General features: G+C 46.6%; 1 protein-coding gene and 1 long non-coding RNA gene across 3 annotated transcripts; both read left to right on the top strand.

Moving 5' to 3' along the window:
* The first annotated feature begins 28519 nt into the window (after positions 1-28519).
* On the top strand, positions 28520-30856 carry LOC125745826 (uncharacterized). The gene is made up of 3 exons (XR_007398785.1): positions 28520-28894; positions 30089-30113; positions 30662-30856. It is a non-coding gene; the product is annotated as an uncharacterized LOC125745826 (long non-coding RNA).
* A 20076-nt stretch (positions 30857-50932) lies between these two features.
* Positions 50933-54147, top strand: LOC125745805 (uncharacterized). Of its 2 annotated transcripts, none has more exons than XM_049019023.1 (2): positions 50933-50987; positions 52460-54147. In XM_049019023.1, exons 1-2 carry the CDS (start codon positions 50965-50967, stop codon positions 53175-53177), a joined length of 741 nt encoding a protein of 246 aa, XP_048874980.1. In that variant the 5' UTR covers positions 50933-50964; the 3' UTR covers positions 53178-54147. The 2 variants fall into 2 exon arrangements, with proteins under 2 accessions (XP_048874980.1, XP_048874981.1); XM_049019024.1 differs by lacking the exon at positions 50933-50987 and adding an exon at positions 51014-51719.
* Positions 54148-72089: the final 17942 nt, after the last annotated feature.

The raw sequence follows: 72089 nt of genomic DNA, 5'->3' as shown, positions 1-72089 counted from the left end.
TGTCGGTACATGTTGTGCAGATGGAGGTATGTGGACCTGGTGGTATGATTAACGTGTGACCGCAATTAAGGGACGGTGTCGGTTCATGTTCTGCAGGTGGAAGTATGCGGACCGGGTGATATGATTAACGTGTGACTGCAATTAAGGGACGGTGTCGGTTTATGTTCTGCAGGTGGAAGTATGCGGACCGGATGATATGATTAATGAGTGACCGGAATGAAGGGATGGTGTCGGTACATGTTGTGCAGATGGAGGTATGCGGACCGGGTGGTATGATTAACGTGTGACCGCAATTAAGGGACGGTGTCGGTTTATGTTCTGCAGGTGGAAGTATGCGGACCGGGTGATATGATTAATGAGTGACCGGAATGAAGGGATGGTGTCGGTTTATGTCTTGCAGATGGAAGTATGCGGACCGAGTGGTATGATTAACGTGTGACCGCAATTAAGGGACGGTGTCGGTTTATGTTCTGCAGGTGGAAGTATGCGGACTGGGTGGTATGATTAATGCCTGACCGGAATGAAGGGATGGTGTCGGTTTATGTCTTGCAGATGGAAGTATGCGGACCGGGTGGTATGATTAACGTGTGACTGGAATACTTCCACCTGCACAACATGAACCGACTGTGCTTTCCTCACTCCCCATGTTGCTGCCATCCTAGTCCATAGCCTCGTGACCATGCAGGTGGAGGTATGCGGACCGGGTGATTTGAGAAATATGTGTCCGGAATGAAGGGACGTGTCGGTTTATGTTCTGCAGGTGGAAGTATGCGGACCGGGTGGTATGATTAACGTGTGACCGCAATTAAGGGACGGTGTCGGTTTATGTTCTGCAGGTGGAAGTATGCGGACCGGATGATATGATTAATGAGTGACCGGAATGAAGGGATGGTGTCGGTACATGTTGTGCAGATGGAGGTATGCGGACCGGGTGGTATGATTAACGTGTGACCGCAATTAAGGGACGGTGTCGGTTTATGTTCTGCAGGTGGAAGTATGCGGACCGGGTGGTATGATTAATGCCTGACCGGAATGAAGGGATGGTGTCGGTTTATGTCTTGCAGATGGAAGTATGCGGACCGGGTGGTATGATTAACGTGTGACCGCAATTAAGGGACGGTGTCGGTTTATGTTCTGCAGGTGCAAGGATGCGGACCGGAAGATATGATTAACGTGTGACTGGAATACTTCCACCTGCACAACATGAACCGACTGTGCTTTCCTCACTCCCCATGTTGCTGCCATCCTAGTCCATAGCCTCGTGACCATGCAGGTGGAGGTATGCGGACCGGGTGATATGAGAAATATGTGTCCGGAATGAAGGGACGTGTCGGTTTATGTTCTGCAGGTGGAAGTATGCGGACCGGGTGGTATGATTAACGTGTGACCGCAATTAAGGGACGGTGTCGGTTTATGTTCTGCAGGTGGAAGTATGCGGACCGGGTGATATGATTAATGAGTGACCGGAATGAAGGGATGGTGTCGGTACATGTTGTGCAGATGGAGGTATGCGGACCGGGTGGTATGATTAACGTGTGACCGCAATTAAGGGACGGTGTCGGTTTATGTTCTGCAGGTGGAAGTATGCGGACCGGGTGATATGATTAATGAGTGACCGGAATGAAGGGATGGTGTCAGTTTATGTCTTGCAGATGGAAGTATGCGGACCGAGTGGTATGATTAACGTGTGACCGCAATTAATGGACGGTGTCGGTTTATGTTCTGCAGGTGGAAGTATGCGGACTGGGTGGTATGATTAATGCCTGACCGGAATGAAGGGATGGTGTCGGTTTATGTCTTGCAGATGGAAGTATGCGGACCGGGTCATATGATTAACGTGTGACCGAAATGAAGGGAAGGTGTCGGTTTATGTTGTGCAGGTGCAAGGATGCGGACCGGAAGATATGATTAACGTGTGACTGGAATACTTCCACCTGCACAACATGAACCGACTGTGCTTTCCTCACTCCCCATGTTGCTGCCATCCTAGTCCATAGCCTCGTGACCATGCAGGTGGAGGTATGCGGACCGGGTGATATGAGAAATATGTGTCCGGAATGAAGGGACGTGTCGGTTTATGTTCTGCAGGTGGAAGTATGCGGACCGGGTGGTATGATTAACGTGTGACCGCAATTAAGGGACGGTGTCGGTTTATGTTCTGCAGGTGGAAGTATGCGGACCGGATGATATGATTAATGAGTGACCGGAATGAAGGGATGGTGTCGGTACATGTTGTGCAGATGGAGGTATGCGGACCGGGTGGTATGATTAACGTGTGACCGCAATTAAGGGACGGTGTCGGTTTATGTTCTGCAGGTGGAAGTATGCGGACCGGGTGATATGATTAATGAGTGACCGGAATGAAGGGATGGTGTCAGTTTATGTCTTGCAGATGGAAGTATGCGGACCGAGTGGTATGATTAACGTGTGACCGCAATTAAGGGACGGTGTCGGTTTATGTTCTGCAGGTGGAAGTATGCGGACTGGGTGGTATGATTAATGCCTGACCGGAATGAAGGGATGGTGTCGGTTTATGTCTTGCAGATGGAAGTATGCGGACCGAGTGGTATGATTAACATGTGACCGCAATTAAGGGACGGTGTCGGTTTATGTTCTGCAGGTGGAAGTATGCGGACCGGATGATATGATTAATGAGTGACCGGAATGAAGGGATGGTGTCGGTTTATGTCTTGCAGATGGAAGTATGCGGACCGGGTGGTATGATTAACATGTGAACGCAATTAAGGGACGGTGTCGTTTAATGTTGTGCATATGGAAGTTTATGTTTTGCAGATGGAAGTATGCGGACCGGAAGATATGATTAATGTGTGACCATAATACTTCCATCTGCACAACATGAACCGACTCTGTGCTTTCCTCACTCCCCATGTTGCTGCCATCCTAGTCCATAGCCTCGTGACCGTGCAGGTGGAGGTATGCGGATCGGGTGATATGAGAAATATGTGACCGGAATGAAGGGAAGGTGTCGGTTTATGTTGTGCAGGTGGAAGTATGCGGACCGGGTGGTATGATTAACGTGTAACCGCAATTAAGGGACGGTGTCGGTTTATGTTCTGCAGGTGGAAGTATGCGGACCGGATGATATGATTAATGAGTGACCGGAATGAAGGGATGGTGTCGGTACATGTTGTGCAGATGGAGGTATGCGGACCGGGTGGTATGATTAACGTGTAACCGCAATTAAGGGACAGTGTCGGTTTATGTTCTGCAGGTGGAAGTATGCGGACCGGGTGATATGAGAAATATGTGTCCGGAATGAAGGGACGTGTCGGTTTATGTTCTGCAGGTGGAAGTATGCGGACCAGGTGGTATGATTAACGTGTGACCGCAATTAAGGGACGGTGTCGGTTTATGTTCTGCAGGTGGAAGTATGCGGACCGGATGATATGATTAATGAGTGACCGGAATGAAGGGATGGTGTCGGTACATGTTGTGCAGATGGAGGTATGCGGACCGGGTGGTATGATTAACGTGTGACCGCAATTAAGGGACGGTGTCGGTTTATGTTCTGCAGGTGGAAGTATGCGGACCGGGTGATATGATTAATGAGTGACCGGAATGAAGGGATGGTGTCAGTTTATGTCTTGCAGATGGAAGTATGCGGACCGAGTGGTATGATTAACGTGTGACCGCAATTAAGGGACGGTGTCGGTTTATGTTCTGCAGGTGGAAGTATGCGGACTGGGTGGTATGATTAATGCCTGACCGGAATGAAGGGATGGTGTCGGTTTATGTCTTGCAGATGGAAGTATGCGGACCGAGTGGTATGATTAACGTGTGACCGCAATTAAGGGACGGTGTCGGTTTATGTTCTGCAGGTGGAAGTATGCGGACCGGATGATATGATTAATGAGTGACCGGAATGAAGGGATGGTGTCGGTTTATGTCTTGCAGATGGAAGTATGCGGACCGGGTGGTATGATTAACATGTGAACGCAATTAAGGGACGGTGTCGTTTAATGTTGTGCATATGGAAGTTTATGTTTTGCAGATGGAAGTATGCGGACCGGAAGATATGATTAATGTGTGACCATAATACTTCCATCTGCACAACATGAACCGACTCTGTGCTTTCCTCACTCCCCATGTTGCTGCCATCCTAGTCCATAGCCTCGTGACCGTGCAGGTGGAGGTATGCGGATCGGGTGATATGAGAAATATGTGACCGGAATGAAGGGAAGGTGTCGGTTTATGTTGTGCAGGTGGAAGTATGCGGACCGGGTGGTATGATTAACGTGTAACCGCAATTAAGGGACGGTGTCGGTTTATGTTCTGCAGGTGGAAGTATGCGGACCGGATGATATGATTAATGAGTGACCGGAATGAAGGGATGGTGTCGGTACATGTTGTGCAGATGGAGGTATGCGGACCGGGTGGTATGATTAACGTGTAACCGCAATTAAGGGACAGTGTCGGTTTATGTTCTGCAGGTGGAAGTATGCGGACCGGGTGATATGAGAAATATGTGTCCGGAATGAAGGGACGTGTCGGTTTATGTTCTGCAGGTGGAAGTATGCGGACCAGGTGGTATGATTAACGTGTGACCGCAATTAAGGGACGGTGTCGGTTTATGTTCTGCAGGTGGAAGTATGCGGACCGGATGATATGATTAATGAGTGACCGGAATGAAGGGATGGTGTCGGTACATGTTGTGCAGATGGAGGTATGCGGACCGGGTGGTATGATTAACGTGTGACCGCAATTAAGGGACGGTGTCGGTTTATGTTCTGCAGGTGGAAGTATGCGGACCGGGTGATATGATTAACGTGTGACTGCAATTAAGGGACGGTGTCGGTTTATGTTCTGCAGGTGGAAGTATGCGGACCGGATGATATGATTAATGAGTGACCGGAATGAAGGGATGGTGTCGGTACATGTTGTGCAGATGGAGGTATGCGGACCGGGTGGTATGATTAACGTGTGACCGCAATTAAGGGACGGTGTCGGTTTATGTTCTGCAGGTGGAAGTATGCGGACTGGGTGGTATGATTAATGCCTGACCGGAATGAAGGGATGGTGTCGGTTTATGTCTTGCAGATGGAAGTATGCGGACCGAGTGGTATGATTAACGTGTGACCGCAATTAAGGGACGGTGTCGGTTTATGTTCTGCAGGTGGAAGTATGCGGACCGGGTGATATAATTAATGAGTGACCGGAATGAAGGGATGGTGTCGGTTTATGTCTTGCAGATGGAAGTATGCGGACCGGGTGGTATGATTAACGTGTGACCGCAATTAAGGGACGGTGTCGGTTTATGTTCTGCAGGTGGAAGTATGCGGACCGGGTGATATGATTAATGAGTGACCGGAATGAAGGGATGGTGTCGGTTTATGTCTTGCAGATGGAAGTATGCGGACCGGGTCATATGATTAACGTGTGACCGAAATGAAGGGAAGGTGTCGGTTTATGTTGTGCAGGTGCAAGGATGCGGACCGGAAGATATGATTAACGTGTGACTGGAATACTTCCACCTGCACAACATGAACCGACTGTGCTTTCCTCACTCCCCATGTTGCTGCCATCCTAGTCCATAGCCTCGTGACCATGCAGGTGGAGGTATGCGGACCGGGTGATATGAGAAATATGTGTCCGGAATGAAGGGACGTGTCGGTTTATGTTCTGCAGGTGGAAGTATGCGGACCGGGTGGTATGATTAACGTGTGACTGCAATTAAGGGACGGTGTCGGTTTATGTTCTGCAGGTGGAAGTATGCGGACCGGATGATATGATTAATGAGTGACCGGAATGAAGGGATGGTGTCGGTACATGTTGTGCAGATGGAGGTATGCGGACCGGGTGGTATGATTAACGTGTGACCGCAATTAAGGGACGGTGTCGGTTTATGTTCTGCAGGTGGAAGTATGCGGACCGGGTGATATGATTAATGAGTGACCGGAATGAAGGGATGGTGTCAGTTTATGTCTTGCAGATGGAAGTATGCGGACCGAGTGGTATGATTAACGTGTGACCGCAATTAAGGGACGGTGTCGGTTTATGTTCTGCAGGTGGAAGTATGCGGACTGGGTGGTATGATTAATGCCTGACCGGAATGAAGGGATGGTGTCGGTTTATGTCTTGCAGATGGAAGTATGCGGACCGAGTGGTATGATTAACGTGTGACCGCAATTAAGGGACGGTGTCGGTTTATGTTCTGCAGGTGGAAGTATGCGGACCGGGTGATATAATTAATGAGTGACCGGAATGAAGGGATGGTGTCGGTTTATGTCTTGCAGATGGAAGTATGCGGACCGGGTGGTATGATTAACGTGTGACCGCAATTAAGGGACGGTGTCGGTTTATGTTCTGCAGGTGGAAGTATGCGGACCGGATGATATGATTAATGAGTGACCGGAATGAAGGGATGGTGTCGGTTTATGTCTTGCAGATGGAAGTATGCGGACCGGGTGGTATGATTAACATGTGAACGCAATTAAGGGACGGTGTCGTTTAATGTTGTGCATATGGAAGTTTATGTTTTGCAGATGGAAGTATGCGGACCGGAAGATATGATTAATGTGTGACCATAATACTTCCATCTGCACAACATGAACCGACTCTGTGCTTTCCTCACTCCCCATGTTGCTGCCATCCTAGTCCATAGCCTCGTGACCGTGCAGGTGGAGGTATGCGGATCGGGTGATATGAGAAATATGTGACCGGAATGAAGGGAAGGTGTCGGTTTATGTTGTGCAGGTGGAAGTATGCGGACCGGGTGGTATGATTAACGTGTAACCGCAATTAAGGGACGGTGTCGGTTTATGTTCTGCAGGTGGAAGTATGCGGACCGGATGATATGATTAATGAGTGACCGGAATGAAGGGATGGTGTCGGTACATGTTGTGCAGATGGAGGTATGCGGACCGGGTGGTATGATTAACGTGTAACCGCAATTAAGGGACAGTGTCGGTTTATGTTCTGCAGGTGGAAGTATGCGGACCGGGTGATATGAGAAATATGTGTCCGGAATGAAGGGACGTGTCGGTTTATGTTCTGCAGGTGGAAGTATGCGGACCAGGTGGTATGATTAACGTGTGACCGCAATTAAGGGACGGTGTCGGTTTATGTTCTGCAGGTGGAAGTATGCGGACCGGGTGATATGATTAACGTGTGACTGCAATTAAGGGACGGTGTCGGTTTATGTTCTGCAGGTGGAAGTATGCGGACCGGATGATATGATTAATGAGTGACCGGAATGAAGGGATGGTGTCGGTACATGTTGTGCAGATGGAGGTATGCGGACCGGGTGGTATGATTAACGTGTGACCGCAATTAAGGGACGGTGTCGGTTTATGTTCTGCAGGTGGAAGTATGCGGACCGGGTGATATGATTAATGAGTGACCGGAATGAAGGGATGGTGTCAGTTTATGTCTTGCAGATGGAAGTATGCGGACCGAGTGGTATGATTAACGTGTGACCGCAATTAAGGGACGGTGTCGGTTTATGTTCTGCAGGTGGAAGTATGCGGACTGGGTGGTATGATTAATGCCTGACCGGAATGAAGGGATGGTGTCGGTTTATGTCTTGCAGATGGAAGTATGCGGACCGAGTGGTATGATTAACGTGTGACCGCAATTAAGGGACGGTGTCGGTTTATGTTCTGCAGGTGGAAGTATGCGGACCGGGTGATATAATTAATGAGTGACCGGAATGAAGGGATGGTGTCGGTTTATGTCTTGCAGATGGAAGTATGCGGACCGGGTGGTATGATTAACGTGTGACCGCAATTAAGGGACGGTGTCGGTTTATGTTCTGCAGGTGGAAGTATGCGGACCGGGTGATATGATTAATGAGTGACCGGAATGAAGGGATGGTGTCGGTTTATGTCTTGCAGATGGAAGTATGCGGACCGGGTCATATGATTAACGTGTGACCGAAATGAAGGGAAGGTGTCGGTTTATGTTGTGCAGGTGCAAGGATGCGGACCGGAAGATATGATTAACGTGTGACTGGAATACTTCCACCTGCACAACATGAACCGACTGTGCTTTCCTCACTCCCCATGTTGCTGCCATCCTAGTCCATAGCCTCGTGACCATGCAGGTGGAGGTATGCGGACCGGGTGATATGAGAAATATGTGTCCGGAATGAAGGGACGTGTCGGTTTATGTTCTGCAGGTGGAAGTATGCGGACCGGGTGGTATGATTAACGTGTGACTGCAATTAAGGGACGGTGTCGGTTTATGTTCTGCAGGTGGAAGTATGCGGACCGGATGATATGATTAATGAGTGACCGGAATGAAGGGATGGTGTCGGTACATGTTGTGCAGATGGAGGTATGCGGACCGGGTGGTATGATTAACGTGTGACCGCAATTAAGGGACGGTGTCGGTTTATGTTCTGCAGGTGGAAGTATGCGGACCGGGTGATATGATTAATGAGTGACCGGAATGAAGGGATGGTGTCAGTTTATGTCTTGCAGATGGAAGTATGCGGACCGAGTGGTATGATTAACGTGTGACCGCAATTAAGGGACGGTGTCGGTTTATGTTCTGCAGGTGGAAGTATGCGGACTGGGTGGTATGATTAATGCCTGACCGGAATGAAGGGATGGTGTCGGTTTATGTCTTGCAGATGGAAGTATGCGGACCGGGTGGTATGATTAACGTGTGACCGCAATTAAGGGACGGTGTCGGTTTATGTTCTGCAGGTGGAAGTATGCGGACCGGGTGATATGATTAATGAGTGACCGGAATGAAGGGATGGTGTCGGTTTATGTCTTGCAGATGGAAGTATGCGGACCGGGTCATATGATTAACGTGTGACCGAAATGAAGGGAAGGTGTCGGTTTATGTTGTGCAGGTGCAAGGATGCGGACCGGGTGATATGATTAATGAGTGACCGGAATGAAGGGATGGTGTCGGTACATGTTGTGCAGATGGAGGTATGCGGACCGGGTGGTATGATTAACGTGTGACCGCAATTAAGGGACGGTGTCGGTTTATGTTCTGCAGGTGGAAGTATGCGGACCGGGTCATATGATTAACATGTGACCGAAATGAAGGGAAGGTGTCGGTTTATGTTGTGCAGGTGCAAGGATGCGGACCGGAAGATATGATTAACGTGTGACTGGAATACTTCCACCTGCACAACATGAACCGACTGTGCTTTCCTCACTCCCCATGTTGCTGCCATCCTAGTCCATAGCCTCGTGACCATGCAGGTGGAGGTATGCGGACCGGGTGATATGAGAAATATGTGTCCGGAATGAAGGGACGTGTCGGTTTATGTTCTGCAGGTGGAAGTATGCGGACCGGGTGGTATGATTAACGTGTGACCCCAATTAAGGGACGGTGTCGGTTTATGTTCTGCAGGTGGAAGTATGCGGACCGGATGATATGATTAATGAGTGACCGGAATGAAGGGATGGTGTCGGTACATGTTGTGCAGATGGAGGTATGCGGACCGGGTGGTATGATTAACGTGTGACCGCAATTAAGGGACGGTGTCGGTTTATGTTCTGCAGGTGGAAGTATGCGGACCGGGTGATATGATTAATGAGTGACCGGAATGAAGGGATGGTGTCAGTTTATGTCTTGCAGATGGAAGTATGCGGACCGAGTGGTATGATTAACGTGTGACCGCAATTAAGGGACGGTGTCGGTTTATGTTCTGCAGGTGGAAGTATGCGGACCGGATGATATGATTAATGAGTGACCGGAATGAAGGGATGGTGTCGGTTTATGTCTTGCAGATGGAAGTATGCGGACCGGGTGGTATGATTAACATGTGAACGCAATTAAGGGACGGTGTCGTTTAATGTTGTGCATATGGAAGTTTATGTTTTGCAGATGGAAGTATGCGGCCCGGAAGATATGATTAATGTGTGACCATAATACTTCCATCTGCACAACATGAACCGACTCTGTGCTTTCCTCACTCCCCATGTTGCTGCCATCCTAGTCCATAGCCTCGTGACCGTGCAGGTGGAGGTATGCGGATCGGGTGATATGAGAAATATGTGACCGGAATGAAGGCGAAGGTGTCGGTTTATGTTGTGCAGGTGGAAGTATGCGGACCGGGTGGTATGATTAACGTGTAACCGCAATTAAGGGACAGTGTCGGTTTATGTTCTGCAGGTGGAAGTATGCGGACCGGGTGATATGAGAAATATGTGTCCGGAATGAAGGGACGTGTCGGTTTATGTTCTGCAGGTGGAAGTATGCGGACCGGATGATATGATTAATGAGTGACCGGAATGAAGGGATGGTGTCGGTACATGTTGTGCAGATGGAGGTATGCGGACCGGGTGGTATGATTAACGTGTAACCGCAATTAAGGGACAGTGTCGGTTTATGTTCTGCAGGTGGAAGTATGCGGACCGGGTGATATGAGAAATATGTGTCCGGAATGAAGGGACGTGTAGGTTTATGTTCTGCAGGTGGAAGTATGCGGACCGGATGATATGATTAATGAGTGACCGGAATGAAGGGATGGTGTCGGTACATGTTGTGCAGATGGAGGTATGCGGACCGGGTGGTATGATTAACGTGTGACCGCAATTAAGGGACGGTGTCGGTTTATGTTCTGCAGGTGGAAGTATGTGGACCGGGTGATATGATTAACGTGTGACTGCAATTAAGGGACGGTGTCGGTTTATGTTCTGCAAGTGGAAGTATGCGGACCGGATGATATGATTAATGAGTGACCGGAATGAAGGGATGGTGTCGGTACATGTTGTGCAGATGGAGGTAGGCGGACCGGGTGGTATGATTAACGTGTGACCGCAATTAAGGGACGGTGTCGGTTTATGTTCTGCAGGTGGAAGTATGCGGACCGGGTGATATGATTAACGTGTGACTGCAATTAAGGGACGGTGTCGGTTTATGTTCTGCAGGTGGAAGTATGCGGACCGGGTGATATGATTAATGAGTGACCGGAATGAAGGGATGGTGTCAGTTTATGTCTTGCAGATGGAAGTATGCGGACCGAGTGGTATGATTAACGTGTGACCGCAATTAAGGGACGGTGTCGGTTTATGTTCTGCAGGTGGAAGTATGCGGACTGGGTGGTATGATTAATGCCTGACCGGAATGAAGGGATGGTGTCGGTTTATGTCTTGCAGATGGAAGTATGCGGACCGAGTGGTATGATTAACGTGTGACCGCAATTAAGGGACGGTGTCGGTTTATGTTCTGCAGGTGGAAGTATGCGGACCGGGTGATATGATTAATGAGTGACCGGAATGAAGGGATGGTGTCGGTTTATGTCTTGCAGATGGAAGTATGCGGACCGGGTCATATGATTAACGTGTGACCGAAATGAAGGGAAGGTGTCGGTTTATGTTGTGCAGGTGCAAGGATGCGGACCGGAAGATATGATTAACGTGTGACTGGAATACTTCCACCTGCACAACATGAACCGACTGTGCTTTCCTCACTCCCCATGTTGCTGCCATCCTAGTCCATAGCCTCGTGACCATGCAGGTGGAGGTATGCGGACCGGGTGATATGAGAAATGTGTGTCCGGAATGAAGGGACGTGTCGGTTTATGTTCTGCAGGTGGAAGTATGCGGACCGGGTGGTATGATTAACGTGTGACCGCAATTAAGGGACGGTGTCGGTTTATGTTCTGCAGGTGGAAGTATGCGGACCGGATGATATGATTAATGAGTGACCGGAATGAAGGGATGGTGTCGGTACATGTTGTGCAGATGGAGGTATGCGGACCGGGTGGTATGATTAACGTGTGACCGCAATTAAGGGACGGTGTCGGTTTATGTTCTGCAGGTGGAAGTATGCGGACCGGGTGATATGATTAATGAGTGACCGGAATGAAGGGATGGTGTCAGTTTATGTCTTGCAGATGGAAGTATGCGGACCGAGTGGTATGATTAACGTGTGACCGCAATTAAGGGACGGTGTCGGTTTATGTTCTGCAGATGGAAGTATGCGGACCGGGTGGTATGATTAACATGTGAACGCAATTAAGGGACGGTGTCGTTTAATGTTGTGCATATGGAAGTTTATGTTTTGCAGATGGAAGTATGCGGACCGGAAGATATGATTAATGTGTGACCATAATACTTCCATCTGCACAACATGAACCGACTCTGTGCTTTCCTCACTCCCCATGTTGCTGCCATCCTAGTCCATAGCCTCGTGACCGTGCAGGTGGAGGTATGCGGATCGGGTGATATGAGAAATATGTGACCGGAATGAAGGGAAGGTGTCGGTTTATGTTGTGCAGGTGGAAGTATGCGGACCGGGTGGTATGATTAACGTGTAACCGCAATTAAGGGACAGTGTCGGTTTATGTTCTGCAGGTGGAAGTATGCGGACCGGATGATATGATTAATGAGTGACCGGAATGAAGGGATGGTGTCGGTACATGTTGTGCAGATGGAGGTATGCGGACCGGGTGGTATGATTAACGTGTAACCGCAATTAAGGGACAGTGTCGGTTTATGTTCTGCAGGTGGAAGTATGCGGACCGGGTGATATGAGAAATATGTGTCCGGAATGAAGGGACGTGTCGGTTTATGTTCTGCAGGTGGAAGTATGCGGACCAGGTGGTATGATTAACGTGTGACCGCAATTAAGGGACGGTGTCGGTTTATGTTCTGCAGGTGGAAGTATGCGGACCGGATGATATGATTAATGAGTGACCGGAATGAAGGGATGGTGTCGGTACATGTTGTGCAGATGGAGGTATGCGGACCGGGTGGTATGATTAACGTGTGACCGCAATTAAGGGACGGTGTCGGTTTATGTTCTGCAGGTGGAAGTATGCGGACCGGGTGATATGATTAATGAGTGACCGGAATGAAGGGATGGTGTCAGTTTATGTCTTGCAGATGGAAGTATGCGGACCGAGTGGTATGATTAACGTGTGACCGCAATTAAGGGACGGTGTCGGTTTATGTTCTGCAGGTGGAAGTATGCGGACTGGGTGGTATGATTAATGCCTGACCGGAATGAAGGGATGGTGTCGGTTTATGTCTTGCAGATGGAAGTATGCGGACCGAGTGGTATGATTAACGTGTGACCGCAATTAAGGGACGGTGTCGGTTTATGTTCTGCAGGTGGAAGTATGCGGACCGGGTGATATAATTAATGAGTGACCGGAATGAAGGGATGGTGTCGGTTTATGTCTTGCAGATGGAAGTATGCGGACCGGGTGGTATGATTAACATGTGAACGCAATTAAGGGACGGTGTCGTTTAATGTTGTGCATATGGAAGTTTATGTTTTGCAGATGGAAGTATGCGGACCGGAAGATATGATTAATGTGTGACCATAATACTTCCACCTGCACAACATGAACCGACTCTGTGCTTTCCTCACTCCCCATGTTGCTGCCATCCTAGTCCATAGCCTCGTGACCGTGCAGGTGGAGGTATGCGGATCGGGTGATATGAGAAATATGTGACCGGAATGAAGGGAAGGTGTCGGTTTATGTTGTGCAGGTGGAAGTATGCGGACCGGGTGGTATGATTAACGTGTAACCACAATTAAGGGACAGTGTCGGTTTATGTTCTGCAGGTTGAAGTATGCAGGCCGGGTGATATGATTAATGCGTGACCGAAATGAAGGGAAGGTGTCGGTTTATGTTGTGCAGGTGCAAGGATGCGGACCGGGTGGTATGATTAACATGTGACCGCAATTAAGGGACGGTGTCGTTTAATGTTGTGCATATGGAAGTTTATGTGTTGCAGATGGAAGTATGCGGACCGGAAGATATGATTAATGTGTGACCATAATACTTCCACCTGCACAACATGAACCGACTGTGCTTTCCTCACTCCCCATGTTGTTGCCATCCTAGTCCGTAGCCTTGTGACCGTGCAGGTGGAGGTATGCGGACCGGGTTATATGAGAAATATGTGACTGGAATGAAGGGACGGTGTCGGTTTATGTTGTGCAGGTGGAGGTATGCGGACCGGGTGATATGATTAATGCGTGAACGGAATGAATGAACGGTGTCGTTTAATGTTGTGCATATGGAAGTATGCAGACCGGGTGGTATGATTAACGTGTGATCGCAATTAAGGGATGGTGTCGGTACATGTTGTGCAGGTGGAGGTATGCGGACCGGGTGGTATGATTAACGTGTGACCGGAATGAAGGGAAGGTGTCGGTTTGTATTGTGCAGGTGCAAGGATGCGGACCGGAAGATATGATAAACGTGTGACTGGAATACTTCCACCTGCACAACATGAACCGACTGTGCTTTCCTCACTCCCCATGTTGCTGCCATCCTAGTCCATAGCCTCGTGACCGTGCAGGTGGAGGTATGTGGACCGGGTGATATGAGAAATATGTGTCCGGAATGAAGGGACGGTGTCGGTTTATGTTCTGCAGGTGGAAGTATGCGGACCGGGTGGTATGATTAACGTGTGACCGGAATGAAGGGAAGGTATCGGTTTGTATTGTGCAGGTGCAAAGATGCGGACCGGAAGATATGATAAACGTGTGACTGGAATACTTCCACCTGCACAACATGAACCGACTGTGCTTTCCTCACTCCCCATGTTACTGCCATCCTAGTCCATAGCCTCGTGACCGTGCAGGTGGAGGTATGCGGACCGGGTGATATGAGAAATATGTGTCCGGAATGAAGGGACAGTGTCGGTTTATGTTCTGCAGGTGGAAGTATGCGGACCGGATGATATGATTAACGTGTGACCGCAATTAAGGGACGGTGTCGGTTTATGTTCTGCAGGTGGAAGTATGCGGACCGGATGATATGATTAATGAGTGACCGGAATGAAGGGATGGTGTCGGTACATGTTGTGCAGATGGAGGTATGCGGACCGGGTGGTATGATTAACGTGTGACCGCAATTAAGGGACGGTGTCGGTTTATGTTCTGCAGGTGGAAGTATGCGGACCGGGTGATATGATTAATGTGTGACCGCAATTAAGGGACGGTGTCGGTTTATGTTCTGCAGGTGGAAGTATGCGGACCGGGTGATATGATTAATGAGTGACCGGAATGAAGGGATGGTGTCGGTTTATGTCTTGCAGATGGAAGTATGCGGACCGAGTGGTATGATTAACGTGTGACCGCAATTAAGGGACGGTGTCGGTTTATGTTCTGCAGGTGGAAGTATGCGGACCGGGTGATATGATTAATGAGTGACCGGAATGAAGGGATGGTGTCGGTTTATGTCTTGCAGATGGAAGTATGCGGACCGAGTGGTATGATTAACGTGTGACCGCAATTAAGGGACGGTGTCGGTTTATGTTCTGCAGATGGAAGTATGCGGACCGGAAGATATGATTAATGTGTGACCATAATACTTCCACCTGCACAACATGAACCGACTCTGTGCTTTCCTCACTCCCCATTTTGCTGCCATCCTAGTCCATAGCCTCGTGACCGTGCAGGTGGAGGTATGCGGATCGGGTGATATGAGAAATATGTGACCGGAATGAATGGACGGTGTCGGTTTATGTTGTGCTGATGGAATAATGCGGACCGGAAGATATGATTAACGTGTGACTGGAATACTTCCACCTGCACAGCATGAACCGACTGTGCTTTCCTCACTCCCCATTTTGCTGCCATCCTAGTCCATAGCCTCGTGACCGTGCAGGTGGAGGTATGCGGACCGGGTGAAATGATTAACGTGTGACCGCAATTAAGGGACGGTGTCGGTTTATGTTCTGCAGGTGGAAGTATGCAGACCGGGTGATATGATTAATGCGTGACCGGAATGAATGGACGTTGTCGTTTAATGTTGTGCATATGGAAGTATGCGGACCGGGTGATATGATTAATGAGTGACATGCAATGAGATAGGCATTAAGTGAGAAAGAAGAGATGAGGCAGGAAGACATATGGCCACCGTCTTATCAAAGTTAGTAGCCGTTAGTGGAAGCCCCACCTCCTTCATACAAGGGTCAGTTTCCAGTAATAGAGGGGAAGGTAGAATTCAAAGGTGAGGTGACATAGACAGAGGAAGCAGGAAGGGAGCAGAAAGGAACGGCAAGTTGTTTAGATGGATACAGGGAAGTGAGTGCATTGCTGCGGCAGGCCGTGGAGGAAGGACTGCGAGGGAGTGAGCTAATAACAGAAGGCCAGGCATGTGGGTCTGAGAAAAAAGGAAGTGCTAAAAAGGTGGGGTACGGAGTAAGTGGTAGTGATGCAGAAGGGCTGATGCACCTGCTGGACACCCTTAACCCTCCATTTAAAGGATGGAGTCAGTTTCACGAGAAGGAGACAGAAACAGAAAGTGAGGAAGGAGTAGAGGATAGAGTAGTGAGAAGCAGGAGGGCTGTAAGGCCCCCCACCAGGTACACTCCGATGCTTCCGTTAATAGTGAAAGGAGCACAGACACAGTATGTGCCGTGGGCAGGACAGGATCTGGAGGGCCTGCTTCTCAGACTCCCAGTCCTGGCAGAAGGGGCCGGAAAGTGGATAAAAGCATTAGAGGAGGAAACTATGGGTTGGCTCCTGGCGATAGGGGACATAAAGGCGGTTATGGCTCGCGCTTTGGGGGTGGACGCAATGGAGAGACTGCTGTGAAGCAGTGGCCTGGCAACGGCGACACGGACTCCTGTGAATGATGCATGTCCCTTTGACGGTTACCGCGCTAACCTCTGGCACCGGCTGCGATTAATGTTTCCTCCACGGCTGAGTGTGGTTGAAATGAAGGTGGAGCCCATAAAGGAGGGGGAGAGCCCAGCTGCCTATCTGCAAGCTCAAGAAAAGCGGTGGCGCACTGAGACAGAGCAGGACCGGCAGAATCCGGCATTCAGAGGTCTGTACCAAAAGGCACTGCAGGACGCGCTCCCTAAGCCAGTGAAAAGCAGGCTAAGGCAAGTTGTGGGACTTATTACTATGCCTGAGGAGCAGTACCGTGAGCAGCTGATTCACGCTATTGACTTGTACAGAGAGGAGGAGGACTCTGCTAAAGAGCGTGAGAGGGAACTGACAAAGAAGTTAAATCAGATGCAGCTGGAGGAGCTGACCGCTAAAAAGAAAAAAGTCCATGCACCAGTGGTCTCTCCGGACCCCAGCCCCCGGGGGCAGCCTGTGGACAGCCGACAGTCTCCTGTCGCTGGGGCCCCTCAGAACACCAATTGGCCTTCGGTCCCTGATTGGAATAGAGAGAATAGATATGATAGGTGGGGGGATGACCAGAGAGTACCTGATTTCCCACAAATTAGACGATCCCAGTCTATGGGAAGACTGGGGAACAGGCCACTTCAGCTGGTGTGCTGGAACTGTAAGCAGCCCGGACACACCTCTAGAGTCTGCCCAAATCCACCCTTTCAGGGGGTGAGCTCGAGACGCCCTATGGGCCCGGTTAATCCAGGAAGCTCTGTGGGCCCAATGCCAAATAGAGGCAGGGGTGGCAATCCGCAGTTGCAGAATAACAGACCACGAGGTCCGATCAACCCGTGGGCCCAGGGACGTTTATTCTAGGGGTGCCCAGAGAATCCTAAAGGGGGATCTCAGATGCCAATGTTGAGTAAGGGGTCTGAGGCTGAGCCGATGCTGCAGGTTCAAATAAATGGCAAAGTAATACCAATGATGATAGACACTGGAGCCACCTACAGTTGTGTAGGACTAAAAGATGCCACTCATATCCCCCGGTCCGCTGAGAAGGTCAGGACCATAGGATTCTCGGGAGAAGTGCAGCATATTCCTAAATCTGATCCAGTGGAGATTAAGATAGGGGACAAAAATGTAAATATGCCCGTACAAATATCAGAGCATATCCCAGTGAATTTGTTAGGCAGAGATGCTTTGTGTCAGCTGCAGATAGACATAAAATGTACAGAGGGGGGTGTAGAGGTGCTCAGTGGACAGTACAGCCTTATGCGACAAAATTTGTTGTTCCATAGAGAGAAGTGTAGTTTATATGGGATTGAAGATGTTACTGGAAAAATTTGGGAAATTTTAGAACAGTGGGGCCCATTTATACAGGAACAATATAGCAATAGGTTAAATTGGACACATGACAAACATATTTGTTTGTTGCGATGGGGAAAATTCTGTGATCCTGAAGTAAAGGGTAAGTGGGATCAGCTGAGAGTCTCTGCCTGGCCGGGAGAAAGAAAGGATGTGCATGATAACAGACGGGATAATATTAGGCTCTGAGGGAGTAGCCATTCCGATATGGAAAACGGGAATAGTTGGAGAATGGTACAACATATCAGACACGGAGCCCCACATAGCGATGGCTTTTAATCAGTCCATGCTGCATCTGGGAGAAATTATGCGGCGAGCAAAGCAGGTGGTTTGGGTGCCGACGGTGTGTGTAGGCGTGCAGGCAGCGGCAGGAGAGAAGATGTTAAGGATTCAGTGGAGTGCAAAGGTTGTAGGTGATTTGAAGTTAGACAACAGAGATTCGTGGCTGTGGAGCATGATAGGAGTACAGTGTGATGCAAAAGAAAGTACAGAGGAATGTTGGCAGGAAATGGAAAGAGAAGTGCCTGAGGTGTGGACTGCTCATGATACAGATGTAGGCCTAGTAAATTCAGCTAGCCCAGTGGAAATTTATCTTAAACCAGGGTGCACACCACCCTGTAAAAACCAGTATCCCTTGAAATCTGAGGCCGAGGAAGGTATAAGGGAAACGATATAGGGATTACTGGATGCAGGGGTGTTGGTGCCTACCATTAGCTGCTGCAACACCCCTCTCTTGCCTGTGCCAAAGGCAGGAGGTGAAAAGTGGAGGCTGGTTCATAGTTTGCGTGCAGTAAATGAGGTAGTGGAGGATCAGACAGCAGAAGTTCCCAATCCACACACACTGTTGACAAATGTGCCCCCCAATGCAAAATGGTTTACAGTTGTGGATTTGTGTTCAGCATTTTTCGGTGTGCCCCTTGCAGAACAGTCACAGTTTCTGTTTGCTTTCACCTACAGGGGTCAGCAGTATACCTACACGAGGATGCCACAGGGATTTAAGCATTAGCTGCATGTTTTTAATCAGGTGCTTAAGGCAGACTTAGACTGAATTTAAAAAGTACAGTGATACAGTATGTGGAGTATCTATTGTTGTGTGCGGAAACGCTGGCAGACTGCCACCAAGACTCAGTGCAGTTGCTGAAGGTCTTGGCAAAAGGGGGCCATAAAGTGTCCAAGGCCAAGTTGCAGTACTGCCAAGAGCAGGTTACATACTTGGGGCGTGAGATCAGCCATGGGAGGAAAGCTATAGCAGCAGAACAGAAGGGGATCACTAAGGCTCCGAAACCCATGACTGTGTCACAGATGCTGACTTTTAGGGATGACAGGATTCAGCATGGACTGGATTGAGGACTATGCTGTGAAGGTGGGACCGTTGCGGGCACTGATAAAGGAGGAGGGCCAGACTAATTTGAAGGCCTCCTTAATTTGGACAAATGAGGCCTCAGTAGCATTTGAATCTATCAAGCAGGAGCTACAGAATGCACCTGCTCTGGGCCTCCCAGACTACACCAAGCCGTTTTATCTGTATGTCGGGAACAGGAAGGACGGCTTTGGCACAGCCCTGCTCACTCAGGACTTGTGTCCTGGCAGACGGAAGCAGCCATTGGCATACTATAGCATGAAGCTGGACAATGTGGCTCAGGGATACCCACCCTGTTTCCAGGGAGTGGTGGCTGCCTATTTAGGCTATGAAAAGGCCACTGCCATTATAATGGGTTATCCAGTGACAATTTATACTTCACATAAGGTGGTGCACCTTATTGACAAAGGCAAATTTGTGTTGACCCCAGCAAGGCAGCTAGCGTACTTACCCGGATGTGACAATAAAGCGCTGCACTACAGTAAACCCTGCAGACAGCATTCCCCTGGAGGATGAGGGGCAGCCACATGAGTGTGTGGCAGAGTCTTTGGTTTACACTAAACTGAGAGCAGACTTGGAGAGCTCGCCCACTGAAAATAGCGAGATGGTGTGGTTTGTGGACGGCTCATGTTGGAGAGATGGGGATGCCTTGAAGGCTGGGTTTGCTGTAGTTCAGGCACAGGGTGATGATTTTCACACTCTCGTTTCAGAGCCAGTGGCACAACCGTGTTCCACTCAATTAGCGGAGCTAAAGGCTTTGACTGCAGCGTGCCGGCGAGGACAACATAAGACGGTTACAATCTACACAGACTCTGCATACGCACATGATGTATGCCATCTGTTTGGAGCAGTCTGGAAGCAAAGGGGATTTCGCAAAATTGACGGCTCCCCCATTCAGCATTATAATCAGATTTTGGAGTTGCTACACGCAATGATGCGTCCCAAGCGTTTGGCTATTGTTTAGTGTCAGGCCCACCGCAAAGGTCGTGATTTTGTTATTCAAGGCAATGCGGCCTCTGATGCGGCAGCCAGGGCGGCTGCGCAGGTCAGGACTGCTCATCTTTTGCCTATGGTGACTGTAGAGCCTCATACTGACCTTACTGTTTCTGATCTGTGGCCCTGCAGGAGCGTGTGGGCACCTATGAGGCCTCAGTGTGGCTAAAAATGGGGGCCTCTAAGGATGCTAATGGTCTGTATCGCAACCATGAGGGTCTTTTGACCACACCTCTGTCTTTGGTGAACATTTTGATATCGGATGCGCATGATCTTGACCATTGTGCAAGGGGGGGAGGTGTTACGGAAAATTACACGACAAGGTTTCTGGGCACCACAGCTGCAAGCAATGATGGATGCAAGGTTGTCAGAATGTGAGGTGTGCATTAAGAACAATGTACACAAAGCAATCATGGCCCCAGTAGGGCACATTCCAGTGCCTGAGGGACCGTTCAGACACTTGGTGATGGACTATGTGGACATGGGAAAAACAGCATATGGAAAGCGATATATGCTTGTGATTGTGGACAGGTTCAGCAGATGGGTGGAGGTAATTCCGTCCAAGGACATGGGGGCGATGACAGTGGTGAAATTCCTGATCAGAGAGCTGATTCTGAGGTTTGGGGTACGAACTGAAATAAGCTCTGATAATGGAGCTGCATTTGTGGGGAAAGTTACTAACTTAGTGGTTCAACAGCTGAGAATAAAACAAAGGTTGGGATGTGTGTATCACCCTCAGTCGCAGGGCATGGTGGAGAGAGTGAATGGCACACTTAAGCAGTAACTGAATAAGATTTGCGCCACCACGAAAATGAACTGGGTAGATGCACTGCCAACAGCCTTGATGGTGTATCGGATGGAAACGCACAGGGTGACGCATTTGTCTCCGCATGAAATGCTGACAGGGAGACCAATGCCTGGATCGACTTGGAGGGGGCGTATAAGGGACCCAGCCTAGATCAGCTGGGGGATGAATTAAAGTTGTACATGAGGACGTTAACCAAAATACACAAAGCTATTTCCAAACAGGAAAGGGAGAAAGCACAGAAAGAAGACACAGACCAGGAGGAGCCAGTCATCTTTCCAGGAGATAGTCTACCTGCGAGTGTTCCGGCGAAAGTGGCACGAGCCCCGACGAGAGGGACCCTTCAAGGTGACACGAGCCACAGCAACAGCGGTGCAGGTAGAAGGGAGTAATATGTGGTATCATTTGAACCACTGCACTAGAGTACTGCACGAGTAAGGCAGATAGTCACTGAAAACGACACAGAGGATGCAGCTGCCCTTGACTCAGATGGCCCTGATGGAGCTCCCAGAGGAGCTCCACAGCTTGGAGAGGAGCCAGTTTCAGGTTCAGAGCAGACTGAGGGTCAAGAGAGAGCATCGCAAGCAGACCAGCCACTCCAGACAGGACACGAAGCTGTGGGTTCTGGTAGGGCTGACAGCGATGATATTGGTGATGCTAATGATATATCAGGCCCTTCAGGTCTGGGGGCACAGCAAGACCACAGGTCAGGTGAGTTCAGAACAATTTACTTCACTGACTCAGCCTGGTCCTTTGATGCTGAATAACCTCTCAGATAACAATGAGCGAAAGCGGAGAGAAATGGGGGGAGATATGGGAGTGAGGAGAGTGAGCAAATTGTAGAATATACCCAGGATGAAGTAGACCTGGATGGATTAGCAAAACGTACGCTTGGAAATTGGTGGTATAAATGGGCTAAGTATACCACCGCTTCATTAGGGCAGGAGCATTGTGTGTTGTGTGCAGGTCCTGACCCTTCAGTTAGGGTAGTCCCGTTCCCATACACTAATAAACAGTGTGAAGAATGGGAAATGGAGAGGATTATGAGATTCTGGAAGAGTCTGTGTCAGGAGGGGCAGGCCCCTGAGAAAGACTGCAGACCCATATCTAACCAGTCAGAGCGCATACCATACTGCCCATATCAGTGTCTGATATATCAGGGAAATTCTAAATATGCGTACAGGATGGAAAAGCATTGTGGGCAGTTTAAGCCCTGGGAAGGGGGACAGCAAGATATTATGGCGAACAAATTGAGTTTTTTCAAGGGACTTATTTATGAGTGTTTTACAAATGATAGGCCAGAGGAGGTAGGCATCTTCTGGGGAATATGTGGAACTGTTTGGGATGTGAAAGGTCCCCGATTACAGAACAGAACTATCACGTGTTCCGCTTGATGCGCTAGAAAACCAGAGTGTGCCCCTGGCAGATTTGTTGTGGCTGTGTGGTAAGGAGGGCGGATTGAGGCCTACTCTTCCCTATAATTGGGGAGGCCTCTGCGCTAGGATAATGTTAGCCAGCCAGGTCGATATACATTGTAGAAGACGACCGTCTAGGTCCCGCAGATTTGTTGCAAATTACGAGAATGATCCCAATGTATATATAGATGCAATTGGCCAGCCGAGGGGCATTCCAGAGAAATATAAGGTGAGAAGTGAGATAGCTGCTGGTTTCGAATCGATATTTATTTGGCCTACTCTTAACAAAAATGTGGAATGGATAAATTATTTGTACTATAATCAGCAGAGGTTTACCAACTATACTCAGGAGGCACTCGCATCTCTGGGGGAGCAGCTTCAGGCCACCAGTCTGATGGCCTGGCAGAACAGGATAGCCCTGGATTGGCTCCTGGCAGAAAAAGGGGGGAGTGTGTGTGCTGTTCGGGGATCAGTGCTGTACGTTTATTCCTAATAATACAGCCCCGGATGGTTCCTTTATTGAGGCTATGAGATAGTTGCAGGGGTTACAGGATGAGATGGCAAGTAATGCAGGACAACATGACGGGTTGTTTGACTGGTGGTATGATATGTGGGGAAATTGGCAGCAAGCCCTTATGAAAGCACTCTGTGTGGGTGCTGTGCTCATTTTTGCTCTGCTACTAATCTTTTGTTGTGTAGTTCCTCTTGTTTGCTCCCTAGTGGGGAGAGCACTGTCCCGGCAGGCGACTATAGCTGCAATGTCTAGAGTGGTGGGAGGACCGTTTGGAGCGGCATTCTCCTGGACCAACACGGAAACGGATGGCGACATAGACACCTTGGATGCAGTCCTGCCCATAGCTGAAGTTCGGCCGTACCGTGTGTGAATACTCCGGGTGGGAGACCTGCAGTATGCCTGCCTCCCACGACATCTGGGATGACAGACTGTCCGTTATAATAGTCTGCAATGTTGTTAGTTAACCTTTTACTTATCTTTGTATTAGATATATCTGTTTTTGTATTGGGTTTGTAATAGATTTTATAGTCCTGCTATACATGCAATATATATATAGGTCATTTTATGGCGATCCTCCCCTCCCTTCCTGATGTACCCCCTGTGCTGCTGTTGGTTGATTCTCAGTGTTAGTAGTTTGTGAGCCATGCCTGCCATGGACCCCGAAGGGGAGGCGCGCCTGTGGCGGGCTGGGAGTGGAATTTCCCTGGGTGATAGGGTTTTTGCCCTCCCTCCTGGGCTGGATGGACAGGATTGTGTGTGGGGGAAATATATTGAATATTATTTAGCACTATATAACGTAGAATACAAGTATTATGATATTATTAAAAAGTATGCCAAATATCCATGATATTATGTTTACAATGTAAACATTATAATGTAATCAACACAATGTAATCAACTGAGTATGTATTTGCACCTTTTGTTAGTCTGAGTTTCTGTTTATATTACTTTGTTAGTCCTGAATCTATGAATATTCACTTTTATTAGCGTATATTTTATCACTATGTTAAAGGACAAATATATTATCAACCTTCTAGTTAGACAATGTGTAACAGGCTGAAACTGCCAAGGTTTACTACTGAAGGAAGGGATTCGCCTGAGTTCACCAGAAGTTCACGGCTGAGCATTTTTTAAAAACCAAGTGGAGATGGTCGCGCCACCATTATGTTCAGCCGAGGGACCAAACGGTAAAAGAAATGACTGACAAACTTATCACATAGGGGTGTGGATTAAGGGAAAAAACAATGATTGTGAATGGATGAAGGAATGATGATGCTTAAGTAACGAGATATTGTAAAATGATAAGAACTTATATAAAAATTGGTGTAAAACAGTACTGGACACACTTTACGTGTCCAGCCTTGGTTGTAACTTCATTGTTGCAATAAAGACTGAATTCTGGATACTACACAAGCGGCCCTCTGACTTCTGATTTGGCGGGGAAGGAGAAAAACCACGACATAACCCCTCAGAACTGGTGTAAGAATCAGCTTTTGGGTGTTTATAGTTTCCTGATTCGGGATACAGCAGTGCATTCTGGGAGCCGTCTATCTCCCACAGTGAAACACCCAGCGAAGTTAGGAAAAGAACTTATCCCTTGTTCTTTGGTAACAGATGGAGGCGTTTCATCATCACTTCCCTCCTTGCATAGGCATAGGATGAAATGATCCATCAAGGATGTCAACTGGGGTACTAAGGGCAGGGCGTAGCTAGATCTTGGGTCAACCTGTCTGTCACAGATAGATGTGATATTAAAAGTATAATAATTGCAAAATAATAGTAATATTGCTGTTTTCTGCTAGATGTAGGTGTTGAGGCTCAGAGGGAGGGGGATGAGTGACGTAGAATTGAAGATCCACAGTGAGAAGGCAAGGGGGTCCAGATCAGTGGTCACGATCAGCTTCAGGGGTTGAGACTAGACCTGGTTGCCTTTCACTCTGTAGCAGGTTTGGAGAGCAAGTTAACCTCTAGCTGGGCTTGTGGTTTCGATATCCGGCCCAGCTCTCTGTGGGTGTGATAGATTAATTTTTATTTGAAAGCTGTATCACAGTAGTTTTGAAAAAATAAAACGGTCATTGAGGAAAGCAGAATTCATTTATTAATACATTAATAAATTCATAATTACAAATATAAAATGTATGATAAAAACAGCCTTATTTAAAAAAGGTTAAAATGCCAAAGCTCTGAGAAAAGTTAAAACGTTAAAAATGGGCTGACGGGGTTAAAAGCTTTTAAAGAAAAAAAATGATACCTGCCTGTACATCCATATTTAACTTGCGGTTTACCTGTTGAGCCTTTCTGCTCACAACGGGTTGATTAATTATGTCTGCGGAGGCCGGAAAGGGGAAACTTTCAGCACGATGCCTCATTCTCAGTAATGCTACCACGGAGGAAGCGTCGTGCCTGGATGTGTTTATTTACATTTCCCCTTTATTCAGGGTGTTACATGGGCAGTTTGCATGGTATCCACGTTGGATTCCTCTCAGTTCTCTGGTTTCCTCCCGCAGTCCAAAGACACGTGGTTCAGGTGAATCAGTGCCTCTAAAAGTACCCATAGTGACTGTGTGTGAGTGTTTGCCCTGTGACAGACTGGCATCCTGTCCTGGGTGTTCCCCTGCCTTGAGCCCTGTTCTGCCTCAGATCAGCTCCACGCTCCCTTTACTGTACTGACCCTGTACTTAATAAGAATGTGCAAGATAGATGGCTGAACTAACATACATTGAAATGCTTTTTGTATGTCATGTCAAGTGATTTGTATTTAAAAAGCACATTAACAAACAATACATGTTGTGCCAAAATGCTGTAAATAGAAAAGCTACAATAAAACTGTCACGCCCGGCTCGCCCGCTCCTCGTGTGTGCCACGCCCCCTGATTACCTACGTGTACTACCCTGATCGTCTCCTGCTGTGTTCGCTTCCTTTGATTAGTCTTTGTGTATTTAAGTCCTGGTCTGACCTGTTCCCCTTGTCCGTCATTGTAGTTTATTGTGGTCATTGTTGTTAGCTGTGCTTATCGATGTCTCCTGTGTCTGAGCCAGCTAATAAACCCCTAGTTCGCCCCGTATTTTGCCTGCCTGCCTAGTCCTTGCACGCCTGCCCGCACGATCTCCGTTCCGTCCGGCACTGATCGTGACAAAAACCATGCAATACGTAATACAACCAGAGACATTGGACAAAGTTACATAAAATATATAATTTTAGTAATTCAATGGGGATAAGATGAAAGCAGGAGTAACTGTCTCCAGGTCTTTGGCTGAAAGGTGTGATTTAAGCCTGGCTATTGAACTCAGCTGACAGAAACACCCCTTCACAACAGCATTTATTTGTTTATCAGACTCAATGATGAATCAAAGATGAAACCAAGATTTTTAGTATGTGATCGGAAGTTTTCTGAATGAGGCCCTAATTGTTCTCTGAGATCATGAACAGACCCTGAGTGACCAAAACTCATTACCTCTGTCTTGTTTTCATTAATCTAGACGAAGGTCATTGCTGTCCTGTTCTTAATGTCCTCCAGACAGTTAGAAAGGGCCATCAGAGAGCAGCAGTATCCAGGTTTTAATGGCAGATAGAGCTGCATATCACTGGCATAGCAATGATATTTTACATAATAACATTCACAAATAGAGCCCAAAGGAATCATGTATAGAGGGAATAGGAGAGGGCCTGTATCACAGGACTGGATATGTTTACAAGTAAGGCCATAGTACTGAAGGGGTGTGGCCATCCCACACAGTGACAAGCCCATTCATTCACCTCATCTAGGCCTTTCACTAGGGATTTAAGGTCCTGGTTTTCCTCTCAGACCTTAGAACACACTGCCAGGCTCAGATTCCCGATCCCACATCCTGCTGAAGCCCTTCCCAAGATCAGACACTAGTTTTGTTTTCCTTGTTCTTATAGTGAAATGATGGTCTTTGCCTTTTATACATCATCACTGTTCTGTTAATTACACATGACCTAATCTAAGTATTATACAAGCCAAGCATCATCACTTAGAGATGTCATGATGTGGAAAATCCTTATTCAGCTAATTATTTTTCCCACAGGTGCTGACAGTGTGTCCACAGTGAAATGGGTCTGTGTACAGAGAGGATGATCTGTTACAATCCCATGTTTCTATGGTGACAGATATAAAACTAATGTTAAATACTGGTGCAGAGGGTATCATGTGAGGACATGTACTCCCATAGTACACACTGACTCTCCACAGGAGGGTAAAGTCTCAGTCAGAGATGATCCTGACTAGCGAGTCTTCACTGTGACCATCAACAATCTGACAGCTGAGGACTCTGATCGGTACTGGTGTGGTGTAAAGATCAGTGGAGCCTCTTTGATCGGGTTAATCTGTCAGTCACTCATGGGAAGATGTCTGTACTGCAGACTGTAGCCAATGAGATGCACAGTATGTAACATGTCATTGAGTCAAGAAGGAAGGACTTTAACACAAACACTGAAGGAAAAAATGTTTTAATATTTAAAAAATCTGCATTTTAATTTAATTCAATATGATAAACGAGACTTGGAAGAAGTAACAGTGTCAGCTAAATTGGGCGACTTCATGAGGTTAAATATAATAAGTAATATGTTAAAAAATGTCAGTTTATTGGGCAAACATTTACATATGTTCCTAATTTACATAAATGATATGGATACCAATATATACAGTAAACTGGTGAAATTTGCAGATGACACCAAGGTGGGTGGTGTAGCAGATACTGAATTAGTGGCTCAGCAGCTACAGCGGGATCTTGATTTAATTAGTGACTGGGCCGATACCTGGCAGATGAAATTTAACGTCGATAAATGTAAGGTACTCCATCTAGGGAGCAGAAATATAAAGTACAGGTATTTCATGGGTGTCACTGAAATAAAGGTAGCTGATCATGAGAAAGACCTTGGTGTGTATGTTGATGCTTCCATGTCCCATTCTCGCCAGTGTGGGGAAGCAATAAAAAAGGCCAATAGGATGTTGGGGTATATCTCCAGGTGTGTGGAGTTTAAGTCCAGGGAGGTAATGCTAAGATTATACAATTCCTTGGTGAGACCTCACCTAGAATATTGTGTGCAGGTTTGGTCACCATATCTTAAAAAGGACATTGTGGCCTTAGAAAAGGTGCAGCGTAGGGCCACAAAAATGATTCCTGGTCTTAGAGGAATATCATACGAGGAACGGTTACTTGAGCTAAATCTGTTCAGTCTCAAGCAAAGGAGACTGAGGGGGGACATGATCCAGGTATATAAGATTCTAACAGGTTTGGATGCTGTTCAACCAAATAGTTACTTCAGCATTAGTTTAAATACACAAACTCGTGGCCATAGGTGGAAATTAGCGGGAGAACATTTCAAGCTGGATTTAAGGAAGAACTTCTTTACACAGCGCATAGTCAGAGTATGGAATAGCCTTCCTGATAATGTAGTGCAAGCTGAATCCTTGGGTTCCTTTAAATCAGAGCTAGAGAAGATTTTAACGACTCTGAGCTATTAGTTTAGTTCTCCCCAAGCGAGCTTGATGGGCCGAATGGCCTCCTCTCGTTTGTATAGTTCTTATGTTCTTATATGCATGTTGTAATGAGATGATGATATTCATAAACATTTCATTGCTATGCAAATCTTTGAGTGTTTTACCTGTGTGTTCAGGTCCTCCAGGGCTGTCAGTGGACAAACAGGAGGTGACGGGTGTGGATGGAGACAGTGTCAGTGTTACTATGGAAACAACAAAAGACATAGGATGTGGTGTAAGATTGGGGGTTCCTGTGCATCAGAGAGATCAGCGAGATTGGATGGGAGGCCTGTCCTGATCAGGGATGAAACAGAAAATAAAACCTTCATTGTGACAATGAGTGGGCTGGAGAGGAAGGACACTGGCTGGTATTGGTGTGCTGCTGGAAACCTGCAGATTCCAGTTCATATAACTGTCAAACGTAAGTAATTGATTTAAATCTGCCTGTGAATCCTTTGTGCTTGAATATAAATAGATAAATACTAATTAACCCAGCAGTTTCACTCACGAAGGGGTTTGTGCTTCTTTGTGGGGATATTTATCAGCTGTTGTGAAACAATTATTTATTGGGATTATTGTTTCAATGATAGTGGCACGGTGGTCCAGTAGGCGCTGTTGCTTCACACCTCTATGTTCAGGGGTTTGAATCTGGCTTCTGCTCTTTCTGTGTGGAGTTTGCATGTTCTCTACGTGCTGTGTGGGTTTCCTCCAACAATCCAAAAACACACAGTCAGGCTAATTGGTGTCTCTAATATAGAATGTGTGTCTTCTAGTTCATGATCAGTCTGTAACATGACAAAAATCACAGCATTTTCCACAGACATACAGCCAGTCACTTGTTACGTATACAAATCCAGACAAATCCATGTAGCTTGCAACTTAATTCAGGCATTTTTTCATCTTTGTGAGGATGAATTGTTATTAATGGTGTGAAGACTGACTAACATGTCTGTAGGTGGTCTTTCATTGCAGCGTAGGCCAGTGTTACAGTTGTACTCTGTAATATCTGTTCCAGTGCTGCATCCATCCATTGTCTGAAACTGCTTGTCTAATTCAGTGTCCCTATGGGTGCAAGGCAGGGAACGTCCCATGACAGGGTGCCAACCCATTGCAGGACACACTCACACTCCATTCCCTCGCACAAGCACACCTACCGGCAATTTGACAACTCCAATTAGCCTCAGCATGTTTTTGGACTGTGGGGGGAAATCAGAGTACCTGGAGGAAACCCCACAATGACACGGGGAGAACATGCAAACTCCACACACACAGAACTCTGGTAGAGACTTGAGCACACGTGCCAGAGGTGTGAGGTGACATTGCAAACCACTGCACCACCGTGCCACCCTGCTACAATAAATACATTATAATATGTTAATAAAATCATTTATCTCACCTGTTCACTATCAGTGCCCTGGGATGTGAACACTTTGGTCATGACACTAATTCATTGTTCTCCATCTAATTATTTTCTCTATAGAATACCTTTCATAATTTGTATTTTGGTTTCAAGAGTGACCTTTTCTTAGTCTTTATTGGCTAACAGAGCACTGCTTTTTATTAACAATCCTTTCTCCTGTTTCCACTGCTCTCCTTTTCTCTGCACATGATGAAGAAGGAGGGGATAATGAAAAACTGAGGTAAGCATTCAGCAGCATTTACAGTAGCGTGGGGGTCCAGCTAGCAGCATTTACCTGATCACACAGTAATGGGAAACTGTCATTTTAATTTTAAGAGAAAAAGATATTATTTTTTGTTTTATTTTCTTAATAATAAACTTGAGATCCCATCCCATCCAGGGTGAGTCCTTGCCGTGTGCCCTGTGCTGCTGGGGAATGACTGCAGGCTTGTTTAGTAAAAATAGTGTAACATGTTGTGTGATAATCTCTAGCTATTTTCATGCTCTTTGTTAATGTCTCCTGTTCCTCACATGTAACCTGTGTAATACAGTAGTACAGATGGCTGTACCGTGTTGCTATAAAGCATGTAAGACTTTACTGTTCAAATCCACCCTCTTATTCAGCTCTTTGGTCCACCTGGCTCTGTATGTAGGACTGGGCTCATCGGTGCTGCTGTTGATCATCAAGGTGGTTTTACTTCAGTCAGAATAGATTCACTCTTTTGTTCTTCAGGTTTAAATGTGATACGTGTGACTGACAGACACACTGATGTATTATATGTCTGACAGGTGGGAGCAGGTTCTGGATGCTGTACTGAAAGCTGGGACTGGTGTGTTTTATCTGATTTGCACCATCATCACCAATCAGCTGCACTGGACCTCCTGTAGAAAGCGGGAACCAATCAGAGAGAAGCAGAGGGTCTCCCTGTGTTAGAGGAAGCTGGCAGAGGAGATGACCTTCGTGGAGCAGAATGAGTCAGACGAGCTGGAAATAAACGGTTATGTTAACTGCAGTGAGACCTCTCTCACTCGGCCCTGCTCAGTCATAGCATGAGAGTCAGTTAAACACAGAGAGGTTGATCTACAGTGTTGGATTATCTGCTGGGAAGCTGTACAACCACATATTGGCCACTTATTCACAAGCGCTTTGCTGCAACCTGCTGGTTAATGTTTAATAATAAACTACTGAAGGTTAGACTGGATTTTATTAAATTGTCTCTTAATTCTGAAAAAATACGGTACTATGCAAAAGTCTTGGGCTATCAAAGAAAATGTTTAATGCTATTTATCTGGGTTGTGTATATTTGCTCAGAACAAAAACACAATTATCATTCAAATATATGCAAATTAAAAGTAACACAATAAAAACTAACAAGAATTTCTTCTTTTCCCCAAAAAGTTACTGATGCCTTGTTGGATCAAAATATGAACCAGGGGCCTTTGTGGCACTCAGGGGCACCTCAGCCGTTCCATGTATTTGTTAAAATTCACCACCAGCTCACTTAATTATAATATATTTAATTTCATCATCAAACAAATGTTAATGATGTATTGATTAGCCATAGGAGTTGTGTTAATGGTCAAGTCAAAAATATATGGGTGTATTAGATGGTTGGTGCAAATGCTGTACTGACTTAGAAGAGACTTTGAAATGACTGGGCTGCCACACTTTGACGGACAAAATATTATAATTCTAGATTGTGACTTTTTATGATTGATGAACTATGAAAGCCTGAATATAACTGAGGAGGCTCACGGACCCCATTATGAGTGAAACACCATTGTGGTGCTGAGAGAAAGACAAACAGCACTCAGTCTGACAGGACTGCTGATAAGAACCAGATGAAGTGAATCACCTGACTTTGCCCCCCCCCCAGGACACCCCCACCCCTGTCATACAGACACCATCCTAATGGACCTCTTGATTTGTACTGATCCACAGATATTAAAAGGACCTACTGCAGTGACATTTTAAAACTGTATAAAACATAATAAAGACTGAAACAAAGGCCTGAGGTCAGACCCTCTGTATGCGGCACACAGTGTTTCTGCAGAGTCTCACACTCACATCCTGTATGATGACATTTCTGCTTTTCAGAATAAGTCTGATTTCTCTGCTCTTTGCTCATTTGCAATATGAGGAAGTAACAGTTTAGAAAAGAACTAGACTCATTTTGATCATTTTGATATTTGTTTGTAGTTTAAACTGCGAGCATGAATGATTCACTGTGAAGACCAGCTATCAATAATTTTGCTATGAAATCATGTTTCTAAAATGATAAGATTCTAGATGTAATCAAAATATTTATTCCTGGTAAGAGCAGGACAAAAGCAGCATCAAACTGTTTTCCTTATTACAGACAAAAAATAGAGAGAAAATGTATCAGTGCACAAACAGTTTACTTTTATCAAAGATTGATGGATGATTTTTGAACATTTAAAACCCACAAAAAGGGAGGCAGTGAGGTTATGGAGAGTCAAGAAGTGAGTGTCAGTCTCCACAGATCTGAGGTCAGCGATACACACTTAAGGCTCCTCTGATGCTCCTCTTCATTCTCTTCTTCACTGATGGGCCTCCAGGTGAGGATCACTTACTCTGGGACAGGCTCTCACTCTCTCTCACTCCACCATTCAGCGTAGTTAAGATGAAGATACATTTTGCACAATATACTTACTACATCTGTATTTTAATATTCATATTGTTCCCTGAAGTTTTATCACTTCCCAATAATAGTCTGTGGCGGTAGCATGTTGACTGACTGATTTTAGAATTGATTGCAGTCTTCCTTGTGTCCACTATGTGGCAGCAGTATACAGGAAATATCTTATTCTGTCACAGCTGCTAGTGTGTGTATAAATTCACATACTCTGATAGTAAGTAATTCTGCCTCCAACTGTTTGTCAGGGATCTGGGCAGGAATGAATTACATGCCGACTGTACATACAACAGAGATGGGCTCCTGGGAGAACTTTGCCAGAAGTTGAAACACGACTTTAAGAATGACACTGATCCAGAAGTGGATAGTTTAGGTCCAGAGAGTAAAAATCCAGTCCTGGATTTTGTTTCAAACAACTAGTTGTGTAAAGTGCCACAGACACAGAGTACTCAGCTGGTTGGTTGAAACTAAATCTTGGTCTGGATTTTTACTTTCTGGACCTGAACTATCCACTGCTGCACTGACCCCCACCTTCTTCTTTTTTTTTCGCCTTTGTCCTGCCCGGCAGCTTTAGCAGAATCATGGTCTGAATGCACTGCTGTGCCAAACATGTTTGCTTTGCCAAGATGGGCTCTATAAACTCTGTATATACTCCTCATGTTAATCGATTTCTTTATTTTATTTGATTTGATTTTATTTATTTATTTTATTTTTAACACATATAAAATATTGCAGTGGGTGAGCTGGCCGAAGAGGAGGGACAGATTAGGAGGGGGGAAAAAAGAAGGAAAAAGAAAAAAGGAGTAAGTGAGAAACATGTCAAGAGTGGATAAATTCAGAAAAGTGAAATTATCCAGAAATGGATGAATTCAGGAACAAACAAAATTAAAGAGTGAAGAAAGTAACACAACTATACAAGCATATAAAATCTTAGTGTGTCCAGCCGGGGGAGGAGGGAGGTCCCAGATACAGCCCCCGCAGCCAAAAGGACATGAGCCCCAAAGTACCAGAGGTGGGTTCCCATATGCGAGGGGCCCAAGGCCAGGGCCCCTAGGACCCCAGGTGGCCGGGGGGCGACCAGCCCCCAGTAGAGAGCCCCACCCACGCCGGAGAGGCCCGAGCCCCCCCCGGGCCACCAGCCAGAGGAAAGGGGCCAGCAGCCATGCCCAGGAGACCAACCGCACTCAGGACGGAGCAGCAAGCACGGACCCAGGCCGCCGCCATCCACACAGACACCCTGCAAACACACCTCACAGCCATGCACATACACCATACACACATCCCCACAACATACACAGACACCCACACACAGAGACAAAAAGACATAGGCCCATTCACTCCGGACTGACCTCCGACGTGCGGGAGAACGGATGCAACCAGCCACGACCCCTGGGCGAAACTAGCCGAGTGACCACCCAAGCGCCCAGCCCCCCACCCCCGGCAGGAAGCAGGGATGTAGGAAGACCCTCCCACTCTCCTCCCCCATGCACCTGTGTGAAAGGTAGAGTGTTGGATGCATGCGGTGATGTATGAGGCTGTATGTGGTGTAGGGGTGAGTAAGATGAATTTAAAATTGACGGGGGAAGCGTAGAGGAGCGCTGCTTGTGAACAGCTCTCCTCCACATCTCCTCCCCATGAAGACCCTCAATGTATATGATGTGAGTAAAATTGTGGGTTGGCAGCAGCACAGAGGCGAGTGATACCACCATCCTCTGAGTAGTGCCTCCGCCCCCCAAGGCTCTGTGTGTATACTGGTATGTGATGACTAAAGTGCAATTAAAACAGGGGGAAGCAGAAGGCCGCACAGTACAGTGAGTAAGGCCACGTAAATGGCCCTCCCCACCGTAATATGTATGGCATACGCCCCCCCCCCTCTCCAGAGCTCCTACATGTGTGCGTGGCATGTTGTGAATGAGGGGGGATAGGGGCTGGGATTCATAAGGCCAGGGGGCAGATTATTCACTCCCTGGCAAAAGACAGCCAGCTAACCAGCTGCCTTAGTAGACACCCCAGCCCCCTACTGCCGAGTGGGAACGAGCGGACCCGGGGCCCCTGGCGACCACACCCCAGGGCACCGCCAGCGCCAAAAGCCACCCCCGCCCCCGGTGGCACCCCGAGGGAAGCACAGGCCACCCCGATGCAGGGAGGCACCCACCGAGGAGATGGCCAGGCCCCGGGCGCCACAGCCTCGGACCCCATACCCAGGCCTGCACCGAAGAGGCCAACCGCCCCTCCCAGGGCCAGCCCCTGCCACCACCAGCACTCCAGACCCCACACCCATGACCACCAGTTAGCACCCGTCCAAGCTCCCCCCCACCACCCCCAGCCAGGGCAAACACCCAGACATCACAAGACGGCAGCCACAGCCCCCCAGCCCCAAGAAGCCACTAGACGCCCATAGCTCGAGGGCCCAACCCCCGCCAGGATCCCGAGGAGATGAGATCACAGCCGACTACTCCCCCTATATAGCGGAACTGGCCAGAGTGGACCAGAGAAAATCCAATTCACCTAATTGTTTATTTCGGAGTTGAGCAGATATTCTCTCCATACTTAAGTGGTCTAACAGTAAATTTCTATACTGAGTAATACATAAATTATTTTTTGATTTCCAGTTCATGAAGATAGTTTTCTTTGCAATGCCTAAGGCAGTAAGGATTATGTGTGCCTTATTTTCTTTTATATCTAATTCACTTGCATCTCCTAAAATATACAGTGTGGGTGAGGTTGGGATATGACAATTAAACCATACTGATAGATCTTCACATATCCTCTGCCAGAACTTCTGCACCGGTGTGCAGGACCATATTGCATGCCTGTACTGTAGTTCTCCACAAAGTTACCTGAGCAGTGGGTACATAAGTTTGAGTGTTTAAGGCCCATTTGGAACATCCTTTGTCCTGTGTAGTGTATTCTATGGAGAGTTTTGCATTGTACAAGTTGCAAGTTGGGACTTTTAGTCATTTTGAAAGGGTTTAAACATATTTAATTCCAAAAGTTTTGCTCTGGATCAATGGATAGATCTTGCTCCCATTTTGAGGTTGGGAGGGAAATTGAGTCATCTATTTATAGATTTATAATCCCTTAAAATCGCGCCATATGGGAAAGTTCAATGCTTTCTTTTTTTGGCAAATATCTGGATTGTTCCAAAGGGGTGTTAGATTACAGGGGTAAGTGCAGACCTGGTTATTTAAAAAAAACTCCCACCAGGCTGTCAATGAGGTGTTAATCCTAAGGCTTTTAAAACAGTTATAACGCTTAATGCTGGGACTTATAAAGGGTAGATCAGAGATTTTTACTTCTCCACTGATTGCTTGTTCTAAGTCCAGCCATGGACTGTCTACTGGGCTTGATTTAATCCAATTTGATACATACTGCAATCTGTTGGCTAAGAAATAGCGATAGAAATTTGGTAGTTCTAGACCACCATTACCTTTAGCTTTTTGTAGGGTTTTTAATCTTATTCGCGATGGTTTATTCTTCCATAACAATGATGAGATGCTTGAGTCTAGTGATTTAAACCAAGCAATAGAGGGTTTATTGGGGATCATTGAGAACAAGTAATTGATTTTAGGCAGGATCTTCATTTTAATGGTGGCAATTCTACCTATGAGTGATATAGGTAGAGTTTTCCATCGCATGAAATCATCTTCTACCATTTTTAATACTGGAATGTCATTCATCTGTACCAAGTCTGAGAGCCTGGTGGAAAAATGTATGCCTAAGTATCTGAGGTTACCTGATTGCAACGGAGTAGCAGTTGTGTTTTGGAAATGTTGGAGAAAGCGCTAGGCTTTGCACTCCAACTCTGCACACAGAACCAAACTATATGTTGGAGAAAGCGCCAAAGCTTTACACTCCAAATCATATATGTGTTGGAGAAAGCGCCAAAGCTTTACACTCCAAATCATATATGTGTTGGAGAAAGCGCCAAAGCTTTACACTCCAAATCATATATGTGTTGGAGAAAGCGCCAAAGCTTTACACTCCAAATCATATATGTGTTGGAGAAAGCGCCAAAGCTTTACACTCCAAATCATATATGTGTTGGAGAAAGCGCCAAAGCTTTACACTCCAAATCATGTAAATGTAAATATAAATATAAATGTTAAATATATATGTTAAATGTAAATATAAATATGAATGTTAAATATAAAACTTAAATATAAATATAAATGTTAAATATAAATGTTGTCACGCCCACACAGGCGGATACCACCAGCTGCGGCTCGTTACACGTAATGGGCCTGGGGATAAAACCAGCTAGAAGCCACTTATCCAGTGCAAAGTATTGCACTGATGTTTAGAAGCCATACCGAGCACTTTCTTGTCGATCGTCTCTCCCTGATACCTAACCCTGCCTGTTTGCCTCGTGTCCTCTCCTTACCTCTCTCTCTCTCCCGTTCCAGACCCGTCCCCACACCTGACCCTTCAACCCTGCCTGCTCCGGCTCGTCTCATTCCCGTACCCCTGTGTGATCTTGTCTCGTGTTTCCCTGTAGGACTGACTCCCCGGCTTACGACCTCCTTGCTTGTCTTTCGACCTTACCTCTTGCCCGTCCCTTTCAGTGCCTCTGTTTGGTTTATCCAAATAAAGTGCTTGACGGCTTGCATACCTGGATCCCGGTCTCTCTGTTCCGACTATCGTGACAAATGTTAAATGTAAATATGAATGTTAAATATAAAACAAACACTCAGTTGCTTTCTTTGTTGATTTTATTTCACAACAAATTGGCAATTTTCTTTAAATAAATCTCCAGATGTATTTGTTTCCATATCGCTGGAAACCTTGCAGACCGATACTAGTGGGCAGATTATCTGATATGTAAGCAATGATAGAGAGCTGTGGAAGGAGAAGATGGCATATTTAACACAGCGTGAAGCAGATCTTGACAATTGATATGTTTCTCCCCATCTGCTGATGTTTATAAGGAGCACTTAACGATACAAGCAGAGTATGAATTTCTAGTGTCTCAACACACTGCTGAACTACTGATGCAAACAAGGTCTCTTTATTACGAGCAAATCCTCTAGAAATTAATAATGCATTCAAGCATTTTTACATCTCTCTTTTCTCCTCTCACTTGTTGTCTAGAGTTCAATAGTTTCTTTAGGGATTTAGCCATTCCTTCATAGGAATGTGTGGCTGTGAATGATTGAGATGTCACTATCACTGTAACTGAACTGACCACCATGGCGGCTGCTTCGCAAAGTGGTTAATGTCCCAGACCCGATGGCTTTCCTTCAGAGTTCTATAAAAAGTTATGGCCCCAGTTGTCCTCTCTCCTATTGGACATGTTCAACAACCTGAACCTCTTGCCCAAGCTAATATTTCTCATGCTAAAAAAAGGGGAAAGATCCTTACACCTCCTTTCACCTAAAGGCTTATTGAATCTAAACTAAGATCCTGTCCAAAGCACTGGCCCTTCAGGCTTGTTTGACCAGATTGAGGTCCTTGTCAGAATTTTGTTGGTGGTTCCAGTGTCCTAATGTGAAGCTGAGAGGAGCTTCAGTGCATTGCGGAGACTAATGACGTGGCTAAGGGCTACTATGGGCCAAGACAGACTTAACAGTCTGTTAGTCTGCAATATGCAGAAAGACGAGCTCGACAACTTTAACATAAACAACATATGCCAAGAGTTTGTGGGGCCCAGTGATACCAGGAAAAACATATTTGGTACTTTTGTTTAGTGTCCATTCATTAATGTAAGCTTGCTTTAAATTGCACATGTTTTTTTTTTGTTGCATAGAACAGTTACTGTAAATTGATTATTTAATTGTTGATTTTGATACGAAACATTATTTATTTTATATCTTTTTCACAATAATAGTCATGTTTAAATTTTATTGTATGTTGATGGCTGTCATGCCCGGCTCGTCTGCTCCTCGTGTGTGCCACGCCCCCTGATTACCCACGTGTGCTTCCCTGATCGTCTCCAGCTTTGTCCACTTACTTTCATTAGTCCTGTTGTATTTAAGTCCTGGTCTTGCCTGTTTCCCTTGTCTGTCATTGATGTTAGTTGGCGTGTGATGTATCCTGGTCCCCGTCTTCCGATTAAACCCCTTGTTTTGCCCCGTATTCTGCCTGCCTGCTTCCTGCTTGCTCGTTTGCCCGAGCGATCGCCCGCTTAATTCACAGCGATCGTGACAATGGCTTGACCGTAAACAACATAACAAAAAATGCAATAAATAGTTTTGAAGAAAAATCTGCTTTGTCATTGAACCTGAGAAAAACTTTGAAAATAAGCATTATGGCACAGTCTCCATGCTACAATAATAATGATAGAAGTAAAGTTTTTCACTGTGGGGACATATCTTCATAAGTACAATTTGACTGTATTATTTGTGTCCCCTCCAAAAATTGCTTATGAGAAATTTTATATTTATTGTCCCCCCCTACTGTTAAATGAAATTTATGCCCATGATTACAATAATTATAGCAACTGTATTTTCTGTATGGTTGAAGATCTGTCTGGTCTTTATTCATTTAATTATCACTGTAAATAGCTGGTTAACTATCTATCATTTACTCCTCAGAAAGCAAATTCAGCTGTTGCCTGGATCAACACCCAGTACTGGGAAGCCTGGAACCTGTGGGACGTGGTGATCGACTGGGGAGATGGTGTGGAGGAGTGCTCACGAGCGACACCCCCACTGTCCAGGTTGGGGGGTATAAGGAGGGATTGGGAAGGGCTACTTGGGAAAATGTGGAGGTATCAGAAAGGGGCCTCCAATGGTGAGATGGAGGGGGCGGAGGCTGGTATGAATGTAATGCATATGGTAAATGGAGGTGAGGAGAATGGATGTGAGGTAGGAGTGAATGTGGAGGAGGTTAAGGGAGAAGGAGAGAAAAGTAGAGGGAATGCTTTGGGATCTATTGTGTCACAAGGAGGCAGATCATGGCTGGAAACCATTCAGGAAGAAGGATGTGAGGAAGAAGAAGAAACTGAGGTGGCATTTCAGGAGGCACAAGACGATAAGGTTGCCCAGGTGGACAGATGGTGTCCATGTGGCTGGTGTAAGGTGGGGTAGGAGGCTTCGGAACCATGTGTTAGGCCTAGTGCACTTATGGATTGTGCTTGTTTGTTATAATTAAATAAGCTTATAAACTAAACATAATATATTTTATAGGTACGTGTTTATATCAGTATCTACATGTAAAGGGAGCAGACACAGGAAAAAGGTATTGAAGACCCTTGATATGATATTGCTGTTTTTGTTTTAGATTCCAAAGTTAACCCTTTATTTAATTTATCCCTTTTCCCCAAGTAGAACAATGCATTTAGTTGTAATCTGTATTATTTTGCTTTGGATTCGGAAGTTCCAAAATCACCAGGTAAGTTAATCGATTTTATGTGTTTTAACTACTAGACAGATGTAAATGATAAGCCTTAAGATTTATTTAAAATTAATTTATTGTCTTTTTTACATTAAAAACAGGAACCCTCATGGACCAAGACTTGAGGGCATTTGTACAATCCACCTGTACAACTTTAACTGGTTCTGCAGCCTTTTTCTCCCCACAGCCTCTGTTTGTTCCCTTCTTCTCTTTCTGTCTTCACTCCAGGAGAGCTCCTCAGGCATCTCCAGCCTGTAATTCCTGGGAAATGCCACCTGCCACCCATCCTTGGAAGCGTCGCCCATTCTCAGGATCTCATACGTCACCATTCTTCACAGAGTCACAGCGCTTGCAGACATCTGGATAAAAGGAAAAGTCCATTTTTTTAAAACTTACACGTAAAATTTTCCTCTAATTACCATTTTATTCTTTTAAATTTCATTATGTTTAATTACATTTAGTATGGATTAAGGCACAGCCAGCCTGGATTAAGGCATCACCAGCCTGGCATCAGACTCTCCGGACCATGCCAGCCCAGAGGGGGCTGACCTGGAGGACATTCCCCCGGAGGACATGGAGTGGGAGCCTCTAGGTCTTGCCCTGAGTCCCACTCCGTGGTGTCAGCCCTGTAACTAGAGTTTCCCCAGCTGAGGAGGCTATCGCCGCGACAACGGCAGGGTCAATGGAAATCCAGTCGTGGGCTCAGCTCCAGGAGGGTATGCTACCCAGACCTGTTTCCTGATCCAGGTTTGGTCCAAGATGGTCTTTCAGGGTACCCCATCCAATGGTTCCCAAAAGGAACCACCTCCGGTCTCCTCGTGGCGCTGGTACTGGCCTGTGCTTTTGTTTTGCAGGGTCCCTGGTGTGGTCCAGTTCCTGTCCTGCCTGCCCCTCGACACCCTCCGACTCTGCCAACCCCTCGCCATCTACCGATGCTGTTCTTCCCTCTTCTGCCGCAGACGAGTAGAGTTTCTACAGACCCAGACAGGATTCCAAAGGCCCCCCTGGCCGTGACCCTTCTGCAGCACCCCGGAGCCCGTCAGAGGCCCTGAACTGTTCACTTTACCTCCCATGCTACCTAGTGTCTTACCCCTCCTAATACCTAAGTCTTTGGTCTGTAGTCTTGCTTCCCCGTGGCTCTCCCTGGTTTCACCTCTTAGCCCGATTTCACTGTTCCACCCCCACTCCAGTCACTCTTGCTTCCCGCTTTAGGTTCCCCTTGGCTCCCTCTCCTGGCCATATTATTGTTGCACTGGTTTCATTGCTTACCTGTCTTGTCTGGTTGTGTCCTGCCTTGTCTGTCCCTGTGCCATCTGTGGTCCTTTTGATGCCCAATCCCTCCCTTTTGTCTCCTTCTTCTGTTTCCTTTGTTCCCACTTACCCACTGACACCCACTGTCTGTCTTTTGGTCCATAGTCGGCATCCCTGTTGGATTACCTGGCCTGTCATGAATTGTGTCCTGGGGGTTTGTCTCCCCTGCTGTCCTTGGTTTTGCCCTAGTCTGTGTGTCCCCTTAATGATGCCCTTGTACCCAGAGGGCACAGGATTGGGAGGGGGGTGTTTACTGTCATGTCTTGCCCATTTAGTCAACCTTACCCTCCAGTTCTCCTCCCTGATGAGCCACGCTTGGTGTCTATTACTCTCACCCCATGTTCCTCCCCTTCTGTCAGTCACTATCAGCTTTCTTATGTTTTCCCATTCCTTAGTCTGGTAAAGTGCCCAGTCCTGTCTTCTCCAGTTGTGTCCTTGTCTGTTTGCATCTCTGTGCCCAAACCTGCCTGTCAATAAAACTCCCCACGAAGAGGATTCTGCCCTACAGCTTACATTTGGGTCCTACTTCCCACCGGTGACGTGACAGAGGAATACATGCTTAGTGCCAGAAATCTTTGATTTTGCATCCATATGGTGACTTGGTGAAGTTAGCTGATAGTTCTCTTGATTCCAAAGACATATGATTCTTGTCTGTGCATTATGCATATCCAAAGTTAAGAGCTTCAGATTAATAGGTGCGAAAACCGCAAAACGCATTTTGCGTTTGTCGAGTTCGAAGGGTTAACTAACTGAATATTTATGTTACGCCGAATATGACTCATTGTCGTTTTGGACAGTAAGCACTTTATGTAATTCATCCATTGCTCCTTTTCCTTATGGTATACAGCCGCTTTATACATGTGGAGACTTATACGCACACACATTTTTCACATTCCATTACTTTCACACATTTTACTGTCATTGTACATCTCTTCTGATGTCACATTTATTTATTTATTCATCCATCCATCCATCATCTCCCGCTTAATCCGGAGTCGGGTCGCGGGGGCAGCAGCCTCAGCAGGGAGACCCAGACTTCCCTCTCCCCGGCCACTTCGTCTAGCTCCTCTGGGGGGACCCCGAGGCGTTCCCAGGCCAGCCGAGAGACATAGTCTCTCCAGCGTGTCCTGGGTCTTCCCCGGGGCCTCCTCCCAGTGGGACATGCCCGGAATACCTCCCCAGGGAGGCGTCCCGGAGGCATCCTGATCAGATGCCCGAGCCACCTCATCTGGCTCCTCTCGATGCGGAGGAGCAGCGGCTCTACTCTGAGTCCCTCCCGAATGACTGAGCTCCTCACCCTATCTCTAAGGGAGAGCCCAGCCACCCTGCGGAGGAAACTCATTTCGGCCGCTCGTACCCGCGATCTCGTTCTTTCGGTCACTACCCAAAGCTCATGACCATAGGTGAGGGTAGGAACGTAGATCGACTGGTAAATCGAGAGCTTCGCCTTTTGGCTCAGCTCTCTCTTCACCATGACAGACCGATGCAGCGCCCGCATGACTGCTGACGCCGCACCGATCCGCCTGTCGATCTCCCGCTCCATCGTTCCCCCACTCGTGAACAAGATCCCGAGATACTTAAACTCCTCCACTTGGGGGAGGACCCCATCCCCAACCCGGAGAGAGCACTCTACCCTTTTCCGGCTGAGAACCATGGTCTCGGATTTGGAGGTGCTGATTCTCATCCCAGCCGCTTCGCACTCGGCTGCGAACTGCTCCAGTGAGAGCTGAAGGTCACGGCTCGATGAGGCCAACAGAACCACATCATCCGCAAAAAGCAGAGACCTAATCCTGAGGTCACCGAACCGGACGCCCTCAACGCCCTGGCTGCGCCTAGAAATTCTGTCCATAAAAACTATGAACAGAATCGGTGACAAAGGGCAGCCCTGACGGAGTCCAACCCTCACCGGAAACGAGTCCGACTTATTGCCGCCCATGCGGACCAAACTCTGGCACCGGTCATACAGGGACCGAACCGCCTTTAAAAGGGAGCCCGGTACCCCATACTCCCGGAGCACTCCCCACAGGACCCCACGAGGGACACGGTCGAATGCCTTTTCCAAGTCCACAAAACACATGTAGACTGGTCGGGCAAACTCCCATGAACCCTCCAGAACCCTGCTGAGAGTATAGAGCTGGTCCACTGTTCCACGGCCAGGGCGAAAACCACACTGCTCCTCCTGAATCCGAGGTTCGACAATCCGGCGGACCCTCCTTTCCAGGACCCCCGAATAGACCTTACCAGGGAGGCTGAGGAGTGTGATCCCCCTGTAGTTGGAGCACACCCTCCGGTCCCCCTTCATAAAGAGGGGGACCACCACCCCGGTCTGCCAGTCCAGAGGTACTGCCCCCGATGTCCACGCGATGCTGCAGATGCGTGTCAACCAGGACAGCCCCGCAGCATCCAGAGCCTTGAGGAACTCTGGGCGAATCTCGTCCACCCCCGGGGCCCGGCCACCGAGGAGCTTTTTGACCACCTCAGCGACCTCCACCCCCGAGATAGGCGAGTCCACCTCCAAGTCCCCACACTCTGCTTCCATATTGGAAGGCGTGTCGGTGGGATTGAGGAGGTCTTCGAAGTACTCCCTCCACCGACCCAAAACGTCCCGAGCTGAGGTCAGCAGCGCACCATCCCCACCATAAATAGTGTTGATGCTGTACCGCTTTCCCGCCCGGAGCCGCCGGATGGTGGACCAGAATCTCCTCGAAGCCGTCCGGAAGTCGTTCTCCATGGCCTCACCAAACTCCTCCCACACCCGAGTTTTTGCCTCAGCGACCGCCAAAGCCGCATTCCACTTGGCCTGCCGGTAGCTGTCAGCTGCGTCTGGAGTCCCACAGGCCAGAAAGGCCCGATAAGACTCCTTCTTCAGCTTGACGGCATCCCTTACCACCGGTGTCCACCAGCGGGTTCGGGGATTACCGCCGCGACAGGCACCGACCACCTTGCGGCCGCAGCTCCGGTCAGCCGCCTCCACAATGGAGGCACGGAACATGGCCCATTCGGACTCAATGTCCCCCGCCTCCCCCGGGATATGGGAGAAGTTCTGCTGGAGGTAGGAGTTGAAACTCTCCCTGACAGGGGATTCCGCCAGACGTTCCCAGCAGACCCTCACTATACGCTTGGGCCTGCCAGGCCTGGCCGGCTTCCTCCCCCACCAGCGGAGCCAACCCACCACCAGGTAGTGATCGGTTGACAGCTCCGCCCCTCTCTTCACCCGAGTGTCCAAAACATGCGGCCGCAAGTCCGACGACACGACTACAAAGTCGATCATCGAACTGCGGCCTAGGGTGTCCTGGTGCCAAGTGCACATATGGACACCCTTATGCTTGAACATGGTGTTCATTATGGACAGTCCGTGACGAGCACAGAAGTCCAATAACAAAACACCGCTTGGGTTCAGATCGGGGGGGCCGTTCCTCCCAATCACGCCCCTCCAGGTCTCACTGTCGCTGCCCACGTGAGCATTGAAGTCCCCCAGCAGAACAAGGGAGTCCCCAGGAGGAGCGCTCTCCAACACCCCTTCCAAGGACTCCAAAAAGGGTGGGTATTCCGAACTGCTGTTTGGCGCATAAGCGCAAACAACAGTCAGGACCCGTCCCCCCACCCGAAGGCGGAGGGAGGCTACCCTCTCGTCCACTGCGGTAAACCCCAATGTACAGGCGCCCAGCCTGGGGGCAATAAGTATGCCCACGCCCGCTCGGCGCCTCTCCCCGCGGGCAACTCCAGAGTGGAAAAGGGTCCAACCCCCCTCAAGGAGACTGGTTCCAGAGCCCAAGCCGTGCGTCGAGGTGAGTCTGACTATATCTAGCCGGAACTTCACAACCTCGCGCACCAGCTCAGGCTCTTTCCCCATCAGAGAGGTGACATTCCATGTCCCTAGAGCTAGCTTCTGCAGCCGAGGATCGGACCGCCAAGGTCCCCGCCTTTGGCCGCCGCCCAGATCACTTCGCACCCGACCCCTATGGCCCCTCCCATGGGTGGTGAGCCCATTGGAGGGGGGACCCACGTGCCTTGTTCGGGCTGCGCCCGACCAGGCCCCATGGGTGTAGGCCTGGCCGCCAGGCGCTCGCCATCGAGCCCCACCCCCAGACCTGGCTCCAGGGGGGGGCCCCAGTGACCCGCGTCCGGGCAAGGGAAACCGTGAATCCAAGATTTTTCTCATCATAAGGGGTTTTTGAGCCGTACTTCGTCTGGTTCCTCACCCAGGACCTGTTTGCCTTGGGTGACCCTACCAGGGGCATAAAGCCCCAGACAACATAGCTCCTGGGATCATTGTAACACGCAAACCCCTCCACCACGATAAGGTGTCGGCTCCATTTATTTGTTTGTTTATTTATTTATAACCTGGTAACTGCACACTGCACAAATACAATCTTGTTGTTTTTGTAGAATAACACCAAATCTGATTTGGTAATCATGAATTACCAAAACGTTAAATACTATACACAAGGATAAACTCAATTATTGCTGAAAAAATCTACACACAGATATAAAAATATAATATTCCCATCAAAATCACACATGCACAGCCAATAATGTAGGCAGTAACTATATACTGCTTTGCCAAACAGGTACAGGTATCAGACACACAGAACATCAACTTGTTCATTATACTCTTTGTTTATTAGAAAACTGGGTACATCATCCAGCAGAAGTAAAAATAGGCCGATCATTTAAGACAGAGAATACATTCAGCAAACTGAATGTGACCTTCACTGCCAGACATGCAACATGTTCAAAGGTGCAGTGTTATACTGTACATAACATTTTAATTAAAGATATTCAAAGTTAATATAGTGTACTTTAGTGAACTTTTGTTACCTTCCTCGCACAAATATGTGAACGCTTCCCATACTGAATGAAATAACCCTTTATGCCCTCACCGATGTGAATTGGTACAAATTTCCACAGCTTTCTCACCATAGCCAGCCATTTTCTCCATAATCATAATCAATTCCAACTCCTGCTATTATTTCTTTCACTGCAGACAGAATGACGTGGCCTTCCATCCACTTCAGTCTCATTCATTCTGCAATATGGGTGCTTGTGGTTATTAAGCAAGCAAGCAAATGATCCATCTTCTTCTGCAGTATCAGAATTTAAAGGAGAAAGTCAGTCTGTGAGAATAGGTGACTGCAGTGGCTGTCCTTCCGTGCCATCAATGTGTGCAGGGAGTAAGACCAGAGTACAGACGCACAAAGCTTATATTTCTTGCTTTTACCAAAAACAAGTACCTCTGCTTCAATGTAATCATTTAAAGCCAGACAACTCCAAGCTGAAAAATAAATATGTCCAGCTCTTTCCTGAGAACCGTTGCGATGTTTATATTTCAAATACAAGCTCGAATCCATCCATCCATCCTATGTAACCGGGGGTCCGGCGTCGGCTGTCAGAGGGCTGAAACGGCAGAGGCTGTCGGTAATCCAGGTCGGCTGATCGCAGATGGCAGTAAGCGCTCCAGGCATGACTCGGAGCCTAGGAGGCGAAGCAGAGATCAGTACACAGGAAGACAGGAACACAAGGAGGGGAAAAACGCTTGCACGCTGCATAAACCATGAAGATCTCGCGTCTGGCCAGAAATAAGAGACTGAGAAGGGGAAGGTTGACCACAGATGGGAGGGGTGGGGTTCCAAAGCGGAACCACACCTCCTCAGGCATTTCCGTCTCCTGCCAACATTCCTCTGTACTTTATTTCCCTTCACACTGCACTCCTATCATGCTCCACAACCACAAACCTCTGAAACCTCCTACACTCTCTGCACTCCACTGACTCCTTACCAGCTTCTCTCCTGCCGCTGCCTGCATTCCTTCATGTTCTGTCGGCACCCAAACCAACTGCTTTGCTTGCCCCATCATTTCTCCCAGATCCAGCGTGGCTGATTAAAAGCCACTGCTAAGGGAGGCTCCTCCTCTGGTGTGTTGTACCATTCTCCCACTACTCCCGTCCTCCGTATCTGAATGGCTACTCCCTCAGGGCCTAATATTATCCAGTCTGCCGTCATGCGCATCCCGTCTTTCTCTCGGCCAAGCAGCGGATCTATCAGCCGATCCCACTCATCCCTCACTCCAGGATCACTGAAATCTCCCATTGCAACTAACAACTGTATTTATCCTATTTCTAATTTAGCACATTGCTATATTGTTCCTGTATAAATGGTCCCCACTGTTCTAGGATTTCCCAAACCTTTCCAATAACTTCTTCTAATTCGCATAAGCTATACTATCCCTGCTGGACAATAACCTTTGTTGCAGAAGGGTGAACTGTCCACTGACTACCTCTACTCCCCCTTCGTACATTTTACAAAGAATCTCTGCCTAACAAATTCATTGGGATATGCTCTGATGTTAATTTAGACATATTTACATTTTTGGCCCCTATCTGAACTTTTACTAAACAAGATTCTGGAACATGCAGGTTGGACAGGTGTGCCCAGGCTGATCACAGCTCCAGCACACCAGCTGAATCAGCCTGTTCCCCAGTCTCCCCAAGATCTAGGATCATCAAATTTGTCAGTAAATGGGTGCCCTCTGAGGAAACCCCCATCCATAGGATCTACTCGCTCTGTTCCAATTAGGGACCGGAGGCCAATTAGTGGCCTTGTGTTTTTGGCGGTGACTGACTCAATTTCTTCGTCAGCTCCCTCTCATGCTCTTCAGCAGAGTCCTCCTCCTCTCTGTACAAGTCAATAGTGTGGATCAGCTGCTCCTCAGGCATAGTAATAAGCCCCACCACTTGCCTTAGCCTGCGGTTCTCACTGCTTCTCACTGGCTTCAGGAGCGTGTCCTGCAGTGCCCTCCGGTACAGACCTCTGAACACCGAATCCTGCAGGTCCTGCTCTGTCTCAGTGCTCCACCGCTTTTCTTGGGCTTGCAGATGGGCTCTCCCGCTCCTTTACGGGCTCCACCTTCATTTCAGCCACACTCAGTCACGGAGTCCCTGTCACCACTGCCAGCATTCTCTCCATTCCGTCTAACCCCAGGACACGAGCCTGAACCGCTTTTATGTCCCCCATCACCAAGAGCCATCCCATAGTTTCCTCCTCAAATACTTTCATCCACTTTCCAGCCCCGTCTGCCAGGACTGTTCTGCCCATGGCACACACTGTGTCTGTGCTCCTTTCACCACCAGGGGGAGCATCAGAGTGTCCCTATCGGGGGTCTCACAGCCCTCCTGCTTCCCACTGTTCTATGATCTTGCATTATCCTCCTCTACTCCTTCCTCACTCTCCGTTTCTATCTCCTCCTGAAACTGACTCCATCCTCTACATGGAGGGTTAGGGCTGTCCATCAGATGCATCAGCCCTTCTGCATTACTACCACTTGCTCCGTACCCCACCTTTACATCACTCCCTTTTTTCTTAAACCCACATGCCTGGCCTTCTATTATTATATCACTCCCTCACTGTGCTTCCTTCACAGTCTGCCACCGCAGATCGCTCACTTCCCTGTACCCGTATAAACAACTTTCTTCATCCTTCTGTTTCTTCCCCTCTGAAATTTATCTTGCTCTCTATTACTGGAAAGTGGCAATTTAAAATTGGAGGTGGCCCTTCTACTAACAGATACAGTCCCTGATACAGCGGAAGTCGTAACTCCTCCTGCTCTGTTTCACCTTTGACTCCTGCCTGATTCTCACTCATCACTCTCTCATCACTTTCTGCCCTTTTCTCCAGGCCTCTCCCTTTGCCATAACCTCAGAACCTCCAGTTGCTCACTCCTTTTCTTGTTACGCCTTTCTGTGTTCTTATTAGCCTTATGATACTTTATCAGAGTTTCCATCTCCTCACACACTGCCACACCCAGAAATATAGCAGAAATATAAAGTACAGATATTTTATGGGTTCCACTGAAATAAAGGTAGCTGATTATGAGAAAGATCTCGGTGTGTATGTTGATGCTTCCATGTCCCACTCTTGCCAGTGTGAGGAAGCAATAAAAAAGGCAAATAAAATGTTGGGTTACATCTCTAGCTGTGTGGAGTTTAAGTCAAAGGAAGTGATGCTACAATTATATAATTCCTTGGTTAGACCCCACCTAGAATATTGTGTGCAGCTTTGGTCACCATACCTTAAGAAGGACATTGCTGCCTTGGAAAAGGTGCAACGTAGGGCTACGAGAATGATTCCCGGTCTTAGAGGAATGTCTTATGAGGACAGGTTAGTTGAGCTGAATCTGTTCAGCCTCGAGCAAAGGAGACTAAGTGGGGGCATGATCCAGGTATATAAGATTCTAACAGGTCTGGATGGCGAGTGACATGACATAGTAGAACTCGTGGCTACAAGTGGAATTTAGCGGGAGAACATTTTAAAACGAATTTGAGGGAGCACTTCTTTACACAACGTGTAGTTAGAGTATGGAATAGTCTTCCTACTAGTGTAGCGCAAGCTAAAACCCTGGGTTCCTTTAAATCAGAGCTATATAAGATTTTACCAACTAATATAACGCAGAGCGATTACAGGAAAAAAGTTAAGCAAATTAGGTAATATTAACGAAATTATTAAAACGTGTAGAGTAATAGACATATTTGTCATTCAGACATATTGTGCTTTTTTAAGAGCAGAAGGGATACATTAAATCACAATTATATTTTGTTCTTAATAATATATATATATGTCACGGGACGCGGTCGGGCGAAGCGGGCAGGTGTGGAAGGAGCAAGCAGGCAAGCGGAATACGGGGCAAAACGGGAGTTTAAAGGGGAAGTCCGGGAAACGGGGAAACAGGACGGCAACAGATACCAACAACATCAATGACGGACACCGCTAACAGGTAAGACCAGGACTTAAAACCAGACAAGACTAATCAAAGTAATCAGATACAGCGGGGTACAATCAGGGAAATACACGTGGGAAGGCAGGGGGCGTGGCACACACGAGGAGCGGACGAGCCGGGCATGACAGAGCCCCCCCCCCAAAGGCGCGCTTCACCGGGCGCGCCCAGGAGGAGGCGACGAATGGGACGAGGGGACCAAGACCTGAAAAACAAAACCCAAAACCAAGAACAAGAGACCGGGAATTAAACAGAGAGACAGAACAGGCACAAAGACAGGACCAGGGACAAAACCTGACAGAGGACGGGGAACAAGGACCGACAGAGAAAGAGAGGGGACACAGAAGGAACCGGCGGGACACAAGGGCCAGGAGGGAACAGAGGGCACAGAGGAGGACGGGTAGCAAAGACAGGAGGAACAGAGCCAGAGGGAGCAGAGAGAGGCGGGACAAAGGCGGAAGGAGGAGAGGGGACCGAAGGGACAAAGGGAGGAGCGAAGGGATTTGTATAATTGTATAATTCAGAGATTGTCTAAGACTTCTGCTAGAACATTTTCTGCACTTGAGCCGAATTTCAAAATAAATGACACCTGGGTGACCCAGGTTCGAGTCTCCGCCTGGGTTACATGTATGTGGAGTTTGCATGTTCTCCCCATGTCGTCGTGGGGTTTCCTCCGGGTACTCCGGATTCCCCCCCCCCCCCCCCACAGTCCAAAAACATGCTGAGGCTAATTGGAGTTGCTAAATTGCCCCTAGGTGTGCATGTGTGAGTGAATGGTGTGTGAGTGTGCCCTGCAATGGGCTGGCCCCCCATCCTGGGTTGTTCCCTGCCTCGTGCCCATTGCTTTTGGGATAGGCTCCGGACCCCCTGCGACCCAGTATGATAAGCGGTTTGGAAAATGGATGGATGGATAAACCTGGGTCTATTAAAAGAAGGTGATGCTGCCTGAACCACCAACCAAGGCTGGGAGGAAAGTAAGGAACACTAGTCAAATGAAGGAAGAAAAGGCCACTTTATCTCATGGTCACGAATACAAAAGTCAGGTAGTGTTATGAAGAAGACACCACACTTAAGACCATTGGTTTTATGAAGTGAATTACACCAGAGATAGTTTTTGCATTTTAGCTGTGTTATGTAACATTCCTCAGACTTCATTTGAATGTTTTCTTCAACACAACAAAGTCCCACGGTAACAAAAGCACTGAGGCCAAGATCGTTAATTGCAATGTGGGGAGTGCAGACCAGCTGGGGTAGGGGATTGTGCTCAGTCACGGTAAAAGGCAAACGGGTAAATTGTGAATACGCTCTTAATCTAACTACAGCTTCTTGAATTGTTGGAGCCGTGTGTAACATAACGTTTTTCCACATATTAATATCACTACGTCTCGGTATTTAAGTATTTAAGACATTATGTTCCATAGCGATTTGTGGAGATAAATGCCCTCGGACAGTAGCGTTCATTTCACAGTTAAGTCTCTTTAAGTCATTGTTTTATGTTATGCAGGATGAATGTGCGATTTTTAATTAATCAACCTTTAAGGGTTATATGCTTACGGTGTTGTATACTATTCTTGGTGTACAAGTTAACTTATAAAAGTCTGTTCCTCTAATTATAGAATAATATATAGAATAATTATACAAGAGCTATTATTATTATGATGTTATTATTTAATTGTGTGGGCCGTGTTGCTTGATTACATTTGACTCCTCGGCACGTGGGACGCTGCCGGTTTGAAAGACGCGGCTTCACTTGTTTTCTACACCAAGATGACGAGGTACGTTGCTTTTCTGCTCCCATTTTATCGGATAATTTATCTTATTATTTAGTATCTGTCAAATTTGCATGTATATTAAAATATGTTTGGTGAGTAAAGTCAGTATATTGCTTTTAAATAAAGTGATTTTGTTCCGGGCTACTATGTTAATTACATTTAAATTTTATGCGCAAAGTGTAGTTGACATTTAACTTTTCCGCGTGCGCTTTCCTGCGCTTAAGTAAATTATTGCGCTTGCTTGTGAGTAAATTAGTTCATTGCTTTTAAATAAAGTGAATATTGTTGCGGGGTACTGTGTTGATTAAATTTAATGTGCAAGTCGGCTAGTTTCCTGTGCCGCAAAGACTAGATGATATTTCACTTTTGCACGTGTGCTTTTCCGCGCTTTCATGTTGCATTCTGCTGCGGATGCGGGTGGTTGCGCTCGGTGCTGCCTACAGCAATGATATTCCACCAGACCAGGAGAGGGCAGATGTATTGCAACAAACACAAATAAAAATAGTGACGAAAGACCTGTAAAGTTTGTTTGGTGACTAAAATCAGTATATTGCCATTTAGTAAAATTTAAAATTGTTCCAGGCTTCTGTCTTGATATCTAAATTTTATGTGAAAGTTAACTAGTTTCCTATGCTATAATGCAGTTCTTCATTGCGAAGGTTTCAGTGCAGAACTGTATTCCATGTGCCAGGAATGACTGACAGCTCTATTGTATTGCCTGTATGTTGTTTTTCCTCATTCAGAAACAGACGAATGGCGAAAGCTGTCAGCTGGAGCAACGAGCAATACTGGGCAACTTGGGACAAGTGGATGGAGGTGATTGACTGGGAAGATGAGGAAGAGCTGTGCTCCCCAGCAGAATCACCCTCTGACCAGGCTGACGGTTCCATCGTATCACACACCCGAAAGCCAATTGCCAAGGCAATTAGCTGGACGGATGATGTGTATTGGGCAGCCTGGGACAAGTGGGATGAGATCATCTGCTGGGGTGAAGAAGAAGAGTGCTCCCCAGCAACTCCACCCATCAACCAGCCTGGGAGGGATAAGGGGTTAGACATGTATGGGTTAGAGGTTTTTGTGTTAAATGAAAGGACAGTCTCCATAAAGCCTGCAGATGACCACCAAGACAGGCTGAAAATAGGAGCCGTAGTGGTCGACCTCTGCCAATTTGAGCTAGATAATGTAAATGGTAAATTTGAAATTGTCGAAATACAAATTGGAGAGGTCAAATTGGAGGAGACTGCAGAGAGGGGTTCAAATTCAGGATTTGAATTGGAAATTATGGATGTGGATATTGAAGTTGTAGACAATGAATTCCAGCGGAATGCTGTTAATTGGGAAATTGCTGGAACTAAAGTGGACAAATTGTTAGTGGAACACCTGAGCATATATGATGTAGAAGCAGGCAGTGTGAAGGTGTCCACATCAAATGGGAATGTGGTATATGTCAATGGTATGTGAGTGTGTTTGGTAATGGTGTGTGTGAGGTAATGGCGTGTGTGAGTGAATGGTGTGTGTATATGAGAATGGTGCGTGAATGCTGTGGGATTGAATAGTGTGTCTGTGGTAATGGCGTGTGTAAGTGACTGGTGTGTGAATGGTGTGTGTGTGAGTATATGGTGTATGTGAATGGTCTATGTGTGTGTGAGAATGGGGAGTGAATGGTGTGTGAGTGACTGGTGTGTGAATGGTGTTTATGAATGGTGTGTGAGTGACTGGTGTGTGAATGGTGTTTATGAATGGTGTGTGTGTGAGTGACTGGTGTGTGAATGGTGTTTATGAATGGTGTGTGTGTGAGTGAATGCTGTGTGAATTGTGTGTGAGTGACTGGTGTGTGAATGCTGTTTATGAATGGTGTGTGTGCGAGTGAATGCTGTGTGAATGGTGTTTATGAATGATGTGTGTGTGTGTGTGTGTGTGTGAATGAATGGTGAGCTTGTGTGTGTTTAAGTGACTGGTGTGTGTGTGTGTGTTTGAATGATCTGTGTGTGTGGTATGTGAGCCTGCCCTGTGATGGGTTGGTGTCCCATCCTGGGTTGCCTGCCTTGTGCCTGTAGCCTCTGGGATCCATCTGACCTCCTGTTCAAAAAGGCAAATTGATCCCCACAACCCTGAACAGAAGAAGCGGTTTCAGAAAATGGATGAATGTTCCCAGAGGTGTGAGGCAACAGTGCTAACCACTGTACCATGCCTATGTATAGCATATGTAGAATAAAACTGCAACAGGTAATCTGGTGTGTGTGTTTTTCACTCTCCCTGCCGGCCCCTGGAGGTTTGGGCTTCCCCTTTGAGTCTGGTGCCTCCCAAGGTTTCTTCCTTCTAGGGAGTTTTTCCTTGCCACTGTCGCCTATGGCTTACTCACTGGGGGCTTTGGGTGGGGATGCTCTAAAGCGCTTTGAGACAATGTAATGTTGTGATAATGTGCTATACTTTGTTGTGTAATTTTCTGTTTGCAATAAATGCAAATAAATAATTGTTTGATAACAAAAAACACTTGTTTCATTCTTTTTCCTGCGAGCATATCAGTCACTTCCCTTGTGCTCCTGCATTCAAAAATGAGTTTGTCCTGCCCTGCACTTTATTGCCATGGATTCTACGGGAATGCAGACCTCTAACTTGGTGGAATCGTGCTGTTGTTGTAGATGGTCTGCTCACACGCTTTCACATTGTGTACAAGCAGATTTGTTTCTGTATCTCTGTAGAGAAGCATTCTTTTCTTCTACCTGGCAAATCCACAAATATAATAGCAATCCACCAAGGTGCAAGTGCACCTAGCTCTTAAAGAAAATGTTTGAAAAAATTTGTTTATAGCATGTTTATAGCACACTATAAACACAGCAGTGACTGAGTACAACCCTTGTGGACCAGTCGCCTGGCTTTGACTATTTTTCTGGCATTAAACTAGCCAAAGTTTGTTGACCATGACGTAAAATAACTTGTCCCTTAAATTGTTGAAAAAAAGTCCTGCGTGTTGTAAAGTGAGGTATGAAACAGATACCAGGCCGCTTCAGTGAGGGTCAGCGTAAGTTTTCTTCATGTGATTTTGTGGTTTCAAATGTTTCATTAGAATCAATCCAACCAGCAGCATGAAAACTGCAAGCCAAATAAGTGGGACGATGCCTGAGAAGAACAACTCTGTCAATCCTCACGTCTCCTCTCTCAGGCGATTGATGGACTCTTCTCCACTATGCAAATGGAAATTGTTCTTAATCTTTTATTTATTCCTTTTGCTTATACCGTAAGATTTAGGAACACACTGAAAAAGATCAACTTTAATACATTTGAAGGTTGAAATTATTGGATTTTTTTACGGCTGATTTGGTAGAATATGTTTTTGGACCGAACTGTCAAAAAATGTGGAATGAAAATGCAGTTTAATGGTTGAATCCGTGGTTTGCCTAATTTGCTATAAATTGCACACGTATCCGGCATTAAGGTGACAGGGAGCTATTAGACCAGAGTTGTATTACATTAACACGGGCCAGCAAAAAATATCATAACATTATTCTAACATTAATGTCATGTTGTTCCTAATAGATTTCTATGTCCAGTCCTGATTTCAAATTGGGCCTTTAAGCCTAGAATATGGTCAGTTTTAAAAATGCTTGACTTTGTTGCAAGTCTGACTAAGTTGACTTCCATCGAGTGGCTGACGGGTGTGAATATTATCCTGAAATTGTCAAGTTAATGTCATCTTTCCAGTTAATGTGAGTTTGTTCTGTGTGGGTCTCTGTCTCAGGCTGTCATTTTAGTCCTAGTCTCATTTAAACCACTTAACAATATGAGGGTGCTGAAGGAAAAAGGAGTTTCAAAGACATCAGTCTGCCTGTACTGCCAATTTTGTCTCTGCCCATTTCAGATGTTCATGTGAAGCGTGAATTTACTAATGTGACATTCCTTACATATAACCACTGAAACAGAACTGTTGTAAATTTGCTGTCCAGTTTGGTAGATGGACTGACGCAGAGGCGGAGCTATGGATAGGTCTGGGTGGTATTGACAGCTGGGCCCACCCAATTAGATAAATGAAACTGCATTTTTTATATATAAATTACTTTCTTCTAACTCTGTTCCTATACATCACTGTTGTTACTGTGGCAGGTACGACAGAATGTGTGAGCTCCCTCTAGTGGTCCTAGTGAGCTACCACAGTCGTAGGTGTATTATTGTTGCAGTCACCATGTTGTAAATATATAAGCCAATTTAAGAAAATTTGGGGTAATGAGCTTCATTCAGACCCTTCCAAATTTAATACAAGTCCATCCATCAGCCACTTTACCATATTTAAATGCTGCAGGAGGATGCTCACATGAAAAAAATAAGACTAATTCATTTCTTTATCCAAAACTATTTCTTTCCTCATTCATTAAAACGAAAAGAGCTTTAACTTGTGCATGCATTGTTTCATTTTAAGCAGCATTATGGAGTATCGTTGAAGATAGAAAAGTTTTTGAAGGGTCTGATTTTCGGCATTTTTTACTCCTGGTTTGGGCTATAAAATTGGAAGGAGTTGCCAAAACCTAACTGTGCAGGGTCTGTGCTGTTCTCATCTGTGGACAGTGTGTGGGTTTGTGGGTCAGGCATAAATTTGGGGGGGGCTCCCTCCAGCATTAAAATAGGGAGATATCCCCCAAAATAATATAATTCTTCATATTCAAAAACGTACAGATAAAATGAATCAATCTCAACAGTTAATTTTAAGTTTTTTCACTCCAAGCACACCTACCCTTCCTGAAAATGGTTTCGTCTAAAGTCCTGCTCTGGGGTACGTTTCCTATACCACAATGCACATTAGCAAAAGACAAATATATGTCAGAAAAATACAAAGCAAGAGATCAAAGAAATAAGATACATTCTGCGGGCCATGGCTGCTGCCACATGGCAGAGGGTGTGAGGGGGAAGTGCAGGGACGATGTCGGCATCACCAAAAGGAGGGCTGCAGCTCTTTGGAGGGAGCAGGTGAGGAGGGCTGGGGGGAGCCAGTCTGTATCCTCTCACTCCTAGGGAGGACCGAGTATTGGCCATCCTAGATCTCAGAGGCACTTGAGGGAATCCCGGGGTGCATAAATCTCTGTAGTCTACCCACCTCCCAGACATCTATGCTTTCTACTCCCCAGCCACTTCCTCTTGGCCCACCAACATTTGGCCCCCTGTAGTGTGATCACCAGGGTTCCTCAATATGTGGCACCTCCACACCTGGCTCCTCTACATGAGCCATCCCTTGTCTGGGCCCCTGTACATCAGGCCCCCTCTGACGTGGCCCTCAGTCCCTCAGGGTGACACTGTCCCCTGAGTCCCCAGAATCCCTTTCAGTCTGGGAGATTACCTAACCCCACCCATCCTGCTGCCTAATGCCGGTGTTGTGCTGTAAACTGTCCCCCTGCCACGGATTGTAATCTCTCATTTTAAAGGGAATGTCGGTTCGCTTTTCCTGCGCGGCAGCAGCATCCGCTCGCTGTAACATCAGTTGTCTTGTTTAAGCAGACTAAAAACTCACATTTCTTATTTATTATTGTCATGACCCGGCTCGTCGGCTCCTCGTGTGTGCCACGCCCCCTGATTACCCGCGTGTGCGTCCCTGATTGTTTCCAGCCTTGTCTGATTACTTTGCTTAGTCTTGTCCTGTTTTAAGTCCTGGTATTGCCTGTTCCCCTTGTCCGTCATTGTGGATTTGTTGTAAGTCCCTGTCCGATGCTTCCTAGTCCCCGTTCCCTTAATAAAACCCCATTATTCCTCGTACCTGGCTTCCCGTGCCTGTTTCCGGCACGATCGCTGCCACCAGTATTTCCTGATCGTGACAATTATGATATTTTACAGTCATAGTTAAGATTAAAATCGTCCTGTAAAACGTTGCAAATGTGACACTTACTACTATTTCATTTAAACGCGACAGTAATGCATTTCTTTTTGACGCTCGTTCATGCAAATACAGTCGCCTTCAGTCTCAAGAAGCGATTCATCTATTTGAGTAATATTTTTAATACTTTGTTGAATTAATTCTGCCTCAATTTTTTTTGCTATTCTGTCTTCTTTTCATACCTATAATGCGGCGATTAGCTTCATACTGGGCACCGACACACCTGGAAATAACGTAACATCGAACCAAATGCCAAAAGTAATCAGAAGTTAGCACGCTGCCCAGAATGCACAGATAACAAGCTACACTGCAAGTCATCCAGCCACAACGTCACCCATCTACCATCTAAAATACAGATAAATTACATGTGCTCCGTATTTCTGCGGATGATATTATTTTAAACTGGACCATAAAGAAAATATTCTTGGCCTGGAGGGAGGAGGTGCTGGGCTATTTTATAGGAGGCTGTTCTTTCTTAATAACCGCATTTTTAATTCCGAACAATAAGATTAATAGAATGGGGCAACATAGTGGTGCAGTGGTTTGCACTGTTCCCTCACACCTCTGGGACCCGGGTTCAAGTCTCCGCCTGGATCAGATGTGTGTGGAGTTTGCATGTTCTCCCCATGTCGTCGTGGGGTTTCCTCCGGTTTCCCCCCACAGTCCAAAAACATTCTGAAGCTAATTGGAGTTGCTAAATTGCCCATAGGTGTGCATGTGTGAGTGAATGGTGTGTGAGTGTGCCCTGCGATGGGCTGGCCCTCCATCCTGGGTTGTTCCCTGCCTTGTGCCCACTGCTTCTGGGATAGGCTCTGGACCCCCGCCACCCAGTAGGATAAGAGGTTTGGAAAATGGATGGATGGATGAAACTGGAGAGCGATCTAAATTAGGTGATTGTCCAGTAAGAGGATTTAACTTTTTTTACCTCAAAATATTTTTACTCCAAAGCATCAAAAAGAGTTAAAAAAGTGGATTTCATCTTCCAAAAATCTGAAGATGCTAATCAATACAACAAAAAAAGAAATGTATAAATGATGTATAGCGTTTAGCTATAGTTTTTTTTGTTATACAGGTATATTTGGTTTTACAGACACTCTCCAGAAGGTAATGACCATTTCCTCAGCAACTCTCTTGTTGCTACCTTCTGGAGACAGATGAATGCTGAAAAGATCTTCCATCTGGTCAGCAGTCATTGTGATTGGCTCAAAGCAGAACAGGGGGCGAAAACTATCTGGATACTTTCAGATTTGCTCCAGAACCCCTAGAGTTTTTAGTCCTTCACAGAATCTGCAGAAGAAAAAAAAAACATAGAATATAAATCATTTAGCAGAATATAGTCAGTGTTTCTAACTGACTTATGAATTATCAATGTGTTACTGGTTACTTTATTAGTTTATATTCAAAGAAAAAATAGAATTTGGCAACTTGATCCATGTTGGTCAAAGGGTAAAATTCTGATCCTAACTAACATGCATGTAAACAGAACACAGAATACCTCTGAAATAGACCCTGACCCCTGTGGATGACCTGAAACGTGACACTGTCATGTTACAGCAGATTCCTGTCTCTTATTGACCGGATAGGCCTCAGACAACCTGCATTGGCCATGAAGTCAAGCAGAGGTGCCTTTGACTTCTCAAGGTCCTCCAGAGTTGTACTTTCAGATACCTAGCATCAAAATGGACTGTTATTGAGGCTACTTGAATTATAACTTATTAGTAAGAACCCATATACCCATATCTTGTTTGAAGCCTTTCGATTGCAGCATTAAAATTAGGCAGCATTCGGCAGGTAAAGGAGCAATATTTTTTGGCAGGCACATGGGACGATTAATCTGCGCAGTAGGGACAACGTGAAGAGAGGAAAATTTGCTGATCAGGCAAGATGCAATTAGTAACTGGAGGCTGACGTCCTCTCTGAGGCAAATTACGTTTATTCATAAACCGAATTTCTCAAAGGCATCTAGATATTCATGGCGTATCGACGTCTGCTCCTCTCTCGGTGCAGCACTCAATAAATCCTTAATTAAAAACAAAAGGCTGTCTATCTTGTTTGACACCATTAGATTGCAGCATATTTGTGTTTTTTTCTCCTTCCTCACCAAATAAGAAGTCAGAGGTCCGCTTCTGTAGTATCCAGATTCAGACTTTATTGCAACAATGAAGTTACAACCAAGACTGGACACGTATAGTGTGTCCATTACTGTTGTACACCAATTTTTATACAAGTTCTTATCATTTACCAATATCTCCTCACTTAAGCATCATCATTCCTTCGACCATTCACAATCATTGTTTTTTCCCTTAATCCACAGCCTAGGTCCTGCTCTGTCTCAGTGCTCCACCGCTTTTCTTGGGCTTACAGATAGGCAGCTGGGCTCCCCCCTCCTTTACGGGCTCCACCTTCATTTCAGCCACATTCAGTCACAGGGGTTAGCACAGGAGTCCCTGTCAACACTGCCAGCACTCTCTCCATTCCGTCTACCCCCAGGACACAAGCCTGATCCGCCTTTATGTCCCGCATCACCAAGAGCCGTCCCATAGTTTCCTCCTCAGATACTTTCATCCACTTTCCAGCCCCGTCTGCCAGGACTGTTCTGCCCATGGGACATACTGTGTTTGTGCTCCTTTCACCACCAGGGGGAGCATCAGAGTGTCCCTATCGGGGGTCTCACAGCCCTCCTGCTTCCCACTGTTCTATGATCTGCATTATCCTCCTCTACTCCTTCCTCACCCTCCATTTCTACCTCCTTCTCCTGAAACTAACTCCATCCTCTACATGGAGGGTTAGGGCTGTCCATCAGATGCATCAGCCCTTCTGCATTACTACCACTTGCTCCGTACCCCACCTTTATATCACTTCCTTTTTTCTGAAACCCACATGCCTGGCCTTCTGTTATAATATTACTCCCTCACAGTCTTTCCTTCATGACCTGCCGCCGCAGATCGCTCACTTCCCTGTACCCATATAAACAACTTGCTGTCTCTTTCTGTTCCCTACTTGCTTCATCCTTCTGTTTCTTCCCTTCTGAACTTTATCTTGCCCTCGATTACTGGAAACCAGCCCTTATATATCTGAGGTGGCCCTTCTACTAACAGATACTGTACCTGATACGGAGGAGGTCATTTCAGTCTTTTATGGGTTCCACTGAAATAAATGTAGCTGATTACAAGAAAGATTTCGGTGTGTATGTTGATGCTTCCATGTCCCACTCTCGCCAGATGTTGGGTTACATCTCTAGATGTGTGGAGTTTAAGTCAAAGGAAGTGAATCTATGATTATATAATTTCTTGGTAAGACCCCACCTAGTATACTGTGTGCAGGTTTGGTCACCATACCTTAAGAAGGACATTGCTGCCTTGTGTGATCTAGGAGATCTAATGTCCTTCGAACAACTTAGAAACAAATGTGGCCTCCCAGTGCCCGATTGTTTTAGATACCTACAATCAACCAATATATTGTTTATATTAACAATTAAAGGATTGGGGGTCACGTGACGCTCGTCGGTAATGGCTGCCTAACTCTGCTCGTCCGCGCGTCCCATCCACCTATTTGCCCTTTAGTCCCCTTGCCACTTACCCGTTCGCAATTCTATACGAATTCGGCGCTCATTATTTTATTCTTCCTGATGGCTGCTAATCAGCGCAGACCTCGCCCAGTTCTTTCCAGTCCGGAGAAGAAAGTGCCCCGCTCTGATGGCGGCGCTTCTGAAGAGGCCATTTCCCCTCTCCTGGCACCTTTTCTTGAGGAAATGAAGAACTTCGTTTCCGAACAGGTGAACTCCTTAAATGGCACGCTCCAGCAACGCCATTCGGAGCTCCGCGCTGACCTGAACTCGCTGAGGGCGGACTTTATATCTATTCAAAAAGAAGTCGCCTCTGTGAAGTCTGTGACCGATCAACACTCCAGGGAGCTGGCTGATTTTAATAAGGGCCTACTTTCCCTGGATGTTAAAATCACAGAGATTGAGGATTGCAGCCGTTGCCTTAATCTTAAAGTAGTTGGGATTAAACTAGGGCGCGAAGGGGGCGATATGCGGTTTTTTCTTAACAGCCTCTGGCCAGCTATTTTCCCCCATCTCCCTAATTTCCAGCCAGCCATTGACCATGCCCACAGGCTGCATGGCCGGTCCGAAACCTCTTCTCGTCCGCCTCCCATCCTCATGCACTTCATGGACTTCTGTGACCGGCAGGCTGTGGTACGTGAAGCCCGCAAAGTCCAGGACCTCAATTTTGAAGGTGGGAGAATTTTCTTCTTTCAAGACTTTAGTGCCAAGACGGCTGCAGCCAGGAAGGCGATGAACGCGCCGATCCGGAGAGCGAAGGAGTTGGGTCTTTCTCCTTTCCTGATTTTCCCTGCGCGCCTGAAGCTGTCTTTTGGAAGCCAGCAGGTCATGTCCGCTACTCCGGAGGACGCGAACACCGCCATGGATCATTTTCAGTCTCTTGGGACTCTTCCAGTATAATTATTTCGCTCCCCTTTGGGTTTGCCATTTTCTTTTTTATATATTATTATTATTCATTTATTTTTATTTTGACATTTATTTTAATTTCTCTGCGATCGCTGTGGGTCCTGTGTATTGTAATGTACTGTTATGGGATGCTTTTGTTTTTGTTTACTTTGCACTTTGCGCCTGCTTCTATTAGTTTATTAATTGGATGTCTGCTTTAGTGCTATTGCCTGACTACTCCCATTTGCCGTTTTTCCTGTTCTGTACACGGGGCAGCAGCAGTGGCACGGGGTCTGTTTTATCTGTGTCTCTGTTACTCAGAATGGGCTGGGGGACGTGTGCGCGGAGTTAGTGTGTTTTGCGGCTTAGCTTCAGGCGCCACGTGCGCGCAGTTTCTGACTTCGGTCGGAGGGGGCGGGAGGGTGGTTGTTCTGCACCTGGCCGCAGTCCCGATTACTTTTTTAATGTCTTCTATGTTACTGCTGCGTTGCCTGTCCGGAGCATGGGTCTGGGGGATTTTTGTCTCTGTTTGGGGGGGTGGGAAGGGGTTTTTCCCTGAGACTTGCTTCCTGAAGTCACAGTTCACCGACCGGCACATTCAGCTTCTGGTTCATGCCTGGCATATTGAGATTTTTTCCTTGTTTACACCTTACTGTCTGTTTTGTTTTGATCATGGCCAATATAAATATAGCTTCCTGGAATGTTAGGGCTCTGAATACTCCCAAAAAACGGTCCAGTGTGACTGATTTTTTGAAGAGGCAGCATGTCGACCTTGCCTTTTTAATTGTGACCCACCTTCTCCAGCGAGATGCACTGCGGGCGGCCTCCAGGTTCGACAGGGTTATCTCCACTTCATCAGCTTCCTCACGTAGATGTGGAGTGGCCATATTAGTCAGGCGGTCCCTTCAGATTCATATTCTTAACTCTGGGGGGGATGCTGATGGCAGGTACTGTTACGCCCTCTCTGACCTGGGGGGTAGGAAGGTCTGCTTTGTTGCCGCATACGCTCCCACTCCCCCACGCGCCTCATTCTTTCGGGATCTTTCTGACCACCTTCTTAAATTTCAGGAATTTGATCTTGTTATTGGAACTGATGCTAACGCTGTCCACAACCCTGTCCTTGATAAATCTCCCTCTCTCGTGGGTAGCCGGGTGCCTCCCTCCACACGTTCCCTGTGTAAATTCGTGGAGGACTTGAATTTGGTCGATTCATTCTGCCTAATTAACCCCTCCGCCAGAGAATTTTCCTTCTTCTCACCTCGCTTCAAATCCCAGTCTCGCATAGACTACATCTTTGTTTCTCGCTCTCTTGCCTCTGCTGTTTCTAATGCTTCTCTGATTTCTTCCTCTTTGTCTGACCACAAGTGTGCTCTCCTCCACTTAGCTGTACCTACTCTCTCTCCTCGAGCCCCAAGATGGAGGCTCAACACTTCTTTGCTTCAAAACTCTAAATATATAGCCTATCTGACTCCTAGACTTGAAGAATTTATTTCAATTAATACAGGCTCAACTGATGACCCAGTCTACTGCTGGATGGCGATAAAGGGCTTTCTCCGCGATGCCACGGTTGCTTTTGCCAGTGGCCTGGCTCGCGAACGTCACCAGAAGATCTGTGATCTCGAAAGGCGGCTAGCTCACTTAGAGAGTGCTCGTCCTGTAGTGGTTGATCCGGATCATGAGACCCTCATTTTAAACACCAGGGTGGAGCTAAATGTCCTTCTGTCACACCGCGCTGAGTTTATGGTTCATCGCACTAGGTCACGATATTATGTCTCGGGTACTAGGCCCAGTAAGTTGTTGGCTCTCAGGCTCCGGCAATGTGACTCTTTTTCCTCAATTTCTTCTGTTAGAACCAAGGACGGAGCTCTCACCACTGACCCACAGGAAATGAACAGTAGCTTTTTTCAATTTTACTCAGATCTATTCTCCCCTCCCACTGTCTTTCCATCCTCTGACCCTGATTTGTTTCTTGACTCTGTACCACTTCCTTGTCTTTCAGGCCCAGAAGCCTCTATGCTCAAGGCTCCCCTTTCAATGTCAGAACTTAAAGAGGCTCTGGACTCCATGAGCCCTGGGAAGTCTCCAGGGCCCGATGGCCTCCCTCCGGAACTCCTTTCTGCCTTCTGGAAGCAGCTCTCTATTCCGCTCTTCCACATGCTGAATTCTGCCATTTCTGCCTCCCATCTCCATCCTTCTCTTAAACAGTCCTTGATGACTTTGTTGCTCAAACAAGGTAAGGACCCTACAGATTGCTCCAGCTATCACCCTTATGAATTCAGACATCAAACTGCTAGCCAAGGTGCTTGCCCGTCGACTGCAGGCGGTGATTTCCAAATTGATTCACCCAGACCAAACTGTTTTTATTAAATCCCGTCATGCGGCCGACAACATCCGTCGCCTCCTCCATGTACTTCACACTGCTCCTTCCTTTCCCTTCCCTGCTGCCCTTCTCTCTTTAGACGCAGAGAAGGCTTTCGATAGGATGAATTGGTCATTTTTGTGGAGGGTCCTGCATAGAATGGGTTTTGGCTCTTATTTTATCAACCTAGTCCAGACCCTTTACTCCTCCCCCTCTTCTGTCCTTTTGACTAATGCCAACATTTCTCCTCCTTTTTGGCTTCTTCAGGGGGCCAGGCAGGGCTGTCCCCTCTCCCCCCTACTCTTTAATCTGTCGTTGGAGCCTCTGGCTGCCGCTCTCCGTCACTCAGATGTTATTTCCCCCATCCTAGTGAAAGGTGTCCCTCAGACAGTTTCTTTATACGCTGATGATCTGCTTCCTTACCTCGACAATGCTCCTGTGGATCTCCCTCATGTCCTTAACCTGTTTCAGTCATACGAATCCCTGTCTGGCTATAGGATTAACTGGGCAAAATCCTTTCTCCTTCCGTTGAATCCTGCCTGCCGCTCCTCTTCACTTCCTCCTTCTATTCCTCAGGCAGGGTCTTTCAGATACCTGGGGTTGGACATTTACCCATCAGTTGCAGAGCTCACAGCTGCTGGCTTCCGCCGCACTCTCGAGGGCATTAAAGCCTCGATCGCCTCGTGGTCTTCTCTTCCCCTCTCATTTCGGGCTAGGCTGGCTGTTATTAAGATGAACGTGCTCCCTAGAATTAATTTTATGAGTTCCACGCTTCCCCTCTCCCCTCCACCTGGGTACTGGGCCTCTGTCAAGTCTACTATTTCTACTTTTCTTTGGGATGGCAAGAGACCCTCCGTCAGACACTCTACCCTAATCCGTGACCGGTTGGATGGGGGCGTCTCTCTACCGGACTTCGAAATTGACCACCTTGCTTTTACTCTAAGGCCGGTTTGGAGCTGGATCAGTCCTCCCCAGCATCCCCCTGCCTGGCTTCCTATCGAAGCAGAATATGTTCTCCCCCATTGTCTAGCCTCGCTTCCTTTCCTCCCTGTTAAATTCAAATCCATCTCTGCCTCCGTCGGTCCGATTATCTGTCAGGCCCTTCGCACATGGAGAAGGGTTGAGAAATTGTTGGGCCCCTTCCCAAAATGGCACCCCAGTGTTCCGTTGCTCCATAATCCTGTCCTGAACATTGGAGGCTGCCCCATCTCTTCCTCGCCGTGGTCTCAGTCAGGAATCTCCACCCTGGGTGACATTTTTGATAGCTCGGGTCTCAAATCGTTTTAGTCTCTTAAGGTCACATTTAATCTTCCCTCTTCTTCATATTTTTTCTACCTCCAGCTGAGGTCCATGCTTATTTTATGCCTGTAATATCTCCTTTTCCTCACCTCTTCCGTTTCACCCGCTGTGCAGATTTGCTCTGTCCCTTTCTCCTGTTTCTAAGCCCGTGTCCAGTCTCTATTCCCTCCTCCGCAAATCCTCTCATAAACCTCTCCCCATAATTTCTGTCTGGCAGGGGGAGCTCTCTCCCACCCCCGTCTTATCTTGGAGTGTTATTTTTCATAATATTAAAAACTGTTCTAAAAATCCCAATCACCAGCAAACACAATTTAAGTTTGTTCACAGATTATACCCCACTCCCAGGAAACGCCATCTCATGGGCTTAGAGCCTGACCCCTTGTGTCATCTTTGTCCCCTCCAGGTCCCTGGTACCTTTCTCCATATGTTCTGGGACTGTCCTCCAGTGGCTGCTCTTTGGGATTACGTGGCCAGATCTCTCTCTTCAGTTCTTTCCTCTCCCATCCCCCTGTCTCCCGTGGTCCTTCTTCTCTTGGGCTTCTCTTCTCTCTCTCTCTCTCGCTTCCAGCAGAGGCTTCTGATGTCTGCCTCCTTAGCGGCCAAGTTGTTATTAGCCTCTCGTTGGAAGTCTCCTGATCGTGCCATTCCTTCTGTCTGGAAGTCCACCTTTCTTGATCTGCTTCTGCTGGAACTCTCTGCAGCCCGGATTAACAACTCGTCGGGTTCTACAATCCAGAGCTGGGTCCATGACATGCAGCTGGTCAAGGATTGGTTGCAGGTCATGTCCTGAGGCCATATTCCTTGTTTTTTGTTTTGATTTTTACTTTCCTAATTCTGACATTTCTCAGTGGTATAAGTGTGTTTTTTCTTTTATCCTCAGTTTTTATTGTGCCGGTGACCTTTGTTGGTTTTCTGTTTCTTTAAATTGAACTGCTGTCTCAGGGTGTATTGGGGGTGGGGGGTGGAGTATGTTCTGTTTTGTTCCATTTTGTTCTTTGTTATAAAAAATCTCTAATAAAAATTTGGTCGCAAAAAAAAAAACAATTAAAGGATTGGTTAAAAAGAACATTATATTATATATTCATAAAATATTACGAAAAGAGTCAACATTGTTGATATCAAAGAGAAATGGGAACTACAGACGAATACTATCATTGTTCTGTTACTTGAAATACGTACTGTTTAATCTTTAAGTTGGTTGATATTTTCTCGTGACTCGCTGAGTCCCTTTAAGCGTTCGCCTACCTGCTTGCGTATTCATCACGTGGCCGCACTTGCGCATTGGAGCTGGTAATGGAAGAGCTGCACAGGCACTGTTGAGTGTACTCTTATTACAGCATCTGCGAGCATCTTGCGTCTTCGGTGGCATCGCGGGTATGTATTGTGTTGTTTTATCTGCGAGCACCGATTCCCATTTTGATATTGGTATATTGTACTGTTTATGTGTGTACATGCAACGCAATTTGCCTGTAAGTAATGGTAGTGTTTTGTATTTTCAGTTTTACACTTTCCCTGCACATTAAACCTGTGGACAAAGGAACACGCTGTCTTCAGGGTCTTGATGTGGGAAGGAGTTAGCTGGCTGTCTAGTTATATACAGGACGTGTAACGAGGGCAGCACAATCATTAAAAATGAAGATTGGACTCATTCATGTAAAGAAACACACAGAATAACAAACAGTCTGTCGTGCCCGGCTCGTCCGATACTCATGTGTGTTACGCCCCCTGATTGTCCTCGTGTGTGCCACGCCCCCTGATTGTCCACGTGTGTGCCACGCCCCCTGATTGTCCACGTGTGCTTGCCCGATCTTGCCCAGCTGTGTCCTATTATTTTCACCCAGTCTCGTCTATTTGAGTCCACGTCTTGCCCTGGTTTTGGTCCGTCATTGTCGTTGTGTGACTTTATACTATGTTTCCTAGATGCTGTTTCACTGGTCTCCCCAATAAATCCCCAGTTTTCCCCGTCCTTTGCCTGCCTGCGTCGTCCTTCCCTACGTCCTGCCTGCCAACCTACCCGCCTTCACCCGTGGTTCATAACACAGTCCTACATTGAGGGAATTTGATTGGAAAGTTAAGATGAGATACTTTAAGACTCCCCTTCTCACCTCTACGTTTGGCAACACCTCTAATCAATGTTGGACGGGTTGTGACCTGGTAGGAGACCACACCCACTTTTTTGGAATTGTCCAAAACTGTCAGAGTACTGGAAAAATATACAGGAAGAGATAAGAAAAAATGTTTAAACATAAAATTACCACTTGAACCAGCTCATTTCAAACTAGGAATTATGCCACAGAATATAGTGCATGAAAATAAGGTTGTATTACTGAGAGTTCTTCTTTTAATTGCCAGGAGTATGATAATGATCTCCTGGCTAAAACCCCAGCCCCCCACAACAGTACAATGGAAACAAAGAGGAAAGAAAGTGTATAATATGGAATTTATAACTGCAAAATTGTTAATGACAACGGAGTGTTTCTTTATCAAATGGCTTCCAATCTGTAATTTTCTTTTCAACAGATGTATGACACTTAGGAAAGGATAGGGTTCAATTGAGACTTCCATGTACAGCACTGTGCAAAAGTCTTAGGCAGGCAAAGAAAATGATGTTTAGATTATCCTCGTGTTGGTGTAAAACTATGATGTTATGCCTGTCAAAGTGTGTCAGCTTAGCCATTTCAGAACCTCTGCTAAAATCATCCTAGTATTTGTAGCAACCATCCAGTGCAGCCATGTATTTTTTTGACTTGGCCACTAGCACACCTCATACAGTACAGCTAGTCAATCTGTCAATGACTTTTTAAACCAATATAATATAATTATTTAATTGAGCTGTTGGTGAAATTTAACAAAATCATGGAACAGCTGAGGTGCCCCTGAGGAGAAGTTTGGGAACTGAAGCGGTGTTGATCTAGCCATCTGTGATACCGTCCAGAATAAGGAAACAGGGATCCAGAAGTGCACACCAACGGTGGTTTTATTGTCAGCAATAGCGCTGAGGTATCCAAAAGGAGAGCCGAAAAGAAGTGTCGAAGTCCGAAAGCAGAGGTCCAAAGCCGTAAGATCCGTCCTACACGCACACACGGGACACGAGCACACAGGGGAAGGGGAACAGGAGAAGCCGGTCTCAGCAGGATAAGCGGGTCAGGTGCGGGAGCGAGTCTGGGGAAAGGGAGAAGACAAGGCAAGGTAAGCACAACAGGAAAACGGGATAGGTTAGGAATAGCGGGACGACGAAAGACAAGTAATTGCTTGGTAAGGCTCAAAATCATGGCACAATACTTCGCATGGAGTAGAGCGTGCTCCGTGCTTATGACAGCACCTCCTCACGCGAGATGCGGAACACCTGGAGGGCTCCGCCTACTTGGGCGGGGCTGGCGTGGAGCCTGCAGCAGGTTCCGCCTGTGTGGGTGTCACACCATCCAACTAGATATCAGTAACTCTTTAGAAAAGAGAAGAAATTATTACTAGTTTTTATTGTGTTACTCTTAATTTGCACATGTTCTAATGTTAAATTGTGTACACTTGCTACCCAGATAAACTGCTTTAAATATTTCTTTGGAAATTTGCCTAAGACTTTTGCACAGTAATGTATATCTTAGAACATAAGAAATTTACAAATGAGAGGAGGCCATTCGGCCCATCAAACTCGTTTGGGAAGAACTTAACTAATAGCTCAGAGTTGTTAAAATCTTATCTAGCTCTGATTTAATCATCTCTCTCAATATAATATTGGGATAATTTATTCTCTTCAGAGGCCTCCATAGAATAGTGCATCCATCCCCTCACTTATGTTCAGACAGTCAGAATAACAACAGCATCATCAATTTCACAGCTAGATTTAAAAATTGCTTTAACGCTGAGTGATTACAGAAAAAAAGGTAAACAAATATTAACAAGATTATTAAAACGTAATAGACATATTCGTCATTCAGACATATTGCGCTTTTTTAAGAGCAGAAGGGATACATTAAATCACGATTATATTTTGTCCATGATATATATATATATTAGGAATGTAACGGTATTGTAAATACCGTCGTACCGCAATAGCAAATTTTTTCGATACTACCGTGGTCACATGACTCGATAAAACGCTAGGTCTTCTGAGAAATGTTTGCTCAGGCTAATGGAGCGAACGCGAACTACAATTCCCATCAGCCCGAGCGTCGCCATCATCCTTTGCGGTCTGTTGTTGCTACAGATCCAGTAATGCTGTAATGGCGAGTGCTGTTAGTAGCGGCGATGGAAAAGAGATGGAAATGGTAGAACCTAAAGCGGGTTTTAAATCGGATGTGTGGAAGCATTTCGGTTTCTCTCTGAAAAGAAACGAAAAAGGAGAAAAGGTGACAGACAAAGAAAATACGGTATGCAGGCACTGCCAGACTGTGGTAAAATACAAGTCGGGGAATACGACTAACATGAGGAGCCATTTGTTAAATCATCACCCCGAAAAGTTACGTGAAGGTACGAGGAGCAAAATGCAGTCAGACCAAAAGACTATAAAAGAAGCGTTTACAGCCTCACTCCCCCACAACAGTGCGAGAGCACAAGAAATCACAAGATGCATTTGTGAATATATAGCCAAAGACCTATGGCCCTTTTCGGTGGTGGATAATGAAGGTTTTAAGAGGATAGTAAACATGCTGGAGCCAAAGTATAAAATCCCGTCGCGCCCACACTTTAGTCAAACTATTTTACCAGCTCTTTACAAAGAGACAAGGGCGAAAGTTGCACAGAGCCTCAAACAAGCAGAGTGCATCTCAATCACCACGGATGGGTGGACTTCATGAGCTACTCAGAGCTATGTTACCATCACAGCACATGCTATGACAAGTGAATGGAAGATAAAAACTTTTGTCCTACAGACACGGGTACTCTTTGAGTCACACACTGGACACAACATAGGCGAGGTGTTAAAATCTGCTGTTTCAGAGTGGGAGCTTGACATGATTTACAACAACAATCACCAGGGCATTGCTGTGGTTACTGACAACGCAAGAAACATGGGTGTAGCGGTGAAAGAGGCTGGTCTGTCCCCACATGTAAAGTGTTTTGCTCACACCTTAAACCTTGCGTCCCAGGCAGGTTTGAAGGTAAACTGTGTCAGTCGTCTGCTTGGCAGAGTGAGGCGTGTAGCAGCGTTTTTTCACCGCAGTTCAACTGCAACAGCTGTGCTGACCTCCAAGCAGCAAATGTTAAACCTGCCAGTACATAAACTGATAATGGATGTAGTAACTAGGTGGAATAGCTCCCTTGACATGATTGAGCGCTACCTGGAGCAACAACAGGCAATTGCTGCAGCCCTACTGAGTTCTGAAGTCAGGCGCAATGCACATGAAATAGACACCCTAGACGCAGCTGACCTCGGAGATGCTGAGGACATCGTTAAACTTCTCACACCCTTGAAAAAAGCAACCACTGTGCTGTGCGACGAATCTCGACCAACAATCTCTCTTATCATGCCTCTCAAACACATGATTCAAGTGAGCATGGCACCGTGCGATGTAGACTCAAACACCGTCTCTCAAATGAAGGCAGCAATACTGAATGATTTGGCAGACCGTTACCAAGGGGAGCAAGCAGAGTTTCTGTATGAGAGCAGTGCGTTGGACCCCCGGTTCCGGGCCCTCCCCCATCGTAATAACAGCGAAAGGGATGTAATTTTCAACAGGCTCAAGTTAAAAGCAAAACAGATTCAGAACCAGGTATTTGTTTAAAAATACTTTGTGTGTGTGCCTTTTTTTTTTTAGAGTAACCAATATTTACAAAAATTGTGTGCGTGTCTAACATTTAAAATTTTTGTAACTCTGCTTGCTTCTGCAGAACCCTAGTGAAGAGAAGGTGCAGCACCAGGCAGCCATGAACATGTAGCTGGACACTCAAAAACTCAAAAAGCACATGCTGTGGGAGGTGTCTCTCCTCCATCCAAAAAGACTGCTCTTGAAGATCTCCTTGGGGATTCTTTTAGTCAAGGGGACAGCAGAACACAGCACACTGCTCAGATTGATGCAGACATTGACTTGTACTGCAAAGAGACTTCTATCTCACTCATGGTTTGTCCTCTCGAGTGGTGGAAAGACAATGCACAACGTTACCCACTTCTGTCAACCTTGGCCAAGTCATATCTCTCTGTCCCAGCAACCTCAGTCCCAAGTGAGAGGGTGTTTTCTGTTGCAGGGGACATTGTAAATGCCCAAAGATCCCAGCTTTTACCAGATAATGTTGATATGCTCATTTTCCTTAAAAAAAACCTGTCTCTGTCTGAATAAGTGAGTGAATGAGGTGAGTGTTCTCAAATACTCATTCAGCACATGGGCCAGCTACAATACATATGCTGCTATTTTTATTTTTTCTGAGTTTTCAAGAATACTAAATTGAAACTTTAATATTTTTGTTATTAAAATT

The sequence above is a fragment of the Brienomyrus brachyistius genome, chromosome 7, assembly GCF_023856365.1.
Source record: "Brienomyrus brachyistius isolate T26 chromosome 7, BBRACH_0.4, whole genome shotgun sequence".
NCBI lineage: Eukaryota > Metazoa > Chordata > Actinopteri > Osteoglossiformes > Mormyridae > Brienomyrus > Brienomyrus brachyistius.
This window is presented reverse-complemented; position numbering and strand designations above follow the sequence as displayed.

Bases quoted from the DNA above. Each gene is read 5' to 3' on its own strand.
- LOC125745805 (XM_049019023.1), top strand. From the start codon at position 50,965: ATGGTCACGAATACAAAAGTCAG. The intron at 50,988-52,459 runs GTAGTGTTATGA...TTCCTCATTCAG, and splicing joins GTCACGAATACAAAAGTCAG to AAACAGACGAATGGCGAAAG.